The 72,089-nt window shown below is 35.3% G+C and overlaps 3 protein-coding genes across 10 annotated transcripts in view; 1 reads left to right on the forward strand and 2 right to left on the reverse strand.

Moving 5' to 3' along the window:
* Positions 1-25,475: 25,475 nt before the first annotated feature.
* On the reverse strand, positions 25,476-59,339 carry LOC127877733 (uncharacterized). 3 transcript variants are annotated; one of them, XM_052423913.1, is made up of 4 exons: positions 59,122-59,339; positions 55,786-56,504; positions 29,069-29,267; positions 25,476-28,425 (listed from the first exon to the last, which is right to left on the reverse strand). In XM_052423913.1, exons 2-4 carry the CDS (start codon positions 56,478-56,480, stop codon positions 27,637-27,639), a joined length of 1,683 nt encoding a protein of 560 aa, XP_052279873.1. In that variant the 5' UTR covers positions 56,481-56,504; positions 59,122-59,339; the 3' UTR covers positions 25,476-27,636. The 3 variants fall into 3 exon arrangements, with proteins under 3 accessions (XP_052279873.1, XP_052279874.1, XP_052279875.1); XM_052423914.1 differs by having other exon boundaries at positions 59,118-59,339; XM_052423915.1 differs by lacking the exon at positions 59,122-59,339 and adding an exon at positions 56,686-56,773.
* Positions 46,610-54,918, forward strand: LOC127877732 (uncharacterized). Of its 2 annotated transcripts, XR_008048594.1 has the most exons (6): positions 46,610-46,905; positions 47,285-47,363; positions 47,617-47,721; positions 47,989-48,119; positions 48,725-52,808; positions 53,627-54,918. XR_008048594.1 is itself a non-coding variant. In XM_052423912.1 (5 exons), exon 5 carries the CDS (start codon positions 48,832-48,834, stop codon positions 52,306-52,308), a length of 3,477 nt encoding a protein of 1,158 aa, XP_052279872.1. In that variant the 5' UTR covers positions 46,610-46,905; positions 47,285-47,363; positions 47,617-47,721; positions 47,989-48,119; positions 48,725-48,831; the 3' UTR covers positions 52,309-54,918. The 2 variants fall into 2 exon arrangements, 1 of the variants encoding a protein (XP_052279872.1); XM_052423912.1 differs by having other exon boundaries at positions 48,725-54,918.
* Positions 59,340-63,635: 4,296 nt separating the features above from the next.
* LOC127879504 (uveal autoantigen with coiled-coil domains and ankyrin repeats-like) overlaps positions 63,636-72,089 on the reverse strand; it is a 49,048-nt gene continuing 40,594 nt past the window's right edge. For all 5 annotated transcript variants that reach the window (XM_052426370.1, XM_052426368.1, XM_052426367.1 and 2 more), the window contains exons 6-12: positions 70,520-70,582; positions 70,144-70,209; positions 69,851-69,925; positions 67,114-67,347; positions 66,296-66,529; positions 65,603-65,878; positions 63,636-64,485 (exon numbers count right to left, since the gene is read on the reverse strand). In XM_052426370.1, the coding sequence (XP_052282330.1) occupies positions 64,191-64,485; positions 65,603-65,878; positions 66,296-66,529; positions 67,114-67,347; positions 69,851-69,925; positions 70,144-70,209; positions 70,520-70,582 (1,243 nt within the window). In that variant the 3' untranslated portion in view covers positions 63,636-64,190. The remainder of the gene's footprint in view (positions 64,486-65,602; positions 65,879-66,295; positions 66,530-67,113; positions 67,348-69,850; positions 69,926-70,143; positions 70,210-70,519; positions 70,583-72,089) is intronic.

Consider the following 72,089-nt stretch of genomic DNA (forward strand, 5'->3'; position numbering starts at 1 on the left):
TCACACTATATCCAATCAAATAAACATATAAAAGGAATATCGCTAGAACCTGAAGACGAAATTAAACAGTCCCTATTTGCTGACGATGCAACTTATTTTTTTAATGACAATAGTGACTCATTCAATAACCTTATAGAATCGCTAACCCTTTATGGAACGGCATCAGGTCTAAAACTAAACACAAGTAAATGCACTGTGCTACGAGTAGGTAAATTTAAACAAAGTAATATTCAACTTAAAAAAGAAATGAAATTCCACTGGACATCAGATGAAGCAACAACGTTAGGAACAACCTTTACACACAATGAAAATGAAACAATTCTAAAAAACATATTGCCTAAATTACAAAAATTTAAAAATTGTTTAAAATCATGGCAGCATCGTAAACTTACACTAATCGGAAAAAACACGGTGTTGAAAACGTTTGCACTCCCTAAACTAATTTATACACTAACAGTTCTCCCAAACCCACCAAATGATATTATTAAAGATATACAATCAGCAATATTTAATTTCATATGGGACGGAAAACCTGATAAAATTAAGCGAACCCAGTTAATTCAATCTGTAGAAAATGGAGGTATCCAATTAACGGACATCGACTCATTCTTGAATGCAATCAAATGCAGCTGGGTTAAAAGATATCTAGATAAAACCAATACAAGTAAATGGAAATTATTCTACCAGAAAATCCTAAAAAAATATGGTGACTCCTTACTTTTTGAATGTAACATCAACAATACCATTTTGCATGAAATTGCAAACGAAAACATATTTCTATCGAGTGTTTTATCGTCATGGAGTAATGTTACTCATAATCTAGAAACCCAAATCGCCAGTAAAACTATTTTATGGAACAATAAAGACATAACTTCAAACAATAATACTTTTTTCTATAAACATTGGTTTGAACAAAACATTAAATATGTCGACCAGTTGTACGATTACAGAATAAAAGACTTTTATTCTTTTGAGAACATATGTTATATATACGGAATACCTTCAAGCAATTTCCTAATGTATTACACATTAATTAAAAGCATACCCATACATATTAAATCTACAATTAATACAAATAACACACCATGTACCCAAACATCATTCACGGAAAACATACTTGCAAAACAAAATAAAACAAACAAAATATTTTACAAACTACAAATTAAACACCCTGCAGAAAACTCCAAGATTCAAAATAAATGGCAAAACCTTCTTCGAGAACATGAATTCAATTGGAAAGAAATATTTATCATGCCATATAAAACAACTATAGATAGCACAATGAGAAATTTTAAATATAAATATGTGCATAGAATCATAGCAACAAATAAATACCTTTTTAAGTGCAACCTATCCAACACAAATTTATGTGATATATGCAGCGAACACATTGAAACTATAGAACACCTGTTCTGGGAGTGCAAACATATTCAAATTCTATGGAACCAGTTAACAACATTTCTAGAGAAACAACAATTAAAATTAAAACTGTCTCTCTTAAATATCAGTTTCGGTGTGAATACTTTTAAAATACCAGAAATTAATAACACTGTGAACCACAGTATCATACTCCTGAAATATTTTATATTTAGCTTCAAATACAAAAAACAAATACCTACCTTCAACTGTTTTATAAACTATTTAAAATTAAAGATCCAAATTGAAAAAGAAATAGCCCTCAACAACGATAAACTTCATATTTTTGAACAAAAATGGAAACGCATAAACTTTCATAACCCAGTCCAGTTGTCTTCTACCTAACTCTCCGGTAATCATCTATATGATTGATTATTACATTTAAAAATAACAGCATACACCACCGGCAACCAAAAAAAAAACAGTATATCCTAGCATATCATGTATAATATGTGTTTGAAATTATTACTGTTGTATTATACCACTTTTGCTCTTGCTTATGCACATATTTACATTGTATGTTTTATATTGAATAAAAAAAATAAAAAATGATCCATTTATTCTGGAAATAGTTACCTCATAAAGTGTACAAATTAGAGATTTAAGTAGCAAATAATAAATTTTCGTTGCTATTGGCTATTTTTGCTACTGGTCTAGCTAACACAGAGAGAAATTTTAATAAGATTGACATTTTTACCAGGGATGATTTTACTGGTAAAATTAAACAAAATTGGAAAGAGGAGAGGTGGTAGTTAAAACAATAGCATGTTTATGTTCGGTATTCTAAATGGTTTGGTGTGAAATGCTATACTAGTACTCTGTTTAAGAGAAAAAATCATCAGCATTTATTTGAAGACAAAATTCTCTGTAATAATTGAAAACACAATTCTCTGTAAAGGCAGTTGCGATGACTTTATTTTTAATATTTCTTTGTTCGTATGGTAGCAAACACATGTCTGTGTACTACACATTGCTTTAAGGTTGGAGATTCCAGGTTGAGACCTTGACATTCGGCAGTTTACCTTCAGCTGCAGTTCAGCGGGTCAATAGTAATCCATATAAACGGACTTTAAGGGTCCATATGCACCCCTTCATATACCCAATCGGTGTTCTGCGCACAGATTCCAAGTGCATCACTAAACAGACGTCGTTCGTTACAAAATAAGGAAAGCGACGAATAAACTTCATAAACACATTAAATTTACCTGAATGGCAGCACAGGACGTTAACCTTTGCATGCAAACTATAAAAAAACACGACATGTTTCAATACACTATTCTTACTGACATTTTCATTTTTAAATTTGGAACAGTGTAAATATTCGACATAGCAAAAGATTTATGTTTCATCAAACATAACTATGTGCAAAATATTGGTGTACTGCGACCTAAACGATAGCAACACTTTTAGTCGGCAACATTACGACGATATGGTGGATAAGCGCATTCTATACATAGATGGTGACGTCACTACGTTATTGTTATTGAAATTTCCCAGCATACAAAGGTTTATGGAAGACCAGGCATAAAAGATTACCTCTATATCATTTACAAGAGCGATGACAGAAAAATGACAACCAGCATATTTAATAATATAATAAAGATTGTTATATTACAGATTAATACATTGTGTAAAGTATAAATACATTTTTGGCTCTAAGTTCTTTGGTAAAATTAAAAAAAAAATCTTTCAAATAAAGACAGCACAGTATTTATTATTAAGTTATTTTGTATGACGTACCATTTGGGTCAAAAGTCAATAAGACCAACTAGGTGAAAAGAGAAATGTACGTCGACGTACAATATGTACATCGACGTACAATATGTACGTCGACGTACATTATTTTGTACGTCGACGTACAAAATTGTACGTCGACGTACAATTTTTACCGACCCTTGAGTGTTAGCCAATCAGAAGACACATTACATCTGATCCGTTTGTTAAACATTCACTGCGGAATTGTAAACCAATGGCGGTCTTTATAATATAAATAGGTTCTGGAAAAACAACTGTTTGCTAATAATTATGGTCCAATAAACTAATGTCAGTCAAAGAGAACATGAGCAATTATTATATATATCGGGCTCCTTTACTTATCGGTAATTTCATAGTGGGTTTCAATTGAAATAATGCTATATTTAACGAAATTCCCCTTCGTCCAAAAATTCCCTATCCGAAATCATATACTCCAGTACTGTAAAGTCAGGTGTGTTATAGGGACCTTCTATCATGACGAACGTTGCATAATGATCATACTTTGTAATTATTTTATAATTGGTTTATTATTTCCTGCAAAGGCTATCACAACAATACATTATCAGAACAAAAAAGGTGTGCATATATTGGTTTTGACAAGTATCAGTATCAGCTAGATTTAATCGACAGTAATATATAACTGTACAGCTATATTTAGCTGCTAAATGATGTATACAAGATGCATGAATCAGTCTGCTAAATTAGCACACGCCCGATTACATGTAGCAAGTAAAATTACTGCCGGACACATAAAAAATCACTTTTGTCATCCTCTAGGCACGTAAATTACTGAGCCAATTGATAGTTAGTAAAAAGAATTGTATGCTTTTCTTTCTATTAGCATAATTATTTATCAATTATGTGAACGAACTTGCTGGAAGTTGTGAAACAATGAAATTATATTTGTTTACCAACATGCATATGCTTGCGCATGTCATCATTATTTTTCACTGATGCCTTTCAGTCACATTCGGTTGTTTTTGACGTTTTCTCTAGAAATTAATCGAGTTGATGCTGTTTGAATCAATTATTTCATTCCAGTACTACGCTTCCGTTTTCGTTAATGTCAACAAATGTAATATAGGCTATGCAGTTTCTAAGGTATGTTGATGGGGCTAAGCCTGGTAAAGCACTTCCAAGCAGGGACCTATACAAACAAATGTATAGGTCCCTGTTCCAAGAAATTGATTTGCTAAAAAGTTGCTATCTTCAATATTGCAAAAGGTATTGCAAAAATTAAACCAATGTTACAGTTTTCCTGAGAATTTTTGTCTTTTACCTTGACGGATGACCTAGATCTTTCACCACTCAAAATGTGCCAGTCCATGAGATACACGTGCATGCCGAATATCAAATTGCTATCTTCAATATTGCAACCCAAGGTTACAGTTTTCCACAGGCAGACAGGCCAAAAGCAATATATCCCGGATCATTTAATCCAGGGGCATAACAAGTATGTGCTTATAAAAATATGTTGAGCATGAGAAAATTCTTTAAGTTACTCAGGGACCTATACAAACAATGCATACTTAAGGCCTCATCAAAGTTTCAGCATAGTAACATAATTTTTGTTTTATTACATCATCGTAGTTAGTCTGGGTAAATTTGCTAAGCCTAACTTTTATTGCTATGATAATTTTTGGTCGCTGGTATGCAGCCTGACAGCATCGGGTCCTGCTGTTGATTACCTAGTCGGTTACTTCATGTCAGCAATTGGTGGATTTAAGACCAAAAGAGACTGTGAAAATTAGTGTTACTTTAGCTGATGAAATGTGGGCAAGGTTGTTCCCTGATCATCATGAAAATTTGTCCGAATGTTTATCTCAATGAAATGTAAGTCGAGTTTGAAAGTGGGTCATATTCTGTCTAAAAACTAGGTCACCATGTCAAATCATAGAAAAGGCCTGTTAACACTCTGGAGGTATCATTTTCTTTCTGATCTTCATGAAAATAGAACAGAATGTTCTTCTCAATGAAATCTTGGGAAAGTTTGAAAGTTGGCCTTGTGAGTTTACAAACTAGGTCACAAGGTCAAACCATAGAAAAAGTCTGTTAACACTCTAGAGGTCACATTTTCTTTCTGATCTTTATGAAAATTATTCAGAATTTTCATCGCTATGAATGTAAGGCCAAGTTAGAAAGTGGGTCATATGCAATTAAAAACAAGGTCAACAGGACAAATCACAGGAAAAAATAAGTTTTCACTCTAGGGGTCCCACTTTCTTCCTGATCTTTATGAAAATTGGTCAGAATGTTTTTCTCAATGAAATCTAGGTAGAGTTTGAAAGAATGTGATAGGTTATCAAAAACTAGGTCTCTATGTCAAATTATACAAAAAGTCTGTTGACCGTCTAGAAGGTCAACTCGGAACAATGAATTTCAGGTGAGCGATACAGGGTCCTCTTGTTTAGCTCACATGTCAAGCAGTGACAAGATGAGCTTTAAGGTATCCAGACAATCGCTCCCACAGACAATTGCTCCTATGCTAATTTTGACACGGCGGACGTTCGCTCCTATGCTGTTTTGTAAACCTGGACAGTTGCTCCTACATTATTTTTACCAACCCGGCAATTGGCCATACAATATTTTATTATCTTGACTACCCGGACAGTCACTCATACATTATTTTGACAACCTGGACAGTCGCTCCCACAGTATTTTAACGCCACGGCAATTGGTTCATACAATTAGATCCGAGTATTGGGCATCGAATTTGTCTTGGGCACTAGGATGCGTGGTGAATAATCATTATTGACTCGTACACATCCAGCTGTGTGTATAAATAAACATCAGTGTTTCTTTTCATTGTTATGTGTTTTGTTTTTCATATTTTATTGTGGACAAATGTATATAAATGTAAATATGGGGATCCAGACATAAGCCCCCCAGGACAAAACTCCCCGAATGAAAAAATGAACATTTAGACGATTGCCTCCCAGTAGAAATGACAGGTAGGATATAAGCCCCCCCAGTGCTTATAATGCATCTGGACATTTGCCCACTAGTGCTTATTTTAGAAGTGGACATTTGCCCCCCAGTGCTAATATCATGTTTTTTTCCATTAGACTAGTATATCTCTGTATTTGGATTCAGTATTATTTCATAGAAACTTGGATCATTATAATTTGAAATTAAAAAAGGTCCAGACACTCACTTTAATTGCCTAATCTTAGGTTAAACAAACATCTTAGAGAATTTTAATTGTTCTTTAATTAATAAATCAAAAGGATTATCAGCTTGTTAAAGGTGTGATATGTGGCTTTGATCATATACTTGTTAATGAAGGCACATTTAAAGGCAATTATTATGGAAATTATTAAGACAAATAAAGGGTCTGAGAAGGGTATGATGTGCATATCTCCTTTCTGTACATCAGTGTGCATATTGTCGCATACAAGTGTAGGGTTTCACACCGTATAAATAGATATTTTTCTGTGACTAATCGAAAAAGGTGGATCTTGAAAAAAGTGGTGGGGTATACATTTTATATCACTTTCATGTCGATCAGTCAATGCGTTTGGTCAATGAAAGTGCAATTTCATATCAAATGCTCTATAACTTCAGTCTCTAAATACAGTTAAAAAGTGAAAAAGTGACCAGTATGCAGGAGGTTACGTTTCATTTTCACAATTGTCTAGGAGTAGGACCTCTAAAGCCCCCGATACCACGAGGAACATCCCCTCCCGCACATACCCCCTTCGCCACTTCGTTGCTCAATACCAACCGTCGATGGCAAAAATTCGCATCCCCTTTTCAAAATCCTGGCTACGGGCCTGAACTTTAATTTAGGAAAGAATGTCCGTGATAGGAATTACATAGGAACAATTGTCCAGATTGTCAAAATAATGTAGGAGCAACTGTCCGATTGTCAAAATAATGTAGGAGGGAATGTCCATCATGTTAAAATAATGTTGGTGCTATTGTCCAGGTTGTCAAAAAATGTAGGAGCGATTGTCCGCGTTGTCAAATTAGCGAAGGATTTATTGTCCGTGGGAGCGATTGTCTGGGATTCGAGCTTTAAGGATCCTGCGGCTTTCATCGTCAACAATTTCTTTTAAACAACATCTCCTCATATATTACTGGGTGGATTTTGATAAAACTTTACCAGAATGGACCTTGGGTGGTTCTCTACAAAAATTATATAAATCATTCTAGCCTGTCATGCATAAGAAGTTAACAGCTGCAGCTAAAAATAGATTTTCATAGTAAAAACTTAAAAATCTTCTTGTCAGAACCTATAAGTCCCAGAGCTTAGATATTTGGTATGTAGCATTGGCTAGTGGTCCTCTACAAAAGTTATATAAATAATGCCCCTGGGGTCCAAAAAGGCCCCGGCCAGGGGTCACTGTTTCTCTTACAAAGACTTATATAGGATTTTTTTTTTAAACTATGCTTTTCAGTGAAAATTTTCACTTTAGGTATAATATTATATTCAAATGTTGCAAATTCATAATGATAATAACAGTAATGAATAATGTTTAAACAACCCATATTCACCTACAATTACTATAATTAGTATAATATAATCATATATGAGGAGCACAATGCTCAAGAATAAATAAATAAATAAATAGTGCTGAAGTGCTTATATGTAATGGTTAACATTAACTTCATGAGCTCAAGTTTATCGGTTAATAATTCATACATATAATTTAGACAGAAATTGTTTTTTTATTTATAAAGCATTTTGGTCCGAAATTACTGTTTGTTTTCAGTAACCTTGGATGCTTAAATTAAAATAGAAAGGAAGCTAAATCTTTTTGGAATATATTGGTATGAATGGGAACCTTTGAACATTTCATGTTTTTTTGTGTGATGATATGCATGGAATAAGGGGTAAAGGGTCAGAATTTGAAGGCACTAATTATCAATATAATAAGGGCAATATTAACAAATGTTCAAAAATGATTTTTCCATGTGTTGCTTTGATGCATATCTTATATACTGTTAATGCTTATATGCTTTTGAAGATTGTTTAATGTCACTTTGACCTGACCATGTATTAGCGCCTTTGAAATGTGCTAGATTCTAAGCAAAAAGGGTTTCCAAAAATGAAATGTTTTGATAACATGAGTTTGTGTTTTGTGTCAACACTTTCCTGTGTACTGCAACTTTCACACATGCAAAGGTCTTTTTTGGGTGTTGACAGATTCAATTTGGTCTTGGTATATTTTCAAAGGAACCCATTAAGTGGTGAATATATTATAAAAAGTCATTCTAGTGGTCCAAATTACCCACAAACTTTATTTCAATGGTTCTAATTGGCTGAAGTATTGCTTAAATTATTATGTGTGAATGGGAAAGGTCATTCAAACAGAAAACAAAAGTAAGTTTTGATTGTTAATATTTTTTGTTTTTATTTTGCGCATTACTAATTGCACAACTTTTTATGTCGAAGGAGATGCAACTTTAATTAAATATGTATATATTTTCTTTCATGATTTGTAGAATTGATATGAGACCAATTATAGTGATCGTAGCTATGAATTACATACTGTATTCATATCATACATACATATTATAAATTGTTGGGAAAGAATTTTATAGTAATCCAAAGATTCCTCACACAATGGGGATAGAACCTGTGACCTCCCCATCGCTTGGCAGACACAATATCCACTACACCAATGCGACCATCTTAAATGGAGTTGTTAAAAGGAACATATATCATGGACTGATCGAAAGCGGAGAACACGGTATCCTAAAAGCTCCCAATTTGAGCATTATAACGCTCAGGTGAGGACCAAAGAGTTTACCGGTATGTTATTGGTGCATGTGCAAAGCAAATAAACCTGTGATAATTCCTGCCGTGCGCAATGACCAGTACGGTAGTACCAAAGCTGCAATGATCACACAATTGATTGATTTAAATTCAATTTAAAACATGATTTAGTATTATTATCAAATCGGGACAGTTATAAGCAAGTTATCAATGCATCAAAAAATCTGTTTGTGCTCAAACAAAATGTTTATATACAGTCCACTCTCGTTATCTCGACATCGGATATCTCGATATTCTCGATATGTCGAAGTAGGCTCAATGTCCCAACGTTTTTTCTTCTTTATCTATATAAATAAACATCGCATATCTCGATTTTTGTTATGTCAAATAATTCGATGTGTCAATATAAAATTTTGTCCAGAGTCCCGATTATATATGTATTTACTGTGATTTGTCTCGAAGTGCGAATAACTGTCCCAGTGTCAGCAAAAGGGCAGAAATTTTTTCTTTGATACTTCACCATCCCGCTTCGCCCGGCTGCTCTCGATACTGTGCGGAAATTGATCCGTTGATTGCATCAATGATCACACGTGTGTAATGTCGTTAGCCATTAACACTTGAGTAAGGCCTGTCACTTTAACACCAATTTACTAATTTACATAATTTAATAAATGTTTAAAGCCTTCATCATAAGAAAATAATTTAAGAACTGTTAAAAGCCCTGTTTAATAATTGATTGATTCTTAGTTTTAATACTATCTTTTCTTGTAATTTGTATAGCATATATATGTTCTGAACATAATAACGGCAGTATGCTACATATGTGTTTGTATGCATAAATTTGAACTTTATGTAAAGAAATAATTAATAACATGGAAACATTTTCATCAAATCCTGAAGCTTTGCAATTATAAAACAACAATAAAACACCATAAGTACAGAGGAATGTATACAAGTCAGTGATAAACTGATATGTACGCTGGCTGGGAAAATCTTTTGTTTACCTGTTTCAATTCACTGGCGGTATCTTGTCGATACAGTGTATACGGAACCAGTTCCTTCTTTCTTATTCGAACCGAATAAGAAACTAGGTTATCATTAAGTAAAACTTAGAAAATATATAGCAATTAATATTTTTAATTTATAACCTGAATATAAAAATGTATTTCATTTGTATGAAGTACTATTGGGTTCAATGCAATTTACTTTTTAGCTCGACTTTTCGAAGAAAAATGAGAGCCATACTACTCGCCCCGGCGTCGGCGTCGCCGTAAATGAAAGTTTTTTATTAAGTCAAATTACTTTAACACTATCAAAGATAGTTAACTCAAACTTGGAATACTTCTTTATTGCAACAAGACAATTGTGTATGTCAAGTTGCATAACTCTGTCAGCATTATTTTTACAGTTATGCACCTTTTTATACTTACAAAATTGAAAACTTGGTTAGGTTTCGTGTTTAGGTCTATTTTATTCCTAAAGTATCAAAGCTATTGCTTTCATACTTGCAACACTTACTGACTATTATAAGGGGACTGCGCAGGCAAAGTTATGTAACTCTTACTGGCATTTTGACCGAATTATGGCCCCATTTATACTTAGAAAATTGAAGATTTGGTAAAGTTTTGTGTTTTGGTCCATTTTATTCCTTAAGTATCATATCATAGCTATTGATTTCAGACTTGGAACACTCGCTAAATATCATAAGGGGACTGTACAGGACAAGTCGCATAACTCTGGTTGGCATTTTGACGGAATTATGGCCCTTTTTTAACTTTAACTTTGAATATTTTGTTAAATTTGTGTTGGATGCACATTACTTCTAAAGTATCAAGGCTATTGCTTTCAAACTTCAAATACTTTCTTACTATGCCGAGAGTACTGTGTCTGGCAAGTTGAATTTGACTTTGACCTTTGAATGACCTTGAATCTCAAGGTCAAATAAGTACATTTTGCTTAAATTGCCATACCTTCTTTATTTAGGATCAGATTTGATTAAAACTTTGACAAAAAATCACTTACCTGACATACCACAATGGACTCCACCAAAACCATCCCCCACCCCCACCCCAGAATTCCCCCCCCCCCCCCAAAAAAAAATAAAATATTCAATATTTCGTATCTCATGGAGCTGCATATTTTGAGTGGTGAAAGGTCAAAGTCAAGGTCATCCTTCAAAATCAAGGTCAACGGTCAATTTTCGCAATATTGAAGATAGCAACTTGATATTTAGCATGCATGTGCATCTCAGGGAGCTGCATGTTTTTAGTGGTGAAATGTCAAGGTCAATGTCATCCTTCAAGGTCAAAGGTCAATGTCAAAAGTCAAATTTTGCAATATTTAAGATAGCAACTCGATATTTGGCATGCATGTATATCTCATGGAGCTGCACATTTTTAGTGGTGAAAGGTCAAGGTCATCTTTCAAGGTCAAATGTCAAATTTTGCAATACTGAAGATAGCAACTTCATATTTGGAATAAATGCGTATCTCATGGAGCTGCACATTTTTAGTGGTGAAAGGTCAAGGTCATCATTCAAGGCCAAAGGTCAAATATATGGCTTCAAAGCGGCGCAGTAGGAGGCATCCACCCCCCCCCCCCCCACACAAACAGATTTGTTTTTAAACATGGTACAAAAAAAAACACAAATTTTTATTATTTTATTTTTGAAAGACCGTCCAACCATCCCACCCAAGCTATGGCTATCAAACTTGAAATGTAATCTTATTTGTTTGTTTTATGTCTTTACAAATGTTCAATAGATTGTGGGAAATATACATGAACTCAGAATCGCCTATAATGTCCCACGTCTTTAAAACATTAGCGATCATAATGTTTCAATTATGGTCCACTTCCAGTTAGAATATGACTATATTACCTTGACCTTATTGAATATGAACAATTTCCCCATGATAGCTTACGTTATACTGTCAAACACTCGAAAAGTCGAGCGCGCTGTCTTCTGACAGCTCTTGTTAAGTAAAAACTGACCAGTTTCTTCTTCGATTTGAATAAGGAATGAGAGCAACGAGGAAATAATTAATTATTGTTTTTAGAAATGTACTGCAATAGATATATTTGATTCTTAACCTGCATTAACAACAATGTTTATGGATGAATCGGACGTTTTTTGTTAATTTTAATTTATGTTTTTTAAAAGAAAACGCCAGTTCCTCATTCGATTTGAATAAGGAATAAGTAACTGGTTGATTTTACCTTATTCAGCCACAACACTATTACTCACATTATAGAAATAAAATGTATAACCTGATCGTAATCAAACTTGTTTTGAATGTTTGCTGTAATTGATACCCATGCTGAGTTCGAACCTGGGTCACGTGCGTTTAAAAACATGGTCACGCGGTTTAATTCACCAACTCAGAAAACTCTTGTTATCAATCTAAGAGCTACATGTATGAATCAATTTTTATGAAACTTAGAATGTAGACAATACTAATGATGAGTTTGAAACTTAATCACTTGCGACTACAAACTAGGTCACCAGGTAAAATTTTAAAAATATCTTACCCCTTGAGGGACAACATTTATGACCCAAGCTTGATGAAACTTAGAAAGAATGTAATCTTGAATATATCTAGGCCAAGTTTAAATCTGGGTCTGATACGTCTAAACACTAAGTTCTTGACCAAACCTGAACAAAAACCTGTAAACACTTTCAGGCCACATTCATGACCACGTCTTAATGAAATTTGGCGGAGTTTTTATCTTTACAGGCCATGTTTGAATCTGGATCAAGTTTGGTAAAAAATTTCAACTATTTAAGAGGTATTTAACTTAATGGAATCGAATTACTGAAATAAGACAATAATATTTTTTAAACATTAACCCATTTGTGCCTAGCGTCTAGAAAAAAAATGCCTTTGCAAACAGCGTAGACCCTGATGAAACGCCGCATGATGCGGCGTCTCATCAGGGTCTGCGCTGTTTGCATAAAGGAATTTCTGTAAGAGAAAATCTAAATATATAAATAAACTAGATATAAGTATACTAGATATCCCTAATTTTGGGAATAAATTGATCCAATTAAGAAGCATGGGAGAGTCCACTTGGCATAAATGGGTTAAACATTAAATGGCAACACCGTAACAGTATTCATATTAAGTTTTGAGTTTGAGTTGTGTCCCTTGCTGATGGCCGCACGTGAAAATTGCGCTCTCGAAAAATCTCAATAAATTTAAAAAATGGCTATCGATACTGTGCTTTACAGGATGCGAATTGGATTATGTGTGATGCCTAAAAAGACAAGAAGCAGCGTGTGTTCATTGTGTATGGGTAAAAGGAGTATTCGTGTCTGTTTGCGTCTAGCTATTTTCCTGTCTATGTTGACGTTACTGGGTCGGGATGTGGAGACGAATCCTGGACCGCCACGTTCACAAAAACAACGGACTCTATCGTTCGCTGAAACAGTAGCAAGGCCTACGGAGACGACCGCAACGCCCGCGATTGCATGGGACGCTCAGTTAAACACTAACCGATCTAACCAGGACAATGAGGTAATGTGTTTTCTCAGAGAAATGACAGCCGAAGTGCGCTCGGAATTATCTACGATAAACTCAGAAGTTGATGACATAAGTAACACAGTAAATATGTTAAAATCAGAAAATGAATCGCTCAAAAAAGAAAATCAAGAAATGAAGAAGCAAATGCATAGCCTTTGTTCGAAAGTTGACAGTTTAGAGGGTCATTCACGACGGAATAATCTGCGTTTTCTCGGGATATCGGGTACAAGCGGGGAGAAGTGGGAGGATACGGAACAGAAGGTACGACATTTCATCAAAAACACATTTGGGTTGCCCGATTTTGAGCACGTCGAAATAGAAAGAGCGCACAAAGTGGGTAATACAAATTCTGAAAACCCCCAGATTGTCGCAAAGTTTTCTTTCTCGCTACAAAGACCGTGAGACCATACTAAAAAAATCAAGGAAAGTTTTGGACAGGCATTCACAATTTTCCGTGCCCGAGGATTTTACTGAGCGAGTTCAACTACACAGGCGTGAACTGGGAAAGCGATTAGTTCAAGCGCGAAATCAAGGACAAAACGCTTCACTGCGTTTTGACAAGCTATTTATTGATAGCGAGGTGTTCCAGTATTGACATTGTACTGTTTTCATAATGTGTTGTTGACAATGTACATTGTACAAGTCAAAATAAACTGTCTGCCTGTCTGTCTGTTATTGCCAAACTATATGCATTTTCTGCTCAAGTTTGTTGCAGTTGATTGTATTTGATTTTAGGAATGGTTAACTGTCATTTAATAGTTGTATTTATAATTAATCTAATATGCATTTTGTTTTTGAAATACATAGAATCCAAATATTTATCTCACATCAAATTTGTTAAGAACATTCTCCGAAATTAAAATAACAATTATGCCAATCACATTTCCTTGACATGCTATTTTATTGAAATAATTGCTATGTTTATATGGCTATGTACTGATTGTATTCGCCAATAAAATTGTCTGTCTGTCTGTCTGTCTGTCTGCCTGCCTGCCTGCCTGCCTGCCTGCCTGCCTGCCTGCCTGCCTGCCTGCCTGCCTGCCTGCCTGCCTGCCTGCCTGCCTGCCTGCCTGCCTGCCTGCCTGCCTGCCTGCCTGCCTGCATGCATGCCTGCCTGCCTGCATGCCTGCCTGCCTGCCTGCCTGCCTGCCTGCCTGCCTGCCTGCCTGCCTGCCTGCCTGCCTGCCTGCCTGCCTGCCTGCCTGCCTGCCTGCCTGTCTGTCTGGTGTTCCGGAAAAATTATGAGAATTGGAAATACCCGCGGAAGACAACATACACACATGAACAATAGCCAGCGGAATGTGGTGAGAGGGGATTACCGCGATGGCAATGAGGAGGATCGGTCCGATGGCGAAAGCGAAGCTGGGGCAACAGGCGGGGTGGAATAGGATCGATGTCAAGGCCCAACAGAAAACATTACCATTATAACATGGAATGTGTGTGGTCTTAGGTAACTTGTACATAACTGTGACTTTGTAAATTATTTATTTTCATTTGACATCATAGGTCTATTAGAGACATGGGGTGAGAAAAACAATGAATTTTGTGATTTATTAGCAAATTATACATGTTTTGACTCTGTGAGAATTAAAGCAACTAATGCATATCGTAAAAGTGTAAAAAAACGAGCTGTTAAAAGTTGGCTTTATTTCACAAATATGTCATAGCTATCAAGATTGTATTGTTCTGTTTATCAAAAGTTCTATTTATAGCTCTTTAAAGATATCATATTATATTTAGCTATAAGATCGTATAAAGGGTGCATGTGTTCAAAACTCAATATCTCAAAAACTATTATAGATAGAAACCTTAATTTTTTTATTTGACTTATGCTTGCATTCATCTTTAACAAAATGACAAAAAAAACGAAAATGTGATTTATCCTCGTTTGTACTGATTTCTGTAGCTTATGACACATATAGCCTATGTATCACCAGAAGGTTCACCAATTTATGAAAGAATGAATGAGATTAATGGTATCACTATTATTGACTCCCAATATTTCTTCTTTAAGAGTACTTTATGCTGATGCATGTATATACCAAGCAGGAGAGTTAAACGCACGCACAAAAAAAAATATTAGATTATATACCTGATGATAATGTGGATAACATTTTTAACATAGAGGTTGATTATATCACGGATCCTTTTGATCGTACATGTAATAATAAAGACTGAACGATATAACAATTTTGTGAAAACACTCGTTGAACTTTGTTGTACGCAAGGTATGCATATTTTAAATGGGCGTAGCAACGATGAATTTTCAGGAAATTTTACATGTCTTACATATAAGGGCGCTAGTGTTGTTGATTACCATGTTGTATCCACTGAGCTATTTTCTCATATTACTTATTTTTGCGTGGAGATGAGGGACGAGTCTGATCATATGCCTATTAGCTCTAAAATAGTTTTAGGCAAAAAGAAAATCATTCGTGCTAACTTCGTCAATCAATATTACTTAAATAACGGTATCGAACACTATACAAAAATAGAAAAGTATAAATGGAAAGGCCGCACAAGCAAGATTTCCTCAGAATATTTGAAAAAAACAGTTTTAACATTCAACATTCGCAAATAGTGGAAGCAATCGCGTGCACGGATATTGACGAAGCGATCGATAAAATATTAAAATTATTCAAATACGCTGCATCCGATATGAAGGTTAATTATAAAACAAACTATCTTAATGAAAAGGACACTTCAGTAAATCAACCGTGGTGGGATAGTGAATGCAACACGGCTAAACAAACGAAGTACGCAGCATTAAGAAGATTCCGAATAAGTAATGAAATATCGGACTATCAATACTATATATCACTCCGTAGAGGGTTTAAAAATATGTGCTCTGCCAAAAAACAAGCGTATCAAACGACGAAATGGAACGAATTGGTTTTATCGCGTACTAAACCAGAGTTGTTCTGGAAAATAATAAAAGGTAGTAATAAGAAGAACAACAAAGTTTCTTGTAATATAGCATGGTACGATTATTTAAAAAGCCTTCTTTGGAAAGACAATCAACCAAGTCTAAATGATATAAACCTAGAGGTTAACGAAACTGAAGAGGATCAAGATCAAATTTTAAACACAGAAATCACTAACGCAGAAATAATAAAGAGTATTTCAAAACTCAAAGATGGAAAATCGCAAGGATCCGATGACCTTGGGGCGGAATTTTATAAAAGTACGATGCATCTGATAACACCTTTATTTCGCGATTTATTTAATAAGATTCTTAATACAGGATTTTTCCCAAATACTTGCGGGTTAGTATAATTGTGCCGGTATATAAGTCAGGCGCTACAGATGACCCCTCAAATTATAGAGGTATATCTTTAATTAATGTATTGTATAAAATATTCTCCAATATCGTATACAACAGACTATGCAAATGGGCAGATTTAAACAATAAAATAGCAGAATCACTAGCCGGTTTTCCCAAGGGATATTCAACCATTGATAATTTATTTACTCTTCAATGGTTCAAAAATATACGTGCAAACCTGGTGGTAGATTTTATGTGCTTTACGTCGTTTTTCAAAAAGCATTTGATAGTTTGATTATTCATTAACTATTAACAACTATGTGTAAAAATGGTGTTAGAGGGAATCTTTTTCAAGTATTAAAATCCATGTATTCAAATCTACGCGGATGTTTACGGATAAATGATTAAAATGTCACGCAAAACTTCAATTGTAACATCGGTACTAGGCAAGGGGACGTAGCCAGTACATTATTTTTTAATTTATACATGAACGAGTTGTCTACCTTTCTAGAATCTAAAGGTCATGGGGGTATTTTTATCACCGAAGACATTTCCGATATAATTTGCATTCTTTTTGCCGATGACGTTTCGAGCTGCGCTGATACTGCGATCGAGCTACAATCACAATTAAACTCTATATCGGAATTTTGTGAAAATACTGGTATGACAATTAACCAACAAAAGACGGAAATCATTGTTTTTAGAAACGGAGGTCCGCTAAGACCGTACGAACATTGGGTCATTAAAAATAATCCCGTAAAAGTCACATCTGTATATAAATTCATGGGTTTTCTTTTCACACCCAAATTGTCATGGAGAAAAGCGAAAGAAAAACTTGCAGCTTAAGCCCGAAAATCTATTTTTGCTATTAAATCATACCAAAGAAACTTTTGATATTTTTCATACATTGAATATTTTAAATTGTTTGATTCAATGTTAAAACCTATACTTACATATGGCTCTGAGATTTATGGAATAGAATTCTCAGACATTCTCGAAAACGTACAAATCGAGAATTGTAAATATTTTCTTGGTGTAAATAAATCTGTAAATGATAGCATTGTACTAGGAGAATGTGGTAGATTACCTCTGTGTAGATTGATTAGTATGACATATGATCGATATCCTAGAAATTGTTATATTATGTTAAACGACAAGACGAAATCGGAAGAACTAATTGGGTGACATCTGTAAAAATATTTTGTACCGATATGGATTTGGTTGTGTTTGGATTAGTCAAGAGATAGGAAACGTGGAATTATTCTTAATGTCATTTAAACAAAGATTGATTGATTGTAATTCACAGAACTGGATTGAAACTATAGGAAACTCATCAAGATGTGATACAAACAATTCAAATCTATGCTAAACCTAGAAAAATATTTGTTTATCGACATACCATTTTATGTTTGAAAGTCAGTTGCTAGATTCCGCTGATCAAGCCATAAATTAGCAATTGAAACTGGTCGGCATTTAGGAATTTTAAGAGAACACCTAATATGTACATATTGTTCCGTCTATTTTAATAATGTATGTATTGAAGATGAGTTTCATGTATTTTTAAATGTCCCAGATTCAACCAAGAAAGGCAAATGTTTATCTTTTCATGGTACAATGGTGAACACAATTTCTTAAATTTTTGCAATCTTATGCAAATTTCTGATGAAAGTAAATTAAAAAGCATAGCCTTTTTTGTAACTGAAATAATGAAAAAGAAAGATGTAGAACAAAATTGATGTTCAAACTTGATTTAATCACAACTCAAAAATAATAATATGTTGTTACTAATATATGCTGTATTTTGGGCCGATGGCCTTAATTTACGAAATAAACTTTTGTCTTTTTGTCTTTGTCTTAAGGACTCTCGATCGGACACAGCGGAGTCAACTTATAATGATACAGGCACGTTCTATCGTAGTATCAGACACATCTACCGTAGTATCAGACACATCTTCCGTAGTATCAGACACATCTATCGTAGTATCAGACACATCTACCGTAGTATCAGACACTTCTACCGTAGTATCAGACACATCTACCGTAGTATCAGACACATCTTCCGTAGTATCAGACATATCTATCGTAGTATCAGACACATCTACCGTAGTATCAGACACATCTACCGTAGTATCAGACACATCTACCGTAGTATCAGACACATCTACCGTAGTATCAGACACATCTACCGTAGTATCAAACACATCTACCGTAGTATCAGACACATCTACCGTAGTATCAGACACATCTACCGTAGTATCAGACACTTCTACCGTAGTATCAGACACATCTACCGTAGTATCAGACACTTCTACCGTAGTATCAGACACATCTACCGTAGTATCAGACACATCTATTATTCTGACACAGATATCAAACCAACGTTTCGAATGAATCCGTTTTACAGATACAGAAACACGAGGCGAATTGTTATTTCGTCAACAAGTTCTCTTGAAAGCAGATCAGCTACACACGAAGCCACTGTGAAATATAATCGTTCCGGCATCATTAATTGGAAGAATTATTACAATATGGTTACCGTAATTTGGACATGTCAGTCCAGGCAACAGATACGTTAATTTTTATAACGTTATTCTGAATACCAAATCAGCAACAAAAATACATTTTAGCCAACACACTGATTTCGGTTTATTAACCAATATATACACGTTGTGATGTGTTGAAACCGTGAAGCCAATAAAACATTTACACTAGTATTTCCCTTTCATTTATCGATATTATTGATATTACTTATCATAACACTACATCAGACGGCAAATATGACGACGGCAATCATGCTGACGCCGGCTACAATCACATTACCGCGATAGCTGAAAATTTTGCCGATCACTTCCTAGATTAAATTAACAAAATTCGAGATGCCCTTGCAAGTTTCGAAAAATTCACACCCGATCACAAGGAAGTACCGTGTTTCGGTATGTTCGAGGAGCTAACCCAAGATGAAGTGAAAAAGATCATCAATCATCTTCAAACAAAATCATGCGAACTAGATGCATTGCCAACAAGAGTACTAAAATCTTTTTTAAACGAGTTACTACCGTTCGTGACAAAATTGGTTATTCTCTCTCTGAGTCAAGGAGTTTTTCCTTCAAAATTTAAACAGGCAATAGTAAGACCATTTCTTAAGAAAATTGGACTAGACCTGAGTTATGCCAACTATAGACCAGTGAGCAACTTATCATTTCTATCGAAAGTGATTGAAAAGGCTGCTCTGTTTAGACTCAATATACACGTAAATGAAAACAATCTCCTTCCAAAAAATCAGTCAGTCTACAGACAATACCATTCTTGTGAATCTGCTTTACTTATACAGTCGATCATGACATTCTACTAGACGTGTTGCAAAAACAATACGGTGCATGTGGCACGGCACTAAACTGGATAGACTCATATCTTCGTCCAAGACGCTGTCGCATGAGAGTTTATTCAGCTTTATCGGCGGCACGTTCTTTGGAGTGTAGTGTCCCCCAGGGTAGTTGTCTTGGTCCATGGCTCTACCTGACGTACGCTGGAACACTGTTTGATGTCGTTCCTCCCTCCATCACAGTCTACGGTTTTGCAGACGACCACACCGCAAACAAGCGATTCAAACCTACATCTTCTTCTGTTAAAAACTGCCATTCAAGAACTTGAAAGTTGTGCACTCGTTATTAACAACTGGATGAACGAGAATAAACTAAAAATGAACGCATCAATCTATAAAAAAAAGATATTGCTGGTGACACGGTTAAAGCAGAAAAATGCATACGGTATTTGGGTGCATATTTAGACGAAACACTAAATTTTAAAGAACACATCAAAATTAAGTGCCATACAGCCATGTACAACTACCTTAAAATCAAAAACATAAGGAAATACTTAACAAAAGAAGCAACAGAAATACTCGTTTTGTCTTTGGTAATATCCCATCTGGATTATTGCAATCTCATCTTGTATGGAACAGCTCAATGCGAAATAAACAAAATGCAACGTATCCAAAACATGTGTACCAAATTGGTACTCGGCCAACAGAAATATGACAGTTCAAAAGATGCCTTGTATGCACTACACTGGCTACCAGTAAAGGCTAGGATAACATTCAAAATACTGAACTTCATGTATAATTGTTCTGTTGGTAACGCGCCAAAATACCTTACAGAACTTTTAAAAGAAAAAGTACAAGCACGTAACCTACGATCTACCGTCTCGTATGACGGATGTTATGATGTGAAACGCACAAAGAGAAAAACTTTCATGGACAGGAGTTTCGGAGTTGTTGGTCCGAAACTGTGGAAAGACCTTCCATCAAGCATCCGGACTTCCGCATAAATAAACATTTTCAAACAGAATTTGAAAACATTTCTCTTCAGAGACTTTTACAACCTATTTTAATTTGAATACCTGTGATTTAAAAAAATAATCGAGACTCAGTTGTACGGGCTTATTTGTCACTAGAACTCTTAGGACTAAGCAATTAAAGAATTGTGCGGGCTTCTATGCTCGAAAAGGACATTTATTGTACAAGTTACTGGTAACCGAGAATCATTAGGGCTTCTTTGCTCAATGATTGAATTACATCAACCAGCTGTCTTTTGGTCATGCTTAGGCCTTCTAGTTGTGTCTTATAGTCACACTGTAATTTTAACCTTCAAGGTGTGTCTTGTAGTCACACTTGGTCAGTCTATGTGTGACTTGTAGTCACGATAGTTCAAATAAGGTTAAAACCCAAAAGAAGTGTCCTTAAGTATGACAGGTGACCGGTAGCTGTGGGATCCGACAGCCAGAGTGCAGAAATATCCTTTTACGTATCCTTTTTGTAAATGAAAAACAGTGTCTTTATGTTGCCAAATATTTGCTTATATTATCATTATAATTATTGTCTTAACTCTAGTTATATCAATTTATTACATAATATTTTACTTTTACTGTGTTTTAATAGTGTAGCCGGTATTGTTTTATTGCTTAAGTTCCTTACAGCATTATTATTTATATCACACATTTTAAGATCATTAATCCTTTAATTAATGCTGCATAATATAATCAATACCTCTTATTGTTTATCAATTTTATGTACACATATATGTTTTGTACAACGCCATTGAATATGATTATATAAATAGGCGTTTCATCAAATTAGCAAGTTTCAAGTTATTACCGGCTACAATCACATTACCGGCAACATGAAAGATAGATAGATAGATAGATGGATGGATGGATGGATGGATGGATGGATGGATGGATGGATGGATGGATGGATGGATGGATGGATGGATGGATGGATGGATGGGATGGGATGGGATGGGATGGGATGGGATGGGATGGGATGGGATGGGATGGGATGGGATGGGATGGGATGGGATGGGATGGGATGGGATGGGATGGGATGGGATGGGATGGGATGGGATAGATGGATGGATGGATGGATGGATGGATGGATGGATGGATGGATGGATGGATGGATGGATGGATGGATGGATGGATGGATGGATGGATGGATGGATGGATGGATGGATGGATGGATGGATGGATGGATGGATGGATGGATGGATGGATGGATGGATGGATGGATGGATGGATTGGATGGATGGATGGATGGATGGATGGATGGATAGATACATAGATACATAGATACATAGATAGAGATGAACAATTACACAATACTGTTATAAAAGGCAGAACGTACACCTAATGCTTCTTTTATAAATGAAGATAATTTGATAAGTTCAGTTCTATTCACACTTTTCAATAACTGTATATATTTAAACGCTGATGGTCGTATACGATATTTCTTATTTATATACTTTTTTCTTAAATCGGAAAGCAATGACATATACATACAAAGTTGTATTCGTCTTTTATATCAAATGTGTTGTTATTTAAACAGTACAAGCAATATCTTTCATTTCAAGGTTTATTAATGTGTCTCCCAGTCTGGATTAGTAAAGGATTGGCACATTCTCAATCTACAAAAATAATATCTTAGGCTTCTAGGGACTTCATTTAAATATGTTTCATATTCTAAGGTAACTTTGAACTGCCTATACATATCGTTGTTTAAAGTTATCTATTACCCTGTTTTTAAAGGTACATAAACATGAATTTACATCTAAAAAATGCACATTATCAAACAAGAAAGTAAGTCCGTTTTCGTTAAGCATATTTTAATATTGTGTACCCAATTTCGGTTACCATCGTCACAATCGGCTACAGCCTGGGAATAGATACGCTTTAAGATAATATTATCAGTCGAAATAATCTTGAGCCAATAATTTAAAATGCGAACGCAGCGATTTATAAACATAGGGTATCTACCCAGTTCTCCATAAACTGCGGCAGTGCATGTATTTGTGGGGAAATTTAGTAAACGCTTACAAAACTTTAAGTGAATCCTTTCAATTTCTTTACTTTTTGTGTAGCCCCATATCTCTGACCCATAACTTAAAATAGAACCAACGAATGCGTCAAATAGTTGACATTTTTGGTTTTAGGTCATAAATTTTACATTTGTGTAATAAAAGGTTCATCGCTTTAAGGGCCTTTCCGGCTAGATGCTCTTGATTTAGATTAAAGTTTCCTGTATATTTAAATACCAGCCCAAGGTAATTGAAGTTATCTACGGATTCTATTGGTATGCCATTATATGTCCATTTTTCGGAGCGCAATAGTCCACCTCTTTTACGAAAAACCATAATCTTTGTTTTGTCTGTGTTTACTTGTAACCCCCAAGTTTTGCTATACTCGTATAAATTATCCAATTGAGTCTGAATGTCCCTCGGTGATTTACCAACAATAACCATGTCATCGGTAAAAAGTAGAAGTATAAGTAAAATATCGTCAATTTGTATGCCAAATTCTATGTCATTTTGTAGAAACAACTCTAGGTCCTCAACAAATATAGAAAATAACAGAGGTGACATTACCTTACCTTGACGAAGCCCTACTGCATATGAAAAGAAATCAGAATATGAGGAACAATGTTTTACGCACGATTTTACTTTACTATACATATCCCGTACAATTCTAAGAATTTTACCGGAATTTCCGGATTTGTACAATTTAAGCCACAGGCCGTTTCTATAAATAGAATCGAAGCATGTCATCATATCGACGAAAATAACATACAAGCGCTCGTTCTTATACAAGTAATGTTGAATTAAAGACATGAGAATAAACGCCGCATCAATAGTAGATCGCCCTTTCTGAAATCCGAATTGTGCGTCCGAAATAACGTTATTGTCATTACAGACTTTCTCGATACGCTTATTTAATATTGTTGTAAATATTTTGGATAAACAACTTACTAGAGTAATGCCTCGAAAGTTATTGACGTCATTTATTGACCCTTTTTTATGAATTGGTAAAATTATTCCCTCAGTCCATGCATCTGGAAAAGCACCTGAATTGAGAATTGCGTTAAACATGTCACACATGAGCCGATAAAATATCAATACTTTCCAGAAAATATTCGTTTAACAAAGTGTCTTTGCCACATGATTTACTGCCTTTCAAATTTTATACGGCATTCATAACTTCGTCAATGCTGATCTCTCTCTATCAAGTTCTGGATATACATCATTAGGCAAATTAAAATCATTATAAACATTAAAAGCTTGAGACTCCTCATTGCTACTGTTGAACATGTCAGTACTCATATTTTCGAAATACTTGAGGAAATCATCCAAAGAAATATCTTATGAATTCTTACATGATTTTGATTTAAAATGTTTCCAAAAAACCTTAGGTCTGCACCTTTTCATCTGCTCAAGTTCACGCATTTTATTTTTGTAGTATATACGCTTTTTTGGAAACAATATTTTTTATACTCTTTTCGTTTACAAAAAAATTATTCTACAAGCATCCGTCTTATGTTTGTTAAATGATTTCAGGGCTTCTAAATAGCAAACACGCGCTTCTTTGCATTCGCTATCAAACCACTTATTTTCCTCATGTTTATTTACATTAAAATTTACGTCATTTTTAAAATAACCGGTTTTACAAAAAAGTGGATCGGCTACACTCCGTATAGTATTAGTAAAATCATTAATCATGTTATTAACAGATTCTCTGCTTTCGCAGTTAATATTATTTACTATGGAATTAAATTTTGTCAGATTACCAATAGTACCTGACCGAAATTGATCCCTAAAATTATCGTTCCATTTACATCTATTTTGTTTATGACTAGTGTTTACAAGCCAATTATGACTGCAGCTTAATGTAAAGAGTATGATCGCTCCATTCATTAAAATCTCCAACAAAAAAGCATGGAACTTGTGAAAAATTACTATCAACGGTTATTAAATAATCAATAACTGAGCACCCGTTGTTGGACAAAAAGGTATACTGATTTGAATTTCCGAGCCGTATACGTAAACCGGTAGCTTTGCACAGATCTAGCAACTTAATCCCATGATTGTTATGCCTATGATCCAATGAGGCCCTGCTCAAAGTGATGTCAGGACTGTAATCAATATCATCAATACATACATTATAACAATCATGTAAAATAAAATCACTTCTTTGTCCAACACGGCTATTGAAATCTCCACATATATAAATGGCTCCTTTACTTTCATAATCCGATATATCTTTTTCTAAAATTTGAAACAAATCTACATTTAAGAAAATATAAACTGGCGAACTCTCGCACCAAATATAAACTCCGCGTATAAATAGGTGTTGCTCAATGTTAAAATAATCATGATCTAATCTTATCTAAACTATAGAATCATAATGATTTCTAATAATTTCAATACCACCTTCTAAATAATCTCTGTATATTAATAACAAACCACCACTATTACGTTTGGCATTTTTGTTCTGGAATTGTCTTGAAAAATTATGTACAACGTATCCATTTAGCTCTACATCAGAGTCCGATTTACACCATGATTCGTACAAAAAGCAAATGTCATATTTAGTCAACGTCTTAACAAAGTCCTCACTCTCCTTCTTAGCCTGCGTCAAACCTTGAATGTTCCACTATAGCACAGACAGATCATCTCCCGCGAACTCCTACTGCTGCACCGGATGCTCATCAATAAACAGCGTGTCCTACGCCAACCAAGCGCGTTTGGTTGGAGACCGAATAAGGGCTTATAGCCCCCCCCCCCCCCCCCCCCACACACACACACACTCGCGGTGGTGTGAATGGCATACAACATAACGGCAGTTTTAATTAGCGGATTAGTTATTTTTTTGTGGCTTACAGTACATCGGTCACCTGCTCAAAGACCTTAGGACCTTTTACACAGTTATGACAGCGTGCGACGCATTTCTGAATCGAAATCATACATCCGCTGTTTGTTAACGGTCTTTTGTGTATGGGGCTTGGATGTCTCATAAATCATGCACGGATAAAAACTATTTTACAACTTAAAAGGTTATGTAGTGATCACTATGTTTATATGTTTGATTCAACAAATAAGCAACACGTTTAGTAAATAAGTAAATTTTAAGTATTTGGCGGTCACCCGGAGCTACTATATTCGCTTAATTAAGGCTGTAACATACATGTATCTACATGCACAAAATACAAATTTTAATTATTTGTTTACAGACAAAACCTAAGTACCTAATAGTTCATCGTATTTTGCATAAGCAGTCACACTGTTTCAGTAAAATATGTGACTTAACTGCAGCAAAATATCATTTAAAGGTCAACCCTCCGCATACAAATAAACACAAGAACATTTTGTCATTGATGAAAGTATTAAAACTATACACTTAAATAATGATGACAGTAATATAACAGTGAACCTGAATAAACAAAAATCAAATACGAAATCTGGCAGACAGAAAACTAAGTACAACATAATATAAATATGTGCTAAACTGTGTAGGAACACAGAGGTTTACGATCTGAACAAAGAAACGAGTAAAAGACAAAATAAATAAAATAGCACGTAAAATTACTAAGAGGTAAACTATAACAAACTATCACAAATACGGAAAAGGGGCAATGTACAATGTTTGGCACTTTCTTGAATATCACACGACGGTCTTTCTACAATTTGTGTACGAAAGGTCAAGGTCGCAATATTTGCACCCACTGCACACGTTAAAGCGACTGGCAACATGTATGTCTGAACGAAATCCACACCGAATGCACAAATGTACCCTAACCTCTTTCGTTCTAATATTAATTGAGCCTCGTTTTGGGGAAATGGTCTTGATGCATGTTCGTCTGTCTGTCCGCACAGGCTTATCAATGACGACACTTTCCATATTTCGAAGAATATTACATTTAAAGTAAGTCTCTTCTAAAAGATAATTCAGTTTGTGCGGAAAGTGTCGCGGGGCGACATTTCGAACATGCATTTAGCCCAGTTTTCACAGAACGAAACTTAATTGATTGTGATGTGCCCAATACACACAAAAACATGCAATCGCAGTGTAATGCTTATGGCAATTCTAAACATTGTATTTTTTCAATGTTGAAAGAAAAAATATGCACATATACAAACATTCAAATAAGTATTTAACTTACACAAATTGTTGCAATTTGTTTGACGTTTGGATTAAATTGAAGCCATGGTATTTCAATTGCGGATTACACAGGCTAATCTGGGACGGTGCGGATTACACAGGCTGTTCTGGGACGGTGCGGATTACACAGGCTAATTTGGGACGGCACTTGACGCTAATGCATAAACCCCATTTTTCCAGAACGCGGCTCGTTTAAAGAGCTCGTTTCGGCGTTTGTGGCTGTAAGAATCTCTTATCTCACTTATTATGTTTTGATAGTAATTAAATAGTTTGGCGGGTACACAAAAAAGGAAATCTACATCTCTAAAGTGATTGATTTGAAACCAATTCAGCAAAAAATAAATACGAATTTGAAAGATTTTATAAAATATTTTAACGAGTTGCATAACTGGATTTTAAGAATGTTTTCTAGTTACAAACTCTGAAACTTTCCTTTATCACGATACTCCCGTCATTCTTCTCTTCACAAATGTTCAACAAATACCCGCTTGATGCGCCATTTTCACCTTAACGTCATGACTGTACTTAACGAACGGTTTCATGTCGTCTGTGAGGGTCACAGATCGGTTGTAAGGAAGTTTGGGCCGCGCCTGGATACCTTCCCTGTGTCCATCCGCGTGTAGGGGCGGTAGTTTCGCCTCGTTCAGGTGATAAGGGTCAGGACTATTTGTCGTGAGCCTGTTACTGCTTAGCGAGTACTGCGTTTGAGTCCTTAGTAACGGGGACAGTGAATTCGGTGGATTAAACTTCCCACCGCTAACGGACAACTTCGGTTTCTGCTTGGATTTATGTTCGACGTACAATTTGTGGGCGACTGAGCCCTTTTTGATGCGCTCCCTGTTGTACTGTAGATCGCGCTCCCGCTCTTTGGCGTTAGGGTCCGGGTAGGATTTTGGCCGCACCGCGAGACTTCCGGTGTTCTCCTGACCTTCGAGCCACACTAGGTCCTCTTTGAGACTATCATTGAATCGCGTGAGGACCGACTGTTTGTCCAGGAACACCACTGGGCGCTGCGACGAGCGTCTACTTCCCAAAGAGCTCTTGTTCGTCTGCCTGGATTCGCTGCGGCTTTCCAGAGGCCGGCCTTCCTTTTCCGAAAATGTCAGCGGTAGACGCTGGCGCTTTATAGACGACGTCGACAGCGTGAGAGTCTCGCTTGTACGCGGGATTGACGTTTTTGCGCGCAGGTCCTCCGTGTCCACTTTGAGAGGGTGGATGTTGATTGGTTCAAAGTAAATGTTGCCATGGTAACCTCTCCACGCCTGAAAACCGACCAATAAATAGTTACACAAAAGACACAACGTAGCATTATGACATAGTATCCGAGTTATAATAACACAATGCAAACAAAATCAAACATTAAGGTATACATGTTCATATTTCAGTACATTTCTGATATTATACCAACACACATTTTTATATCTGTTTACAACCTATAATCCAAATATAGTCGAACTTTGTATGTTACATCAAAACTAAACGAACACGTTCAGTTTTAAAAGAATATGTTATATGCATAATGCACAGTGTTAACGATGAAAAAAAGGAATTCCAAAACGATTTATGTTTCGGACAAACCGACATTATATCAGGAGAAGACCCAGACCCAACGACCCTTATATTTTAGGGGTAATCATGTTCATAGAAATCTGAATTTCTTAGATGTGTTTTTAAGAAAGTAACCTTGATTAACACGATCCAACAGCTAGGACGCTAATTGCCGTATTACACGTCTATAAAGAGAGATTTCTTGATATTGCCACGAACAAATAGTGTTATAAGTTAAGTGTGCTTAATAAATTCCGCTATATTAACTAGAAATACGAATTTAATTGAAATCAAAGTTTCCCGGAAACACATACTTTTTTCGCGGTTTGGGGACAGGGGGAGGGGGTTTGATAGTACCTTGAGAGGTTCCATGGGGACTGGTTTGTCCTGTGTTACGTAAAAGTATTTCGGGGGCTGACCGCCGATGAGCAGCTTCTCGTCGTCGCTCCCGCCTGCCGCCCCTGCTTGCCGGACGCTCGCACAGCGCGCCGACAAGAGCGACATTGCTCGCCGGAACATCGCCTCCCTCGACTCCAGCGCCAGACGGGACGCATTTCTGAAAATAGTATAATACAAAGGGGGGCATTCTTTAATCTATCTTTTACATTGCCTTTCGCAACTACGTTTTTCACGTGTGAACCTATTGAATCTTTATAAACTGTAATTTTTTTAATTCTCCATCTTACTATTCACATTCAGTGACTATGTGATAAGCAGACGATTTATTCCGCCTATCTTGCAGGAGAGTCCGGAGAAAGCCGATGTATCACGATTGTGTCCGATATTCAATATGATTCGGAGTTATATGAGTCACGTTGTGGTGAAACTTGGCTGCATGCATATGCTTAAAGTGTCGTCTCAGATAAGCCTGTTCAGGTCGCTATCTGCCTAAAATGAATTTTCGTTCAGAGAAGTATTTTTTCAAACGAAAAAATCCATAAAGGCCGAAAGTGTTGGCCCTGATAAGCCAGTTTGGAATGCACAGGCTCATATAGGACAACATTTTACGCATATGCATTAAGCCAAATTTTCCCAGAACGAGGCTCACACGTTTCGAAAGGTGAAGACAATTGCCCCAACAGTGGGATTTGTTCATACTTAAAAAAATGTTCTAATAAACAAATATATCCCCGTTCATCCGACTGACTAATGATGTCCCATCAACCATCAACATGTGTGGAAAAAAAAAGATTGGTGAAAAATGTGAACTAAAATAGCAATGTTTAACTCATAGTGTTTTCATATGCAAAACAGTAAAATCCAGATAACCAGAGAATAGCTCTCTTAAGTCTAAGTCCGTCTTAGATCAAGGTCAAGGTCGATGCGAAGCTGTGTTATTTGTGCAGATAGAGTGGTTGTAATAGCACCTATGTAGAAATCTATAGTTTTTATGAAATAACCCTGTAAATAGTCCATTTGAATTATTGATTCCACAATAAGGTAACGACCAAAGTTACATAGAATGAACTAGATTGATAGGGTTTAAGTTTTTTAAGAGATTAAGAAAGCGGTGTTGGTGCGAAACGAAAAGCTAAAATCTACTAAATCTGATAAGGGCGATGGCGCCCCACACAGTATTGTAGAAGCGATTTTAACCCATTTATGCCTAGCGTCTATGGAAAAGGCCTTGGCAAACAGCGTAGACCCAGATGAGACGCCGCATGATGCGGCGTCTCATCAAGGTCTGCGCTGTTTCCTTCAAGGAATTTCTGTAAGAAATATTCCAAATATAGAAATAAATATACTAGACATCCCTAATTTTGGAAATAAATTGATCCAATTTAGAAGGATGGGAGAGTCCACTAGGCATAAATGGGTTAAGTCAAACACTACATAACGTGATATTCGTACAATATACACAAATTACAGTTCTCCTATCCACAAATCTAAAGATTTTGTAACAGTCAAAAGACCTAACTTTTAATAGATGTAACTTTGTAACATGGATAAGACACGGGACTATTGGACATAGATTACTATGAATAGCTGTCATATTACACAATTGAAAAAAACAACAACAACAGCAACATATTAAATAAAAATCAATTTAGTTTAATAATAGTTTATTACATTGTATGTAATTCACTTTCATTCTTTTGAAAGTTTGTGTTTACACGAGTCGTTTTATATTTGATTGGTAGATGAAAGAAACGTTTCCGTTCAATCAAATGATCATCCTTAATTTTTACTGCAGTAACTTCTACCTGTTCTTCCACAGGTACCCACAGCAAGTGAGAAGGCGTCTGCAATACCATCAGATACACTCATACTAGGGATTGTCAACGTCTCAAATATCGAGTCTTTGTAACGACCAAAAAATAACATCGAAATTATGTATCGATTGACACAGTATGATTTGCTTTGAAACTTGTGTCGCTGGAATTGTATCGTCTGCGGAAATGATTAGTTTACTCAGGAAAACAATTGGTTACTTTGTTTTCTTTTCCGATATTTTAACATCATTTGTTCAGTTTTCCGTTTGGAAGAATATGTCAATCGAACTGAAGTTATTTCCATTTAAAAATCAGGAAAACGGAGCTTTGGTCTGGCCACATTCAATAGTCCATTTCAAAGGGTTATAGTTGAGCTATTATTGTTCGCCTTAACGATTTTGAACCACGTCCGATTGGTCTGTTCCAAAGAAACGAACCTTTTTTTAAACCTTCAAAAGATGTATATGGGCCTTGCTATGTTAAAGGGGGGGGGGGGGTTAATGCATGTGCGTAAAGTGGCGTCCCAGATCAGACAGTGCAGTCTGCAAAGGCTAATCAGGGACGACACTTTCCGATTTATGACAGTGTTCTTTTCTCCATTAAAAATCCAGTTTAGGCGGAAGGTGTTGTCCCTGTGCAGTTCGCACATGCTAATTTGGGACAACACTTAAAGCACATGCATTAAACTCCCTTTTCACATAGCACGACCCACATTATTAATTTCGACAAAAGATTTCTATCTTACGCACGTTGGTAATAATGCTGTGCTCAAATTATACAATCCTAGACCTTATTAATCCAAAGATAAATGTAACGTGTATTTGACTTAACAAAGGTATTGAATCTTGTAGGGAACTCTTATTTAAATGTAAACAAAGGAAACCATTGTTAAAACGGTTAGTCACTTAATCCTTTTATTGTCGTGTTAACTTTTACCCCATTATATACTGGTCAATAAATTAAAACTTTCAATCAGTCATAGTCCTAATACTCCGCTTTACATTTTAACATCCGTGAAACATTTACTTCGAACTTTAAGATAAAGGTACTTGTAAATGCATGCCATATGATATCGAACGAAGCATAATCTGACACGCAACTGCGTGCATTATGGCGCGCGCCATAGGAAAATGGGTCTTATGCGATACCATGTGCGACAAGAGTAGCTGATGGTCCTGTAAGACCATAAAACCTTGCGTTACTTTAATGCGGACGGCGCAGCTCCTGGCCAAACTGAGCGCTGGACTGAATCTACGATTTCCGTATGTTGCATAAGACCCATGTTCTCATGATGCGATTTTAATACGCCATAACGCGTACTATAATGCAATATAAACGATATATGCCATAGTTTTGAGACATCCTAGTATTTGGGATTATATTATTAAGTTTCAATGTATGAGCGCATAAACTTATTGCAAATGTAATAATTGCATTTGACATTACAATTTTACACACGTGTACGACAATGTACGTGTTTACCGTACACATAAACATTTGAGCTAAATTGGCAAGCGAGTATAGATGTATTGACATGTTACACTTGCTCTAAAAATCGTAAATTGAAAGTTAAAAGGTCCTATCAACTTAGTTTACTGACAGTTTGGTCGAAATGGATGTAAATTGAATGATACCACGACGTTCGTCGACGTAACGCTACAACCAAAAGATTTACGTCAACCGTCACAGACCTGATATGGACTCGATGCTTCGGCGACCCCGGGTGCGAACTCGCCGGGGACGGATGATTCTTACACGCTACACACCCAGAGTCCGTGTGGAATCCCGAAATTGGCGTGTCAGATCGCCCCAGGGGGTCGTCCAGAGTCGCACGACCGACGGGAGTGCACCGGGGCGTGATTGTACTAAAGTCATCTGCGGTCTCATCGGAATACGTCTTCTCATGTTCACGGTACACGATTCTCACAGACAACGAGTTATCTGTATTCATGTTCTATTTCATGGACACTAAAACTCATGTAAAACGTAAACCATAAATAACAAGTATTTGTTCATACTTAATTTATTGAAACGTACACATTCATTCGGAATTTCCAATCAGCAAACATTCCACAATTTTAAGGCGATGAATAGTTGTTATATTTTGTTAACACTTCCATCAAATCTCCTCCAAAAAATCGCCGCAATATGTTGACATGTTTGGGAATATTTATCCAATGCTAAATTCACCAAGCATGATACCCACTGAGTTGGTAAAACTCTGCTTGTCCCACGCTACAAATGTGCCCCCTTTATGTAAAATCCATTATCCACAAAATGAACGAAATCGGATATTAATCGTATATAAATTTCTTCATCAATTAGTTTTATCAAACGCGTGCTAAGCGATCACTGAAATTAATTACACGTGTCAGAAAAGTGCAACCTTGCATAACAATATAAAAAGATTCCGATTTCAATAGAAGCAATTCATCCATACATCTCACCATTCAATGTCCGTTACATGGAGACTTCACTAGTCATAAATCGCGATCAGGCGAGGTTTATATCCAATAACCAATAAAAGTTCAATTGTTATAAATGATGCACCTCCATTTCTTTCATTTCATATTTGAATCCATTAAAATCAATAAACCGAACATTTAATGACATCCTTCAAAATCGTGATTTCAACTTAAACGGGTGTTGAGTTTCTAAAAAAAAATGGCCGTATTGGAGTTGTTAAGCCCGTGATTAAAAGCGCTTTTCTGCAAGGCTAAAATCCACCTAAAAGTTAATTTTAAATACCGTATCGATACAATCAATGACGAAACGTAATCCCGTATTACATCTTGAAATATTTACGCTGGTAAAATGTATGCAGTGTAAATATTGACAAACCCCGGGCGGTAAATAAACGCCGATTTAAATTTGGTTCGTTTGATAAGAAAATATAAGTGTCGATTGCACTTTGTGTGTATGTTCCTTTTGTGTATCGCACAATGTAAAGAAGTCGTTACGAAATGTTTTTATTATCCGCAAATATCGTGCAAACATTAATACATTTTAGGAAGGCATATGTAATTAGTCTAAAGTTTAATGCCATTGAAAGCCTCTTTATGATACAAGGTATAATTTAACAATAAAAGCAAGCGTCTGAAGATCCATTTAACTTGATTGCTTTTCTAACGCAACACGCTCTTGGAGACTTTTCTAACTTGAATATCTCAATTATGAGTAAAGATTTTGATTTAAAGTTGAACATGCGATTATAAGTGTGCAGTATGTGCAAGCTAACGATACAATCATTCATCCGTGACGATCGGACGCTTTTGCACGCGGGGTAGGTAGCCTGCAACTTGCCAAAATTGCGCTCCTGAATATTCATACGAGCTTTATTGTCTTAAAAAAATACATTTTATGTTTTCCTTGCGTGAGTACTCATTTACAATCATGAAATACATTTTGTGTAAATTTAGAATCATATCGCGTTTCATCATTTCCACGTGCAAAAAGATTAAAACATACCTTCCCCACGTGCTAAAGCGTCCGAGTGTCACGGATGAATAATTTTATCATACGCTTGCACAGATTGTAGTCAAATGATCACGTGTAATAACTTTTTTTAAATCAAAATCTTTGCTCATAACTGATTTATTCAAGTTTGAAAAGGGTTTCGTTTGAAAACTCTGCAAGGGTATAATATGTATCGTTAAAATTCCATAAAGAATGAACCACCACGTTTATGTGCCCGTCCGGTAGTTAATATGTATGTGCCCCGAAAACAATGTTGAAAGTTTTGAAACGATCTGCCAATTTTATTTCATAGTCGAGGACTTGCACATTTTTTTTGCATGTTCTTATATTTAATAAACTTTGTTATGCTTCGTTACAGTTGGGTATTATAATTATATAAAACTTTGCTTGCAAATGGTTGTTTTCAATCGCTTAAAGTTAAATCCGATTAATGGAATTCCCCAACTGCGCACTTCGATGCACATATAGTCTTAAATCAATTTATATTGAGCTCTCCGTAAAACCGCCGGTATTTTTTCTTATTTACTCTTATCAGTCAGCAATCTCCACGCAAAGTTGTCGTTCCCTGCTCCCACATACAATCCATGCCATCACAAGAAAATCCTACCAGATTTCATTCTATACATAGATGGTGACGTCACTACCTTACGTCAGTAAGACCGGTGTGTACATTGTGACAATAACGTAGTGACGTCACCATCTATGTATAGAATGCGGTGTGTACACAATGACCAGATTTGGTAGAGCTAGTATTTTATTTAATTGGTTTAAGTATAATATTATAAAAAGTACTATAATTTTTCTTTTAGATTAAAAAAGTGTGTATAATTTCAGTTTAAAAAAAGACCTAAATTTAAAAAAAGTAAAAAACCAACAACGGTTGATTGTACCACGTGGCTAGGCTATCGTCACGTGATTGTTTAAGAAGGCAGGGATTTGATCCAGCTATGCTGGTTCTCGTCAAATCTCTGCGCGGAGGTTGATCAGTCTTCTTTTTCTTCTTCTTCCATGTGATGTACTAATCTCACTCTGGAGCATACTTGTACATTTAGTCGATCAGCACTACTTGTCAATTACGGAGTTCTACGACGTTTTTCCGTGCGACAACAGAATTATGGAGTCTGTCAGAGATCTTTAAAAAGAAGTATCTCTGATCGTGTATATATAATTCGACACTCGATCGTACAATATCAAGGCGACACACGAACAACGGCACACGACATTCAAATTCGTGTTTCATGTGTGCGAATATGTGTGTCACATTTCGTGATAAGTTTTGATAAGAAATATTGCAGGATAAAAGTCCTAGCCAGGTAAGTATCGATTGTCGTTATATGCGTCGCGTTATACAGCGTGTGTCGCGTTGAATTGCATTCTTTTCAATAAAGACCGGACACATGATATCAATCATAGACGAAAGATAATTTTCTAAGATACTCGACATTATATTTTGAAAATAGCGTGATATTGTCGAATGTCGAATTAAATCGCTAAAGCACGAACATTGACGATAAACGTGACACTTTTTCTAGTGTCGCATTGAGTATTGTGTGTCAATCTTAATTCCGTGAACATGAAAACAAAATATAAGAAACATCCCGGAATTCGCTCTATTTAAGAAAACCCCCACTTATGCATAAGACTTTAACATGAAAGGGAGAGAATCTCAGTCGCCATGAATGCAATGATGCACATCGATTGTCGCCCTTGTCAGGTAATAAAGACTCGTGAAAATGTTGTTGTCTACATTGCACAGGCAATCCTAGTTATTTGTATTGATTAAAAAAGTACACATTGTAAAAAACAATTGTTTCTAGAAATTTGAAAATAGCCATCGTTTAAAGGTGAAATCGTGGATTTCAAAATAGACTTCCCGCATACGCACTACTACAAAACTGCAGCCTCTAGTTTGGGGTAACATGTTAATACGGAATTTCGAAATCTCTGTTGTTTGAATTCCATTTTCTTCTTCAAATACGTTAAGAATCTGTTTTGACAGGGTTGCGATGAAGATCAAACAATTAATCATTAATCGATACCATTTGTAACCTTGATATGAAAAATTAAATACGATCGTAAATCAGTCATATCAACTCTACGAGGCCCTTCTGTTAAGGCACGTTACCAATCGCCTTACAAATGGACACAAAACAAACGCACTTGACGCACACAACAATTAAGCAATACAACTGGGGTCAACGCCAATTGATGCGAACGTTCCCATTTGATGTTATGTGAGGAAAGCATAGCATTCGGGTTTAGTATCGCACACAGAAACTTAATCAGGTGAGCAATTATTGCTCTTATCCACTTCTTTGATAACATACACAACTGAACGATACAATGATCAAACCCCACACTTGGCACATATTTATATAAAAAAAAATGAGTGTGTACCTCGGAAAAGACAGTCTCCAATTCAACTTGAAAAAAGAAAGAACTTATCATTGATGCTTGTCCAAAACTGACAAGTAACAAACGGTTCAAATTGGTTGATAAAGATGTCAGTGGGTCATTTTAATAATTATATTTAAATCCATGCATATTTTGAATTATCTGTTTGTAACAACACACTGAATAACGTAAGGTTGCTAAAATGGCACGTGATTTCACAGGTGGGCACTTTTTATGAAAAGTTTATGTATCATTCATTCAGTTAATATTTTATAAAACAAGTTTTGTTTGTAATACATCCTTATCACGCTGTTAAGCTAAACCATGCTTTTTGTTTCAGATGAGATGGAATCCTTGCATGTCTGATTATAACTTGAAACTTAACGTATGTTGATGAGTTGCTTATATACTCTATGTTTGAGTAAACTTTTCAATCTTTGTGTTTGCTTCTTTTTCCTTAAAGAAACAAAATCGTCAGATCTAGAGCAAACTTATGCACAATATAATTATTTCATTTTCGCTTTTAACATATATTTCCACACAAAATGCTGTTTAAAACATATGCTTGCGTTAAAAGTATATTCATATAAATCTATGAGGAAAGTTAAGTTCGGAGTTCCCCGAAGTTCAGAGATCATGCTTTTAAACAAATATTTACTGTACATGTTTTCAGCCATGAGTGTTAACAATTTTCTTTATTTTCAAAATAAAAATGAAGCCCATTTCGTAATTTTCTTTTGATTTTTTTAATGGAAAGCAGGAAAGTTTGTAATTTTATTATAGTTTTACTTTTTGCCAGATTCTTTTTTGTTTCAAGAACATTTTTTTCTTGGCCTAAGCTTAAAATGACACCTAAGCCTATGGTTAGAAGGAGCAATTATTTACAGGATTTAAACAGTTTCTAATACAGTCTGAATATTGTTGAATTCACTTCAGTGCCATGTACTAATTTCTCTAAAATGTCTGATCTAGATTCAACCATGCACACATTAAGTACAAACGTCAAAACGGAAACGAAATAGACGAAGACAATGAGCCTTGCTGTGGAAAAACGGGCCTTAATGCATGTTCGTAAAGCGTCTTCCCAGATTAGCAGTCCGAACAAGCTAATCAGGGACGACACTTTCCCATTTTAAGGATTTTTTTGTCTAAAGGAAGTCTCTTCTGAACTAAAATCCAGTAAAGGCAGAAACTGTCTTTCCTGATGAGCCTTTGCGAATGCATTTGTGGAATAATGCATTAAGCCCTGTATTCCCAGAGCGAGGCACATTTGTTCCGTCACAAGAGATAGACAGGTATTTCCTTTACATGAAGGAAAAGATGGGAGCACCTCTAGTTTGTACAAATTAAACATGCAATGTTCCAATAAATTTTGTTCTTTTGCTGGTATCTGAATATTTAAACATGCCATTTGTATGGGTTCTTTTAATTGTAAATTATTGATTCTCACTAAAGTTCTGATGAGATCGGAAATGTTTGAGCTGACGTAAACACGAAGAGTACAAGGTTTAATATATAACAGTTTCCTGGGCTATTTAACCACATAAACATTTATACTAATTTTACAGACCATGTAAAACAGAATTCGTACATACAGTCAGTTGGTCGAAATTTAGATTCATGCGTGTCCGACTGTCAATATAATGATGCAAATAACACGAAAAAGCGAACGTTCAAACAAGTGAATATATTTATGTTCAAATGTGAACGTCTGGAGAATAAATGGAACAAAACTGAAACATTCAATACAATTAGAAAAAGTAATACTTGTATTATGTGCATGTAGGCCTACATGTCCTGTATACAGTATTTATGAACACGATTTTATATCGCGGTTGCTTAGCGAATATAGCTGAAGTCAACTATAGTGCACGGTAACCCCGAGCTCGATCCCCGCTCTGAAGCTCTCTCGCTTTTCTATAAAGACACCGAGCACTGGTTCTACACAGGAGTCGGACTCGAGAGCATCACAATTTAAAGCGACTGACTCAAGATGCAATTTAACTGAAATAAATATGTTAAACTAAAAAATATTAATGAAAAATTACCTATTTCCACCAAAAGACCGCTCCATGTGTATGCACGTTGAACACGAGTAATCCATTTTTACAATTCTTTGTTAAATAAGTTTATGTGCACAGTTTTAAAATACATCTCTCAAAATATTTGAGCACCGCTCTTTGAAGTCATTGTGTAGTCATCTATACACGTAGTACAACAATATCAATAACGTAAAAACGTTTTCGCAAAGATTTGTACTGTTCTATATAAAAAAAACTGCCTAATAATATTCTTTCCGTTTGAAAAGAGTATCATTATAACAGGTATTACATAACATCACAATCTGCACTTTAATATTCTGCATTTAACATTCACATATTTCTTTTCACAGAGCTTAAATATCACTCTTTATTATTCGTAATAATTGCGGATGTATTAATTAAACACAACATTTACGTGATATCCAAAGTTTTAAACTTAAACTACGGGGATTTTACAACCGTCAATATCTTCAATATTGGATCTTTCACCTGCTTAAATTTGATCTTATTGAACGATATAACTTTCAGTTCCATTTTCCTGGATCACAAATATTTGCATAATGTCACCTTAAATGATAGAATAATGAAAACGATATGTGCACAATGTAATTTCTCGTTTTCGACGATCTCTATAAGCACTGAGGTCTGTAACACTGACGAGGCCAAAAGGTCTTGCAAATAGACAGGTAAGTAAATCTAATGGAATGTTGCCAAAATTATAAACTACTGTTAATGATTAAAACGAAATATTAGCAGACGGGCTTATAGTTCCCTTGCAATCATTTGAAATATACGAACTTCAATGCCAGAGAAAATTCGATACTCTTACACAAACATACGTGACAAATTAACCTTGACAACGAAGAGCGACCATTATGTGTCAATTGACTAAAATGCCTGATATTGTTTTTCCAATACTTGTAAAAATTTTCTTTTGTACATTTTATACCAACAAAATAAAAAGACAGTAAATAGTAAAAGATGTAACACGCTACTAATAAACAGAGTGATTTGATAACAAACCACATGTCCAACCAGTAAATTTAACCATTTAGCTATCCCGTTAACAGTGTATCTAAACACCGACGAACAAAACAAACAAGCAGCCAACCAAGCAACCAAAAAATAACCATCCAACCAACCAACAAACAAACCATCCAATCAACGAACCAACCATCCAACCAACCAACAAACAAACCATCCAACCAACGAACCAACGAACGAACCAACGAACGAACCAACCAACAAACAAACAAACCATCCAACCAACCAACGAACCAACCAACCATCCAACCATCCAACCAACCAACCAGCAAACCAACCAACCAACCAACAAACTAACCATCCAACCAACCAACCAACAAACGAACCATCTAACCAACCAACCAACCAGCCAACCATCCAACCATTCAACCAACCAGCCAAACAACCAATGAACCAACACATAAAGTAGCCAAAAAACAATTAACCAAGAAATTAACCAAATAAACTAACCCACATACTAACTTTTAAACTAACGGGCTTGGATCCGCCGTAAAATAGTCGTCGTTCGGAAACATGTAGAGATATTGTTAAATAAATATCGGATGCATTTTACGTAAGTTAAAGGGAACTTTTTACAAATTATGGCATGTATTAAAGTTTGTCTTTAAATGCTTTATATTGATAAAATGTAAACATAGGGTCTAAAAAGCTCCAGTAAAAATCAAGAATAAAATGAAACAAAGAAAAAAGTAACCCTCAACTGGGCTCGAACCTCTGATCCCTGGAGTAAAAGTCAAACGCTTAGACCACTCGGTCATCCTTGCTCAAAGAGGAAATGATGCATTTTATACTTTATATATAAGCAATCCTGGTAGTGTCACAAAATACAACGACAACAGATCTCTCCAAATTATTCAATCGTTTCGCGTTGCAACGCTTTATTATTTTCAGGTGTTTAAATCTTCAAAAGATGCATACAATGGATATTTTAGAGCATGATAAATGTTCAGTATTACTGTTTCCTCACAACTACAATGAAAATTTGCGAATCTGAAACATTTCTTTTCAATTTCGTCAATTTACCAAAACGTGAAAAGGTCCCTTTAAGAGGTATATGCTTAAATATAGAAAGTTAATCACTATTTTGGAACTCAGAGGTATCTAGCGTATGGTAACAAAATGGATGTTTGCAAAGGCGTGTTGAACAAATAATGTAACAATATTTTGAGACATTTCACTTCATCATCCATACACGAACTGGAAGACTGAAAAGGATGCCGGACATCTGTGTATAGCACGATGTAACTATCTTAAACTCTAAAATTCGGCATTTTACCGACAGATAAAACACGTGTTGTTAATATCCAAACGTATATGCAGATGTAAGCATTGTAGCCTCGCTTTGAGAAAACTAAGCTTAATGCATGTGGGTTTGGTATCGTTTCAGATAAGCCTCTGCGATCCGCGCAGGCTTACCAGGGACGACACTTTCAGATTAGAGTGGAATTTCGTTTAGAAAAGACTTCATGTAAACGAACAGTTCAATATTGCAAAAAGTACAGTCATTTGGGACACTGGAGCCTTGTTCTGAGAAAACTGGGCTGAATGCATGTGCGTAAAGTGTCAGCACAGATTAGCCTGTGCAGTCCTCACAGGCTTATCAATAACGACTCTTTCCGCTTTTAATGACATTGTTCGTTTAAATGAAGTCTCTTCTTAGCAAAAATCCAATTTAGGCGGGAAGTGTCGTGCAGTCCGCACAGGCTAATCTGGGACGACACTTTACGCACATGCATTCAGCCCAGTTTTCCCAGAGCACAAAGTAGCACACCTGCGTTTATGACCTCGTGTGCAAATGTGGTAATACAAAATTCCCCCTGTCTGGATTATAAGCTAACTAGAGGATAATCCCTCATATGGAAGTACAGTTGACGATCATTTTATTATATTGGTTCAACGTTCTATAGAAACAGCAGCATAAACTATTGTACGCAAGGTCAAAGTGTCAACTGAATATATGCTGCAGTAAGGGTAATGAAGATGAGGCAATGGTTATGCTAATGATGAAGAAGAAGAAGAAGAAGAAGAAGAAGAAGATGATGATGATGATGATGATGATGATGATGATGATGATGATGATGATGATGATGATGATGATGATGATGATGATACTGATGATGATGATGATGATGATGATGATGATGATGATGATGATGATGATGATGATGATGATGATGATGATGATGATGATGATGATGATGATGATGATGATGGTGATGATGATGATTTGCATGTTATGACTCAACTCACTTTGGAGAGAGGACCCTTAGTCTCGCTTTGATGGGTTTCGACTTCCGGAAACAATCCATGATGACGCCTAAGTCCCCTGCAGAAATCTCGACATCCATTTCCAAAGAACAACAGGCAAACTTCACTTGGTCTCAGATCGATCTTCATATAATTCCAAAACAAGAATTAATTAACTTTCGGGTGTTTCATATTTAGTGACCTAAACTTTCTAAGATCTGCATATCTTAAAGATAACGTTTCCATTTGTTGAAAAGGTATTATGTTATAACATATGCACTAACATGTCAATATAGCCATATTAATTGAATTCCATTTGATAGTATTCCAACTGACGCATGTCGTGTAACATTTGACGGCGTTTTTCTCCTGTTTTAGTTTGAGTCAACACTCTTCCCAAATCGCAACGTGACAAAATAGTACAAACTATCAAATATAAGAGAACGGAAGTAAATTCACACACTTTGATTAGTTTAACAAATTGATTTATACACACACTTTTTTAAACTTTATTCTACTTATTCCCATTTCTGACGAACAATTCCTGTATGATGGCATATATTCTCTACTGGATATGCAATTTTGCGTCGCGAAAAATTTAACCAAAAAAGAAAAAAGTTATATGTGCGTCGTTTAAATACCACAATGTTGAGTTGAGACCATTCTTGACTGCTGCGCAGTGTCTTGTATGATTCATAATAAATAATCCATTTCAGTTTCCAAAAAACACCTAAGTAAAATATATAAATAATCATCTAATGAGTTCAACGAAAACAAATTGAAGCGTTTTCGTTGTTAGTAAGCAATTTAACATTTAAAAGAAAACGAAGGGTTAGATTTCATGATGTTTTAATGTTTAATTTAGACTCAAAAACGTCCAAAACGTCTCGTTAATGTATTGATTAAGTGCTCTTATCACGTTCGTAAACGAATTTAAAATTCGATCTAGGCGATTCAAATATGCAGATCACACGGGATGAGATTTGCATAACCGGGCTCCGGAATAACGCAGGCGTTGTATACAGAACTGTAAGGTTGCATATGTCAAATAAGCAAACGAGGCACGCTATAGGAAAACTGGGTTTAAACTTTAATGCATGTGCGTATATTGTCGTCTCAGATTAGCCTGTGCAGTTATCATGGACTTTTCATGATATGCACTATCCGCTTTTATGGAATTTTTCTTTTAAAGCGAAAATCCAATTAAGGCTGAAACTATCGTCCCTGGTTAGGCTGTGCGGATAACATAGGCTAATCTGGGACAAAAATTTACGCACATGCATTAATTCCAGTTTTCCCAGGACGATGCCCAATTCAATTTAAATCATAGCGTCACAATGCAACTGAAATAACAATACAATGGAACACATTAAATTGTAAATATCATTTAACAAGTACGACCATTGAAATATGAAAACAGACATTACGAAGTAAATCAATCACGAGCATGTCAATATCCTGATCTCAAGTCAATAAATTGACATAAGAGATCTACACAATAAATTATAGCATACGAATGACAACTGTTGGCAACAGAAAGATTTAAGTAAATCGTTGATACGAGAGACAAAAAAGACGAGAAGTAACTCCAAGATATGAATAACAACAGAGAGATACGAAATAAAATCGTAATACGAATGACTACACAGATAACGAGGTAAATCTATTATACGAATGACAGAAGAGAAATAGAAACTTAATTCACAATACCAATCACACCATATCGATAAAAATATTTCCATAATACAAATGACAACTCAGAGACACAAATTAAATATATTGAAAAATGATATATTACAGATACGAAGTAAATCCTTGATACGAATGATTAAATAATGATTCGACGAAAATCCATAAAAATTAATGACAACCGAAAGATACGAAGACAATCAATATACGAGTGACAACAGACAGCTACGATGTAAATCAATGCTGCAAATAACAACAATTCAGGTTGAAACGAAAGTTAAGTGTAATTTACATTACTGTTCACAGAACCTGCCACAATATGTCTATATGTTATTGGGGTGGGGTGGGGCTTGAAAAACATACCTTACTACTTAAACTCTTACCTTGAAGGAATTCTGTCCATTATCAGTTCATTCGCACGTTTCTGTGTAGTTACGTCATAACTAAAGAGCTTTTTATTCTCATTAAGCGCCTCAACGGAAGGATTCCATCTGACGCCGACGACGCGACGTTTTCTTCTATCTTTAAGCCTCTGATATTCATCAGTGTCGTAATAAATAGACGCGTTGCTATGGAGATACTGGTTGGTGATTCTGGAACTCATGAGCAAGCTTCCAGTTCCACCGGGATCAGAAATCTCGCTGTTCCAAGAAAAGTTCAGTTCCGGGAATGTCTTAGAGGTGAAGCCCCAGTCGCCGCGGGGAATTGCATTGTAAGTGTCAATGGAGAGCGCTGTCAGTCTGTCGTCAGCTTCACGACCGCAGTCGGCCAGTTCCAGCAGTTCTTCGTCTGCTTCAGTGAGCGATTCCCGGTCAAACTGAACAGATGACCCCTGCAGTAGCACGTTCTTCATCATGGCGATTACGTCAGCCTTGATTTGGATATCCGTATCGTCGTAAGTTTGATCCCGCGTGTTTTCGTCTGCTATCGGTTCTGAGGAAACCAAACCAAAAGAAGGCGCTGAAATGTCGTCTGCGTTGAAATCGAATGTAATGCTGGATATCAAATTGTCTGCAGCGTGATTACTAACCTTACTGCTCGTCTGTTCTAAAACATGTTTACCTTTATGGAAAGACCAGACAGGGGTTACATTTATGTCTAAAGTTTGAAAATGTTCTTTTATGGCGTCAGAATCAAAATCATCTACATTTATATTGTTTGAATCTTTTCCAGATTCTTCTGTAACTACTACACCAGTAACACAATTAATGTCCCCATAATTATTGGAGCTGCATGTTTCCAAATCTTTCACGCCAACATCATTTTCACCAGTATAACATTCAACATATTCCGAATTCAGTTCTATGTTGACGTTACCGTCTGCATCCGCGTGGTAAGCGAGTGTATTTGCACGCGCGGGCGGCGTTAATACAGAACTCTCAAACCTTTCTCTAACTACACACTTCCTTTGTCCAGCGCTCGACTTTACGTTTTTACTAATAACACCCAACATTTTGTTCTAAAGACGTCTTTGTTAAACTTTTGATTGTTTTGTTAAAAAAAGGAAATGATTACTTAAGACCTTTGAAATAGACGCGTAATTATAATCATTAACATTCCATTTACTGTAACTACTTGTTAACGGACAATACGAGTTGCTTCAATTTTGAAATAGAAGTCATCGGTCCTACATTAACACGAACTGCACCAGGGTTAAACAAAAAAGCATTGTTTAACAGATGAATACAAATAACAATGTACAATCCATGTTTAATGGGCAATTTGAAATTGATCACTGAAAACATTGATGTCGTTCAGTATCAACTACGATATACGGTGAAGGTCAATACAATATCCTTGGAAAATGGGTCTTAATGCATTTAAAGTATCGTCTTAGATTAGCCTTTTAGCCACACAGGCTCATCTGGAACAACACTTTCCGTTGTAGTGAATCTTTCGTGTAAATGATGTATCATATAAACGAAAATCCTTTAAAGTGGAAAGTGTCGTCTATGATAAGCCTGTGCGAATTGCAGATGCTAATCTGGGACGACACTTTACGCACTAGCTTTATAGCCAGTTTTCCAAGAGCGAGGCTTGTTAGGGGTAAATCCAGGACAGAACTGAAAAAAAACGGAACATGGCGAAATTTGTTAACCAGAAAAACAAGGCAAGGCAGCTAGTGAACAAACTAGTTAACAAACAAACCAAAAGGTCGCCGTGGCATTGTTGATATGGTGTCCGCCTAGAGACCAGGAGGTCACGGGTTCGATCCCCACTGTGGGAGCGTTCTTTAGATCTCTATCAAAGACACCAAGTACTGGTTCTAATTCCAGAAAACGGAATCGAGAGCGCTTCAAATAAGCCTTAGGCTTTCGATGCAATCGAGCTTAAATCAATAGGTTATACTTAAATCAACAAACCAATATATAAACCAACCAATCCATGGACCAACAAGTCACAAAACAGGACAATTAACAAACAAGTCAACCAAAAAGGAAACGAGGAAACCGATCATAAAACAAGTCAACCTACTAACCGGCAGGTAAAAAAAACAACAACAACGAGTCAACCAACCAAATGGTAATTCAACCAACCGACTGACAGGTTATCAAACCATCCAACAAGGCAACCAACCGACCAATAATTGAACCAACTTACAAACCGGCCAGGCAACACTCGGGAAGACAACCGACAAATACGCAAGTCAACCATTCAACTAACCGTAAAGTCAACCAATCAACCAACAAGTTAACCAATGACGGGCAAGTCATACAATCAACTGAACAGCAAGTCAACTATCTAACCGGGAAGCAAGCCGAATGACAAGTCGGCAAGTATCAATAATAGGCTAGGTATATTAGGAATTTGGGGTCAAACAAATTCCTTCACAATAGTTTTTATCAACAAACGATTTATCAATAACATATCAAACTCCAAAAAAAAGTCCTAAAAAAATCACCGTGCAGTCTCCGAGATATCACTGTTTAAAGTGAAGTCAATTCTAAGAATTAGCGATGGTGCCGTTACTACACCATACAACCGTATTTTACCGGAACCGGTGTAGATGTAAACAATGTGCTCTGAGCAGCGTTCATTATTTGGATCACTTTCTTGGCTATTTTCAGCTATAAGTAGCATTTTCTAGGTAAGTAATGTGTTTCAGAATCAAAAATATATAATACAAATAACGCTAGTCTTATGTAAATTCAATTTTAATATTTGTACCCGTTGCTTAAAAATGAAAATGAAAATCGTTGCAGACGATGGAAACTCGTGTTCGCTTTACATTATATATTTTTTCAATTTTCGGCTTTATATGATATTTGTTTAGATTTCTACATCGTAAATTATGAAAACATCAATAATGTATGCACATATGATTGATATTTAAATTATTAAATAGACAAACAACAATATATCGCACGATTCATTTTTTAAACTACGGAAGCGTGAAAGTGCCATCCAAATTAAAAAACTGAAAATTTAAATAAAGAACTAATGTTTTGTTTTTAATTCTTTTTCAGGGGGAGATGTTTGTTTATCAAAATCACGTCTGCTATTATGAGCTTGCTAGTTTTTCAGCTTCATATAGATAAAATAAAGGTATTTTAACTATATATTTATATATCTTTAAACCATTTAGACATAGCTCTACACGTAAGAAACTTTATATGAATAAAAATAAAATATACATGATGAACTGGATAAGGTCTAGTTTCTGTTGTTGTTTTTTAAATTATTATATACAGATGTAATAATGTAACTGTAACATTAATACTTTTACTTATAATACAATAATGTCTGGATAAAGAATCAAACAACACTAATACAAATATGCTTGTCCCTTCTTTTTCAGAATCATGTCTGCTGTTATCTTCAATTATTTACCTGTGTGTGATGTCATGAGACAACTGTGCTTTCCCTGCATATGAGGAAACAACTGTATATAACAAAAAATGAGGTAACCAAATTTTGTGTTGTTCTTTTATAAATTAACAATATATATGGTTTTAGAAGATGAACTAGTAATATGTGAGATCATTTACAAAAACATCAGTAAATGGCTAAGTCTATCTTTATATTAGGATTATAGCTGTATATATTTCCATAGCCCTGCTGGCTGCATTTATAAACTTTTTTTGAGGGGAAAAAAGTACTTGATAATATATTGTAATATACTATTTGTGTAAAATGCATGTAGCTTTAAACATATTTTTAATATTTACAGCCTGGAAGAAACCAGTATAGACATAACTAAAAAGGTTTGTTTCATCTGTGGAGAGCAAGATGACCGTCAAGTTTCAAAACTTGGAGAAAAGGGATGTCAAGGACTTTCATAAGCTGCAAAAATCTATAAAGGTATTCTAACTAATAAATTAGTATTCATTTAAAATCATGACGAATAATAACATAACCTTATAGAACAAATGGTTTATTGTTATGCAAGGCCTGCCAAAATAGAATTATTCAATAATCATCCAATGTGATGAAAACCGAGATATGTTATTAATAATATATTATCAACACGCAGAACAACATGAAACTCAAAGACATGGGCATACAATGTATATAACATATCGTATAATAATTTGACATGCAATTAATTGAAGTTATATCTTTCATAATAAGAGTACTTATAACGTCGTGAAACACTTTTATATAAATAATCACTCAGAAACTTCTGTCGAGTAGTACACGCTTCGTGCATATATTTTGCCTTAGCAATTACACTCGTTCTGTCATATTCCGACATCATTGTATAAAACAGATTTAAAGTTATATAATGGTTTCCAACAATGTCCATTAAATATATAATAATATTTAATATAATAACACATTGCTATCAAGGTTAATGTATTTATCAAATTAAATAGTCCACTGTAATAATGAAACACTTTATATATTTAAATACATGCAATAAAATACTTGAAACACACAATTAACAAAAGTTTAACTTTTTTCAGACCAGATTATCGTGTTTGTTCCGGGACAATATGTGCATATCGACTGCAGTAAGACATATTGCCACCCAAACCAAACCAGTAGTAGAGGGAAATCCACATCAAACTTCATGTCAAGTCCCAAAACCAGGCAATCAACAACTGGAAATTCGTTTGACTTTGGAACAAAATGCTTATTTTGTGGTTCTGATGCTAAATTTAGAAATGGAAAAAGAGGCATTGACGTTCATCCTGTTATGACTCCAGAATTTGAGTTGACTATTAGGGAGTCATGTAAATCTAGGTGTGATGAATGGGGTGCTACTGTTCTTGGGCGACTTGAGTCCACAAATGACCTTCCTGCTGTAGAAGCACGTTACCACCAAGCTTGTTCTGCTAATTTCAGATCAGGTTATAATGTACCAAAATTGTATATGAATGAGAATGTCACGCCTAAAAAGGGTCGGCCAATTAATACTTCTTCTGATCAAGCATTTCTTCAGTTAATGAATTATTTTGAAGAGCATGAATCTGATCAAATGACAGTGAATGACCTTTGTGAGAAATTGAACAAATTGTGTGGTGAATCTTCTTATAGTAACGTATATATGAAGAAGAAAATTCTAGAACATTTTGATAATAATGTTGTTATAACTGAACTTAATGGAAAACAAAATGTTGTTACATTTAAAACTACTGCACATTCTATATTGCATTTATTTTACAAAAGAAGTAATGCAAATGATAAGGAATGTGAAAAGAGAGCTATTATTAAAACTGCAGGTAAACTTATTTTGAATGAAATAAAAAACATGACAGAGATAACAAAAGAACAGTATCCATCTTCAGCAGATATAATGTCTATTGATTCAAATTATGAATATTTACCTGAAGGTCTTCTGTGCTTTTGGCAGCAGCTCATTGACAGTACAAATAAAAATAGAAAAATTTCATCCATAGGTCAAGCTATAATTCAGGCAGCAATACCAAGAAAAGTCATTGCACCACTACAAATTGGGTTAGGTGTTCAAATGCACCATCACTTCGGTTCCAAGGTTCTGATAGAAACCCTCAACAGCCTAGGATTTTGCTCTTCCTACCATGAAGTCCAACGTTTTGAACAAAGTGCAGCTGTTTCACAAGGAATACAAATAGAAAGTTCAAACGAACAGTTTGTTCAATTTATTGGCGATAATGTAGACCACAACACTGGTACTATTGATGGACTTAACACTTTCCATGGCATGGGAATCATTGCTGCAATTACACCTGGTAAGGAACAAAGGCATATTATTCCACGCATACATACGACAGGTGAAGATATTATTGCTGTTGGAAAAATTGATATTAAATTTTACAAACAATCAACAAACAAAATGGAATCGATGTTTTTTCAAAAGTTGTCAAGTATTGACGATGTTGAAGATCAGCTTGAAGAATTGAACTTCTTGATTAAACTTGCTCGACCTTTAAAACCTGAACTTCCAGGTTGGTCAGGAACGATGCAGTTAGTACAAACAGGAAACTTTCCTGGAAAATCAAGAGTAGTATTCATGCCAATGTTAGACCTAAATCCTAGTGATATGTCTTGTATCTTCTCAACCCTGTACTTCATAGCATGCCAGTCAAGAAAGATGAACACAACACCAGTGGTAACCTTTGACCAACCACTATACTGGAAGGCATTACATATTGTCATCAACGAACCTGAAGGAAGTGATGTAAAGGATGTCATTGTAAGACTTGGTGGATTTCACACAGAAATGAGTTTTCTAGGCTGTATCGGTAAATTAATGGAAAATACTGGACTGATAGAACTTCTGTCAACTGTGTATGCTCCAAATGCAGTAGGTCACATGTTAAATGGTAAAGCGATTAGCAGAGCGATCAGAGGACATATACTTGTAAATGATTCCTTAGAAACATTGCTAGTTGAGCAATCATTTGCTGATACACAACCTAATATTGATGCAAACAATAACATTTTTGTTGAAGACTTAATAGATAAAATTCTCACGAAAGAAACCAAACCAGAGACACTGCATGAAAACCTGATGATAGCCAACATGATGGATCAATATGACAAAACTAAAATAGAGGTAGCCAAATCCAGAACTGCAAAATTATGGCTACAATACATGGAAATGGTTCACATCCTTCAACAATTCATAGCAGCTGAGCGCTTAGGAAATTGGAAAGGACACCTGAATGCTTTGCTTCGGATGCTTCCATACTTTGCCTCCGCTGGACACAACCTCTATCTCAAATCCGGTTACATATATCTACAACAAATGTTGAATTTGGAAGAAACGAACCCAGACATTTACCATCACTTTTGTAAAGGCAATCATGTTATACGAAGAAGCGAGCGTTATTGGGCGGGTCTTTCAACAGACCTAGTAATAGAACAAGTTCTAATGAGAAGTGTTAAGTCAGTAGGGGGGATGACACGTGGCAGAGGAATGTCTGAGGTACAACGAGCACAATGGCTTCTCTCTATGCCTGCCTGTTCAGAAATGAACAGTGCAATGCAGGACTTTTCCAGTCAAACCTATGCAACAAGTCCCCAACACAAAGAGTGCTCTAAATCTAGAATTCAGCATGACAATAAAGACAGGGCCACCTTCAAGGATTTTCTACAAGAGCATAATCCCTTCCTTGAAGAACAATGCTTAAGAAACATTGAAACTGGTGCCCTTGCTGAGAATAATGTTAATGTGGATGATGCTAAAAGTATAGGACAGAAAATAATTAAAGAAATGGAAGAAAAAAATGTATTGACATATTGCTTTAAGCGCACCAATCAGGTCGTGACTCTTGGTTCTAAGAACAATTTGAGGGTTGGCGGTGATGAAATTTCTGTTGATCCACAGCTCCTGTTCCAAAGACTGATCACTGCAGCAGATTATACTATCGAAGACACAGAAACACTTTTAAGCTATGAGTTATGCGCCAATCCATCCTCAATATTTGATTCGTCTGGTCTCCTTCGGGAAGCACAGAAGCCATTACTTGCAAATGAAATTTGGGATTTGGGAGCTTGTGGAGTAGATGAAATTCCAGAAGATGTTGAATTTGTACTTGATGGTGGCTCACTTCTACATCGTATACCTTGGGCGTATGGTGCATCTTTTGGCGAAATATGTACTCAATATACAAATTTGGTGGAACAAAAATATGGAAAAGCACATATCGTTTTTGACGGATACATTAATGGACCTTCAATAAAAGATGCTACACATCAGCGTCGATCAAAGGGAGCTACGGGCATTAGAATTTTATTTAATGAAAGTACACCGTTCAAAACCAAAAAAGAAAAGTTTCTCCTTAATCCAAACAACAAACAATGCTTTATTGAATTATTAGGTACACATCTAACTGATAAAGGTTGTCATGTACTTAATGCCAGCAATGATGCCGACCTTCTGATCGCTAAAACTGCTGTAGATATTTCAACTGATGATAATGTAGTCGTTGTTGGAGAGGACACTGACCTGCTTGTGTTGCTTTGTCATCATGCTCATTTGAACAGAAAAAGAATATACCTAAAGTCGGACACAAAGACTAGTGTTAAAAGAAAGAAGATATGGGATCAGTCTTCGAATTAGCCTATAAGCCCGAAGCCCGAGTCGATTCTTGGGCCGGTCGGTCGATCCTAAATGCTAATAAAATAGCCCGATCGGTCGATTAAATATTTGAGCGTCATATCAATAACCTGATTTATACGCGTTTTTAAGAAGCACGTTTAAATTTGCTATTTAAATGCCTAAAATGACGTTTTAAATCATGCGGCCGCCATTTTTCTAAACTGTCGTGTAAGCATCCGGGTATGTTGCTATTTAAAGTAATGATGCAATTGACGCCCAACCAAGATGAGGTTATTCAAACTGAACATGTGTAGATCACGTTCCGGGATGTTCGCGCATCGGGCACTTCGTAATGTTTTAAAATAATGACCAATCTAGAAGCGTATTTAATTTGAGAAGCGTTTTCCGAAAATGTATTTATAATTCATGAAAAATGGACAAGTAATTTTTTCAATAAAAATTAAAGAGTCTGTAAGGGATATTGTACGCATTGGGTTAAAACAAATTGATACTTATTACAGGTAGGTTTCCATGTGTTTTAATCAATTATTTTTGCGCATTAGAATAAGTTTTTTTAATGTATTATTAATAATTGTAGTACTTTCGTTTATTCTGTAATCTCGTTCTGCTACGTGACCTATTTTGCTACTTATAATCTGTTTACAAATATACAATACTTTTCACGGTTGACACATGCTTATCAAAACATCGGGAGTAAATTAAAGAAGCAGACATTGTCACTTGTAGATTGGGCAATTAACACACCCAGTGGCCTTTTGTTCTGAAGTCACATGCCGACAATTCAGAAATTCACCGGCGATTGTCCTAGTAATAATACGATAATAATCTGTTATTTTAATAGGCTGATGTATTTTTGAAGTTTTTCGGATATTTTTTAAACATGATAATAATTCGCTTTAAAATAAAACAAAACACCGGTCAAACTGATTAATGGAATCATTGAATGAGAACATGTGTAATAATAAAGTTACAATAAACAGCATAATTATCTGGTGCATTTTGTATAAAATGCATTTCAAAAGGAAACATTATACCCTTTATTACTGTAATCACATGCATCTGTTTTTACTAATGGAAGTAGATTTTCTGATTGTTAATAACTATTTTGGTGTTCCTGGCCAAAAAAGTCATAAGATTTAAATTGACCTCCTCGGGCTATTGAACATGTCTTCGGGCTATTCAAAATTCCATCGTATTAGCCCGAAGGGCTATTTGGCTAAAATATTTAGCGTGAAGACTGTATGGGATATTACTGAAACACAAAAAGTGCTGGGGTATGATATTTGTTACATTTTACCATTTATACATGCATTTACAGGTTATGACACCACATCGAGGATATATGGTATTGGAAAGGGTGTTCTGAAAAAAGCTTTGAATGACTCGAACTTCAAAAACCAAGCAAAAGTTTTTATGAACACTTCTTCACATTCTACAATTGAGGAAGCAGGAGAACACGCATTCAAATGTGTTTACAACGGAAATCAGATTGAGGATTTGGACGCTCTTCGATTTAGAAAATTTGTGCAAAAGGTTAACACAAGTAACAATGTGGTACAAGTTGAAACTCTTCCTCCAACTAAGGCGGCAGCAAGGTTTCATAGCTTTAGAACATATTTACAAGTCCAAACCTGGGTCGGTAGTGAACTAAATCCATTAGAGTGGGGCTGGAGAAAAGAGAATGACTTGTTGACACCTGTAAAGTGTAATATGTTAGCAGCGCCTGAGCGGTTATTAAATGTCATACGATGTAACTGTAAAACCGGTTGTGATACCAAAAGATGTAGCTGTCGGAAACATGGTTTAAAAATGCACGGGTTGTTGTGGTGAATGCAAAGGAACAAGTTGTAGTAACGTACAGTCAATTATTGAAGAGCTGGATATCTAGAATTAAAAAAATCAGATATCTTTAAATGTAAATGCAATTGGTAAAGTGTATAACATAAACCATCAAATGTTTTGTAACTTTACATAAGCAAAGCATAATTGCTCAGCTAGTAGTGTTAATTGTTACGTATCATCCTTTTTTAAATTCAAATCAATAATGAGATGAGATTGTATATTTCAAACACACTTTCGGTGTTAAATGTTTTAATATATATCATATTATATTATATATAATATAATATTATACCTAAACTGTAATGTAGCTTGAATATTGCCTTTAACAAAGAATTATTGTTAAGTTGTTAATGCTAGTTGTTATGTTTTAATTATTTAATAAGCATATTGAAAATGCAGAAATATCTTGATAATAAAAAAACTTCATCCAATTAACGCAAATTTCGATTTTTTAGTCAATTTGTCAAATGTTGAATGAAATATTTTCTTGTTAATATTAAGCTAAATCAACTGTCATAAATTTAGAGTTCTCTTTTATGCAAAGTCTTAGAATGAAATATGATTGATTAGTATAATTGCTAACGTTGAAACGATAAGGGTTCATGCTTTATCACATGTTATTTCATCAAATTACTTACAAAATGACTAAAAAATGTAATTTCTGAAAAAAATATCACTTATTCAAGATAGATAATTTGAAAAATGTTACATATATATCATATTCCACCATAAAATGATAAATTAACATTGAAATAAATGGAAAATGTATGATTATTCTTTCGTAGTAGATGAATTCCAAAAATGTGTGATGAAAATTAAGAAAAGGGCATGTTTCCCCCAAAAAACACATTTCCCATCAAAATACAGCTTAGGACTTTTTTTCTAAGCTTCTCCTTTCATTTTAGAATAGAAAACTGTAGATACCAATTGTGAAGGAATTAGTTTGAGGTTAAGTGGTTTTTTGGGCTAATATACCTAGCCTATAAACACACTTACCAATTATCAAAAATCGCAATTAAAACGGCAGCAAACCATGACACTAGTAAGCAGATGTTCTTAGTACAGCAAATAAAAATATGAACCAATGAAAACAAAAATAAAGGTTCAAGACTTCGTAAGAATCGATAGGAAGGGACTTTAAAAAACATTTGTTATACTATTTGTAAAATAACTTTTTGATCTAAGTACTTAATAATGCTTATTTGTGTAAATTCTATCAGTGAAGTTATGAATAGGACTCAACATTCAAATATATGCTCTACTCCTGACCAGAAATTTAGTTCTTTTGCTGTTATTAGTAACCCAATGTGTAGCGGATACAAAGACATGTACGTCAATTTTGATCGGATTGTATCGAGTTAAGAAATCAATGTAAAAGGGCGCTTATCACATCTTAAATAAAAACTAACGCTTTCAGCGGTTGTCTTTCTTGACTTCAGTGTTTTTTACATTCTTCTGTCAAAAATGAAACAATGTGCTTATCTACCTGTATACTACTTTACTGATTCTGAATATACAATTATGTTCTTTTACGTATGTTCGAACAGAGCAAGATTTCCAGAACTGTTTTTTAATGAAAATTGTCAGTATATGAAAATAGTATGATTCAACAAAACATACATTGATGTGACTTACATGGACAGTTCAAGCTCGTTGGCCATGTTCGTGGCATCCTGCGCCGCTCCAGCCGTTCGCCACACCATCTCCCGAAGGCTCAAACCCTGCAGGTACCGGGGGTCTGACCACGTCCGCGGGCTGAGCTTACTCGTTGCACCGGCGTCCAACCGCGGCGTCACTTCCTCAACAGATGTTTCTCGGACCGCCAAAGCCATCGCTTCCCGGACTTCTTGCGCTTCTCTTTGCGCTTCAAGCTCTTCTCTAACCGTTCTCTCACGCTCTTGACGCTCGAGCTCAGCGGCGCGTTTTTCCGCCTCGACTCTCTCGCGTTCCTTCCGTTCCTCTTCATCGCGCGCCTTTTTCTCCTCTCGAAGTCTTTCGAGCTCCTGCTCAGTGTCACTCAGATCATCCCCCACGTCATTGTCTTCGTAAATCCCCAGATCATCCTCTTCCGCATTCCTTTCTCGCTTACCTACCCCTTCACCGCGACCAGAATCATCAATAACTCTCACCTCAGTGATAAACGTGTCACCCTTTTGCTTGAACTCGCGTTCAATAAACCGGTCCAATTCATTCTCGTCGTCCTCTTGCGCCTTTTCAGTATCATCGTCTTTTTCATTTTGTTCACCAGTCTCTTCTATAGCGTTGTGTTCAGAGGATTGATTAGTCTCGTTTTCGTTAGCTTTCAAACCATTTTGCTGGACTTCTTCCATTGTTTCAACGAGGCTCTTGTCTTTCTGAAATTAGTAACACACGTTTATTCTGCAATAAAGAACGTCATACAATATATAAATAAGTTGACACATGTTTTGTTTGGCTTTGATTAAAGTGCAAATGCTTTATACTTATATAAGATTTTAATTAATAAATTAGCATCCATGAAAACACCAATTGTATTTATATTATTCAAGTGTAAACCTTGCAATAAATTATCGATGGATTCTATTTAACAAACGTGCGAAACCGTGTCTACCAGTTGAAGTGAGCAATACATTAAGAAAAGCTTTTGATTTTGTAAATAATGAATTAAATTGTGTTTGAAGAAGTTTGGTTCACGCAATCTTAGCCTAGAAGGTGTTTGCTTTGCGCTTTTACTGACGCTCTTATGTCTGCCCAATTGGCTTTGAATGCATAAAACTGGCTTGATTAAACAATTCTCCATCAATGGCACCGTTTAAGAAACACATGTTGCCTAGTGCAATAGGACATGCAGACTGATATGCATGATTTGAAATAGAAAATTATATTAGTGAAATATTTTATGTTCATCAGTATGTGTATTTATAACGTATTTAGCGGTTTAATCATTATAATGAAACATCATTTCATCGTTTAAGAAATAAAATATGTATTGCATATTTGTAAATTTTTAAATGAAAATTATTATATTTATAAAGATATACATACTTTCAGCCACACTTTTAACACAACACGTTAATAGTTCTTATGCTTAAACAAACGTAAATTGATCAGAATAAGATTTCATATAAGCCTTGCTCTGGAAAAACCGGGCTTAATGCATATACGTAAAGTGCGTAAAGTCCACACAGGCTAAATAGGAACCGCACGTAACGCTTTTATGGTATTTTTCGGTTGAGGAAGTATAAGCGACAATCCAGTGTAGGCGGAAAAGGAAAACGGATATAATAATGCACTCAACGAATAAATAACTCTCCAATAAAAAATAACGTGAAAATCGCATGCGCGGAAAAAAACGGCTATTTGCGTGTGTATCCTATCGAAATATTATGACGAAGCATTGCATATCAAATTCCCAGTTCCTTCTTTTTTGTCACTATTCTACAAAAGTTGTTAATTGATATTGCAACTTTAAAATTATTAATTTAACTTGGTGTCAATGAAGGAATAACTTTTTTTCGGCCAGTTGATAATCACTTTAAAAGAAACTTCATGGCATGACTTTGTCATATGCCTAATTTTGACGAAATCCCTTACCGATCATCCCGATAATCTGAAATTTAAAGTGTTGCGTAAGAAGTGTTTTTTAATAATTGTGTTTTTTAAACTGGCAATCGACTAATGGGTTCAAAAAGGTTCCTCAAAGTCTGGTTTGAAGCCAGATGTATTCTTAAAATTGTTATGTACAGTAGAAGTACATTTAGATTTGATGTTACATGTATTCACATTTTAATAGTTTACATTTGTTTTATTTGGACGTTAAAAAGTACATTAGAAACTTAAAACAATACAAATATCGACATACTCTTAGATCGTCGAATGAATTCTACATGAAACGTTTACTAGACTATTTCTTTTGGTGAAACACGTGTGAATAGAATCCTTTAAAATAATATAATATTAACTTTTATTTTATTTTCAGCATTGAAAGTAAGTAATAAACAACTCTCTGTTACAAATACAAAGTTTTTTTTAATTTGTTATTTTTATTGGGTAATAATAAAAAAAGTCATCTATGTGTATATGAGTTATACTTTTGTACATTGACATTTTGGAAACGAATGAGTGAAACACATGTAATAATTTCGTGTTTATTATAGCGAAGTTAACCTGTATGAACAAAGAAAACAATGCACAATTGTAAACATATAAATATTGTGTGTTGAACGTTTATTTTAACATGTATTTACATGTTGTATAGTATTGTTTTAATTAAGTTTAATAAATTTACTCTGTTTATAATGTCAATTTTAACCCATTTATGCCTAGCGTCTAGAAAAAAGGCCTTGGCAAACAGCGTAGACCCAGATGAGACGCCGCATGATGCGGCGTCTCATCAGGGTCTGCGCTGTTTGCTTAAAGTAATTTCTATAAGAAATATTCTAACTATAGAAATAAATGTACTAGACATCCCTCAGTTTGGAAATAAATTGATCCAATTTAGAAGGATGGGAGAGTCCACTAGGCATAAATGGGTTTACTTTGTTAATCTCTGACGAGGTGTAAAATATTGTTCTATGAATACATAGTATGCGTATGCTTTTTTAAAACCATTTTAAACTTTTTTTCTGATTATTTGTTCAGCTCTTAATGTATTTTGAGGAAATACATTCATATATATTATCCGGTGATATAAAATATCAGTGTGTAGCTACTGTATAGTGTTAAATAACGTAATTAGGGTTGCTATTCAATTCACGAAGCTTATTATAATTAGCAATTTTTATATTTACCGTAAGTAGTCGAATACCGGTGTAAATTATCGGAAATACTATAAAGTGTAGACTACTGATTTACATGATATGTAACATAATATACCGCATGTATTATTAAAATCCGAGGTTTTAGAGAATTATTAGCCACATTTTTCAAACAGTCTTCTCAGGAATAGTGTTTAGTTGGTCTAATACTATATGAAAGAACTACAGTACCTACTTGCTATAGTTCACCGGGTGTTATCCATATTTCCAGCTCACTTCGCTCATTTACAATTTAAAGCACGATACAATTTGACACTATGCTTCGAAAAATACAATATTTAGCGTTAAACGTAGATTATTGATCGATTAATTCATAATACAATTAACACTACAGCGCTCTTTTGTTTTTACCCACTGAAGGTCGAACTGTAGTATGCACGAGTAGTCTGTTTAATACAGTAAGGGTTTTATAGATTCTTAAGCTGAATAGATTCGGAGCGTATATATTTAGTTTGTTTGCTTCTACAATCAACTCAAAGAGACCATGAATTGATTTGTGTGTACTTATGTCAGAATTTGAGATATATAGTTTAAGTCCAACCAAACAGTTCGTATTCACCAGATATGAGCATTATTTAATAGCTATTGTGCGGCTATTCATCACTTTATTTGTGAAATGTCCTTCGGATTTGGATTGATTCGAATTGATTTGTAGAGATAAGGTTGGAATAAATGAATTCTCATTAGAATACACTGCCCGATAGTTAATGGCACCTTTTAAAACTTAATTTAATAGACACAATAACGAATTTAATAATATAACACTCACGGATTTACGCTTTACATAATGGAATAAAAATGCCTCGGGGACTTTTGAAAACGTTTAAATATTTTATCGTATAAGAAGTCGTAGTAGTAGTAGTAGTAGTAGTAGTAGTAGTAGTAGTAGTAGTAGTAGTAGTAGTAGTAGTAGTAGTAGTAGTAGTAGTAGTAGTAGTAGTAGTAGTAGTAGTAGTAGTAGTAGTAGTAGTAGTAGTAGTAGTAGTAGTAGTAGTAGTAGTAGTAGTAGTAGAAGTAGTAGAAGTAGTAGTAGTAGTAGTAGTAGTTGTAGTTGTAGTAGTAGTAGAAGTAGTAGTAGTAGTAGTAGTAGTAGTAGTAGAAGTAGTAGTAGTAGTAGTTGTTGTAGCAGTAGTAGTAGTAGTAGTAGTAGTAGTAGTAATAGAAGTAGTAGTAGTAGTAGTAGTAGTAGTAGTAGTAGAAGTAGTAGTAGTAGTAGTAGTAGTAGAAGTAGTAGTAGTAGTAGTAGTAGTAGTAGTAGTAGTAGTAGTAGTAGTAGTAGTAGTAGTAGTAGTAGTAGTAGTAGTAGTAGTAGTAGTAGTAGTAGTAGTAGTAGTAGTAGTAGTAGTAGTAGTAGTAGTAGTAGTAGTAGTAGTAGTAGTAGTAGTAGTAGTAGTAGTAGTAGTGGTAGTAGTAGTAGTAGTAGTAGTAGTAGTAGTAGTAGTAGTAGTAGTAGTAGTAGTAGTAGTAGTAGTAGAAGTAGTAGTAGTAGTAGTAGTAGTACTAGTAGTAGTAGTAGTAGTAGTAGTAGTAGTAGTAGTAGTAGTAGTAGTAGTAGTAGTAGTAGTAGTAGTAGTAGTAGTAGTAGTAGTAGTAGTAGTAGTAGTAGTAGTAGTAGTAGTAGTGGTAGTAGTAGTAGTAGTAGTAATAGTAGTAGAAGTAGTAGTAGTAGTAGTAGAAGTAGTGGTAGTTATTGTTGTAGTTGTAGTATTTGTAGTAGTTGTATTATTATTAGTAGTAGTAGTTGTTGTACCTATTAAGTTGAACAACTACATCGATTCATTTCTTTATCAATTGACAATGCCAATCTAGCGTAGGTCGCCGTGGTGAAGCGGATATGGTGTCCGTGTAGCGACCGGGAGGTTATATTGCTAAATAAACATCTTGTCAAAGAGATAGGTAGCCAGTGTTTGCTGTGACATCTCTATAATTAGATAATTAAACGTTAGGCTTTTATTGGCTATGGTATACTGGCGGAAAAAATTCTGCAACATTCTCTTGGCTATTATCGAAGGTCAACTCTTCGTTAGACAGCTATGCCGAAAATAACGCCACGTTTTGGACAGTTAAAGTGAGTGTTTTATAATTCATGTATATTTTATTGCACACGTAAGTTGAAGTCTGTAATAAAGGATAACCTTGAATAAGAGAATCACAAACACTTGTTATTATAAAATATAGTATGCATTTAAAGAACGCATTCTAGATTAAAACGAAAAAAGTATCCAGTCTTTAACAAACCGAAATACAATCGGATATATATTTTTTTTTAAATGAACACTACTTTTCTGTATGATTTATTTGCATTGTACTTTATTGGTCAGATTTCAGTACGGTTCTACAGTACTTTGAATTATTAACCCATTTATGCCTAGCGTCTAGAAAAAAGGCCTTGGCAAACAGCGTAGACCCAGAATAGACGCCGATTGATGCGGCGTCTCATCAGGGTCTGCGCTGTTTGCTTAAAGGAATTTCTGTCAGAAATATTATAAATATAGAAATATATATACTAGGCATCCCTAATTTTGGAAATAAATTGATCAAATTTATAAGGAAGAGTCCACTCGGTATAAACTCGGTTAACTCGAACTTGATTTCCAGGTAAGGCACACAACTCTTCTTTATCCCGTGTTCTGCACTCGATCATATTCTCTTTCAATTTACTTATTCACACAAAGTGCGTGCTTGCTGGGTGATTTCCGTCATTCGACACTCTTCTTGCAGTGGCAAATAACTAGTATCTGTGCACGACAAAAATGGACTTCGATAAGGTTGTTCGACTTCGTTCGATTTCAAAAATTGGTTTTACGAATTAAATTTATAAGGGGAAATGTATGAAGAGTAATGATTATGCGTCAAAAGAAATATCAGCCTAGACAAATCTGTAGTGTGGACGGAACAAAAGGAAATAGTTATGTAGTTACGGAAGTAGATGTTATGGATCTAGCGAATAACAATCCTCCTCAATGCAAACTTCCGACCTATTAATTTTTTATCGTCATACCTCATGTTATTGTCGAGGAATCGCATGAACAAGTGGCAATAGTTGTGAAATGAAAGAAGTAGTTATGAGTCATTGCACATTTCACTTTAATGCGTGCGTTCTATATTTGAAGTTAATAACTCTCGTAGTTTTCTAGAAAAGCCACATAAAAAATGAAGCACCCATGTTACCGAAGACAATAATAACTCTTTAAATAAGAAAGGAAGGGTATTTTTTCTTGTGTATAACACCTTTGAACTTTAAAGATGATTCAACTTAAAGCTTTTATTGGCGTCGCACTGAAGTGCGGCGACTCGAATGTAATACGTTGTTTTTTCGCTTATGGGAGAAGTTATTTTACGGATCAATTAATGTATATATTTTGTTGTCAGAATATCTGGCATAGTGGTGATTTTTTGTGTAAATAAGTGAAAATAAGTACTGCATTTGTGCATATAACATTTACTACAGCATATATTGCCAATAATGCAATGCTAATTCTTTTAATTAATAACTGATCACAGTGACTGGGCAATAATACAATATCACAGGGACTGGGCAAATACGCGAACCGGAGAAACTTTCTGGTTTTGTATAAAACCAAAACATAATCAAAATATATTTATTTTGTGATTTTTCTAACAACAGACTTTTGCTGTTCGAGTGTTCGAGTTTTGGTTAACGCGTATTTTCTTCAATTTAACAAGACGACAGCGATTACGCGGTTTATTGCTTAATTGATAACCGTTACACTACAGTCACTTATTAATATCTTAGTTAGAAGGTGATTTTTCAAGCGGTTCCATAGTGTAGTGGCTACACGCTCGCTTCATATGTGAGAGGCCCAAGGTTCGAGCCCCAGTAGAATCAAATTATTTTATTTGTGTTCTCTGTTAACTTTTTGTTTTGATGTAGACATTTTAGTTTAAATAAATAAGCTGTTTTATTGTAACCATTTTTGGTTTTTATTATTCCCATGAAACATATGTGTGAGAGGGTGAGGGGGGGGGGGGGGGGGTTCGTAAACACATTAAAACTTTTACAGTGTTTTCTTATCAATGAGTACTCAACCCCTATCGTAAATGAGCAACGTAAGAATAAGTTCAGAATCATATCCCCTTGAAGTTGAGAAAAATATAAAAATAAAGCTTACATGATGAAGCAGATTTTTTAAAACCTACACAGTTCTGTTCCATTAATGAAAACTGCACACGGTTGCCAGTAAAAAAAGGAAACTAATGGAAATAAAATGAACTATGAAATATTTGGGGGTTACAACACAAAAGTCATAGATAATGGTTATTTGGGGGTTATAACACAACATCATAGATAACGGTTATTTGGGGGTTATAACACAAAATCATAGATAATGGTTATACCAGTATCTTTTTCTAGTTTGTTTAAAATAATCGGCCAGTATATTTATATTTACAATAGAAAAAAATCGTTCCATGTAACTTCCTTGAGTGCCTTTTACACTGAAATTCCCGAGGCCCTTGGATGCTTTGCATCAATACTTATCTTGTTTGCGGTAGGAATAAATAAATAAAATACTAAGGTCAAAAAGTCACAATTACCAGTAAGAGTTATGGCTCTTGTGCTTTACACTTCCCCCATTGAGATCTATGTAACTTTAAAGTTTCAAGTTGAAACATAGATATATTTCGAGTTACATTTTTGTTAGGAATAATAAACAACAACTTTTAAAATACTTGAAAAAAAAACACGTTTATTATTGATGCTTCATGAAATTTCGATAACATGATTTGTCGTGAAGACGACACAAACAATAACATCACGGTACAAGACGTATGGCGTCACTGAAAAAACAACACGCAAAGAAAATCACACAGGCACAGTCGTGGACTCATAAAACCATATAAAAAATCAGATGGCAAATAGTACAAATCTGATAACAAATATTTATTTAAAAAAAAACACGAACATATTTACGTAAAAAAATATCACACGGTTATCACATGTAAAGTTGATATCATAAATTTCATATTGTTAAGTTGATCAAATATATGAAAATAATGTGAAATTTACGTTGTCGTTCACATGTTCAATGATTGAATAAAAACGCCCGTACATTCCTGTGTTTTGAAAACAGGCCAAAAAGCGATGAAAAGTGTTTCACAACTTTCTAAACATTCATTTCTTTCATTTAGTTGTAACAAAAACAAACACACAGTGAATGTATATTGAAAAATGGAAAGCGTAGAAGAATGTTTGAATGTAATAAAGAAAGTTTTCACTTCACATTAAACGGACACTCGATCGAGATTTGCCGAATAGGTGTCCAGTAAATGTCGTATGGAAAGTTCCATTTTCGATAGTTTGGTGAGCATGTTCGCGATCTCTTTTGAAATCACGCTTGAACTCGCATCCGCGGGAGAGAACGAACGTCGCGTGCGCATTATGTCGTCTGCTGGGTCAGGCGAATCTGATGACGTCATCGTTTTCGTGATCTCCTCGTGCAAACGGTTCACGCGGATTTTCAGCGGAAGCATGTCGTTCTCCATCTTGTTCAGAACACTGGTCCGGTCGATAATCAATCTGATATGAAAGCAAGTGTAAATATAAAGGCTCTTATAAGTTTTTTTCTTGTTCTATTGACTAGCTTAGGATGTGTAACTATTTTTCCAGAATTTAACTTGAAAAATTGTCAAGGCAAGTCACGTAGTATTGCTTTGTATGGTTACTTTTCAATAACAAACGCTCCATGAGATAGCAAATGTATATAAATGTGTTAATAAAAAGAACAATGATAATAGAGCTAACTTAATCGCTGTTTTGAAACGAGTCATTGCGATATCATATCAATATTGATGTCTTGACTTTGTCAAAGGGAAGCAAATATTACAATCCCAATAACTGATTTAAGACTCCTTTAAAAGGACAGCAAATTAGCTAATTTCTTCATATTCAAATTGAGGGAACCTTTCTTCTAAATGCAGTAAACGCATCATCCACGTAATCACCATACCAACAAAGAATGATTAAAAATATAGATTAACCCAAACATACCAAAACATTTGACAAAGCATTGCGAAAAAGAAAGAAATAACCCAAAAATCGACAATTATAAAAATGACGGAGAAACTTTTTATTTCATGTTTTAAATTCAGTCAAGCAAACTCTCGCTCTCATGTGCATTTAAGCTTTATGGCATAATCGCGTGTGACTTATCAAATAACGATTGATAAGGTCATTTGAACATTTTCTTCCTGCTGCATTCATTCCTTTGACAAATGACAGTAGACCAACAGAAAGACGGAAACAATCAATAAACTAGAAATATATTGCTTCGTCTTTCGGATTTTTGTCTAATGATTAAAAGTTAATTAGTTGGGAGTATGCAATATTGAGATAATGTTTTCCATTGATGTGTGAGCAGCTTAGTGCAAAAATGTGTATTATGTCATATTTTTTGTGCAAAATGTATGTATATAATTGGAATTATTTCATATGCGACTTGCGAAATGTCACGCAAGTTTTCCTCGTTAGCGGATATTATGACTTCAGAGTATACATATGAAGAGGCCTATCTGACGCCAGACTATTGTCCTAAGGTCTATTTTCGCATGCCGCGGCTCAATTATAAATTTAAATGAAATGAAATAAAAGTATAATGTCATATGCAACTTGTAATTGTAACTGGACGTCGACTTACTGCTGAAAGTGGTTCACCATGGTGCCTATCTGCCGCAGCTTGTCGATCAGGTCCATCTGCTCTTGCCGCTCCGCTTCCGGGAGCTCGTCGGCGGACCCGTCGGATCTGTCGGACTTGTCGCCGGCCTCTGCGCGGCGCTCGAACTCCGGTTTAGAGATGGAGATGTCCTGGATCTGCACGGCGAGCACCTGCTCGTGTAGCTTGATGATCTCCCCTTGTAATTCCTCCAGACTCTGCCGGTACTTGCTGGCGTCGCGCTCCTTCCGTTTCATCAAACTAGCAGTGAGATTAGAGATTAATTACTTATTTGGGAAGAGCGGTCGTCTAAAATCATACTGATGGTCATAAGACTACAAATTTCAAACTTGGTGGCAATTTAAATAATTTATCTAAAGACATGATAGCTACGAGTTAAATTTGCAAAATATTTAAGATATGATTAAAATTATGATTAAATGTTTGTAGTGTCGTGATGCATGGACACCGGCAATTCTTAATTCTTTTTTTAGTTCATACTGTACAAAGTTGTACTAAGTTATTCAAAGCCCTTAAAATGTATACATTGTTTGTTAATACACTACACATGGAACAATAAAACTTATCTTAACAGATCTGCTACTAATATGTACAAATATACTCAGAATGCTACTTTAAAATCAATTGTGTAAAGAAACATAAATATGCGGCCACCACCTGGCTGTATCTGAATGCATTTTCAGCTTAATGCTGATGTTTTCTTTCGTCTTCTGCAGCTTGTTCTTGCTGGACGCCAGGATGATGTACGGGTCCGTTTCTTGGTTGATCAGCGTCGGGTCCTTGACGTCAGTGTCCTCGTCGGCGTCGGCGGCATACGCTCGCGAGAAGCGCGTGATCTCGCGGTCCACTTCCTTGAGGCAGCGGCGCCACGTCATCAAGTCTTCCACCTTTCTGTGTCGGCAAAGAATGAAAAACATTTTTTCTTGCCTCATAGAGCAAATGCAGACAATATATTTCACAAATCAGATTAGGCGCACAATACAAACTTTTATTTTTATCTTTTTCGGACGCACGTGCAATTATTGCATAATGTGTATTTTATGTAATACAAACATGTTCTAGTGTTGCACTGCGTTTTACTGCAACCTTTTGATCGAAAAATATTAATAATACTTAGAAACTTATATAAAGCTGAATATTCAAATAATTTTAAAATTATGATTTCTTTGTGTAAATCAGAAGAAACAAACTGGTTTTAATGTATGACTGTTAATTTCTCCAGTTGCACATATGTTACACGAACTTCATGTTGATTTGTTTGTACGCAAGTAAGTAACTAGAGTTTAAACTTTTTAAAACTAGAATGGATAGAGTTCGCAATTGAAAACACTGTATTGACTTACGATCTTGACCAACGGGATTCACTGTATTTATACTGATAAACTTTGATTTCCAGTCGTAAAAATAAGACAATATTGTTTGAAGTCGCGGGATCAAAGTGCAATAAAATAAAGTGGTTGCAAGTGGGCATGTACTTAGTTTGTTCCGTTGCCTTCATTTTGAGCACCTGCACCCCACCGGCGACGCTCGTGAGCATGTTCAGGAGCTCCTTTGTCGGCAGCAGCTCGTCGTCGTCGGCGCCGGATTTTACGGAAGTGACGTCAAACTTGTGGCCAAGCACGAGGTGATGAAGGTGATTGATGGATGTCGTGAGATCGTCCACGTCAGTTCGGATTTGGGATCGGATTTCCTCCTTACCGTGAAGAAGCCTGTTAAGAATTTTAAAATGTGAAACGATTTTCAAATATGTGCAAGTTGAAATTACACTATTAAATTGTCTAATTTGGTATTGATAATAAATTAACATTATCGTTTGTAAAAAAAACTTATAAAAACCTAAAAATCCCCAAGGCACTTTAAGGAATATAGTATAATTTTAACAAATCACAAAAACAAACAATTATCAAATGAGTCGTGTTCTGAGAAAACTGGACTTAATGCATGTGCGTAAAGTGTCATCCCAGATTAGCCTGACCAGTCCACACAGGCTAATCAGGGACGACACTTTCCACCTAAACTTGATTTTCGGTAAGGAGTGACTTCCTTGAAACTAAAAATACCATAAAAGCGGAAAGTGTCTTCCCTGATTAGCCTGTGCGAACTGCACAGGCTTATCTGGGATGACACTTTACGCACATGCAATAAGCCCAGATTTCTCAGAACACGACTCAAATCATTTTAGAATATAAAGGTATACATTGTTAGTATAAAATATACTTTTTATATAGTAAATATCATTGAAAATCGAACTTGTTCAAATATCAAAGTTGTCAAAATTAATGTTAAACACAATATACATTGATAATGCATATAGATTGCTCATGTGTCTTTCCGGAATATGGGTATTCAGGAAGCGAAATATATAGTCAATTTGTAAGTATTTTGAATAGTTTTTACGTTATTTAATTATCTTTGAATTGTATTTACGTCACTCTTAAGCGGCATGTTGCGTTTAATTAAACAAGTTTTCTCCCTTTCAACAAGTCAAGTCAACAGTTTATTAAAGAAACAGAGGCCTCCGGCCCAAAATACTTATCATGTAATATACAGAATTTGCAAAAATGTGTCAAAGTAATATTGTGAAGTTGTAAATGTTAATACATGTATCTAGTCTTTATAGAATTCATAAGATAGAAAACATACACTGCTAATTTTCTAATAGTTTCAAAATCATTCGTTGACAATAAGTCATAGAAGTAATTCAGTTCAGTACCAGAGTCATACCAGTTGAACAGAAACTGATTCGTAATACTTGAATACTTAGCACAATGGAAAAATGCATGATATTCACAATCCACATATGTCCTATTATTACTAATTTGTGAACAAACATTACACACGCGATTCTGGAATGTAATATTCAGATGTCTGCCAGTTTCAACATGTAGTTTATGATTTGAACATCTAAACTTAGCATAGGCAATTTTGTGTTTGACTGGCATTTCTATTATCAAATATCGCTCAATATTAAGTAGGGTTTTAAAATGACTATAATGGTGACATCGACTTGAGTTATTAACGGTGTCATGCCAGTTTTGAGTAAAACAGTCAATCAATCTATTTCTGAAAAGTTTGATAAATATATCAGAATAGCCAATTTCTTGTGATATCCACACATATCCAAAACCGTATGTAAAAAGTAAAGTTTTTACTTTGGTTGCCCAACAAATTCTTCCAGCATCATCTATTGATTAAAGCATAATATAACATTGCCTAGGGTATCTATCATATGTCAAAGTTAACAATTTACACCAGTACCTGATACAGTTGGTAAAATAAGTGACACATAGCGGGAGTCTTCCACATTCCCCCAAAACCATGCAAGTATTGGTATTTTTACGAACATGTAAGAACTTTTTACAAAAAATATTATGGATTGATTCAATAGTTGGGCTGTACTCATAACCCCATATTTGGGAACCGTAACATAATATTGACCTTACCACAGTATCAATTATTTTAAATAAATCCTTTGCATGAAAAAAGCCAAATGGTTTCTGATAATTTCTTATTGCAAATAGTGCCTTTTGTGCTTGGGAAGCTAGTTTATCATGGGGTGAGCTCCAGCTTAACTTTGGAGTCAACAGTAACCCCATGTACTTGTATACGGGAGTAACGTTAAGTCGTTGTCCACGGAAGAACCAAGTTTCATATATTCGTAGGGGACCACCATTGCGAAATACAATAACAGAGTACAAGTCAAACTACAACTGCAAATTAAATAGTATTTGTAGAACACACTTATATTAATTAGTCATCACATTTAAGTTAAATTTGAATTTAAGCCTCGCACTGGAAAAAAGGCTTAATGCATGTGCGTAAAGTGTCGTCCCAGATGAGCCTGTGCAGTCCGCAGGCTAATAACAGGCTAATCAGGGACGACGCTTATCGCTTTTATGGTCAGCACAGGCTTATCTTGGACGACACTAGCATTAAACACCGTTTTCCCAGAGTAAGACTGAGGGGATTAATGCATGTGCGTAAAGTGTCGTCCCAGATTAGCCTGTGCAGTCCGCACAGGCTAATCAGGGACGACACTTTTCGCTTTTATGGTATTTTTGTTTACAGATAGTCTTTTCTTTTAAAAAATCTAGTTTAGGCGAAAAGTGTCGTCCCTGATTAGCCTGTGCGGATGGCACATGCTTATCTGGGACGACACTTTACACACTAGCATTAAACACCGTGTTTCCCAGAGCGAGGCTGAGTCCTTACTGAGCAAAGCCCCTCCTCATGCCGGTCTCAAGTTCGTGTATTTTCTCCTCCATGTCTTTCTTTTCTGTTCTGTGTCTGAAAGCATGAATAGACAAATACAAATCATTTCAATACACCATCATGTTTACTTATTGCAGAACTATAATACAAAAATAGAATGCTTCGTTAAGGAAGGATGCACTTTTGTACAAGACGTCTGCATATTGCGTAATTCAACTATAAATGACACAGCTGTACATGTTTTATATATGTATCCGATAAAATAATGAACTTTTTTTCAAATATGTATTTACCTCTCTTCCAGTCGCTCTACTTGTTTTCCTTTTGCTATGGACATGATCGGTTGAACACCCTTCATTCTAAAATGTAATTTTTAAAATTAAAAAAACCCATCGTGTACACATGCACCTTACATATACATGTATTTCGTTTGCGATAAACTGTTAGAAATTAGAACTAAATTAGATCGGGGTACATTAAAAGTTTTTACTTACAAATCTCTTTTTGGAACGTCTCATTTCTCATTTCATTTGACAATAATTCGAATGTATGTTTTAATTTTTATTTAAGACAGATCAAGTTATACCATACACCGTATTATATATAATCTCATTTAAGAGAATATTTAAATGCATTATAATATAAATATGTGCTTCAAAATTGTCTAACCGTTCATTTTCTTTCTTGAGGTCCACAGAAATCTTGTTGAGGCGTTTGATTTCCTCCTGTAACCTAGGAGACAAAACAATAATTAGTTATAACAATGTCAGCTTCATGTACACATGTCGATTCAATCATTAAATCACCATAACAAATTGAGTCGTGTTCTGAAAAAAAAATGGGCATAATGCATGTGCGGAAAGTGTCGTCCCAGATTAACCTGTGCAGTCCACACAGGCTAATCAGAGACGACACTTTCCGCCAAAATATGATTTTTGCAAAGAAGAGACTTCATTTAAACGATAAATGTCATAAAAGCGGAAAGTTTCGTCCCTGATTAGCCTGTGCGGACTGCACATGCTAATCTGGGACGACACTTTACGCACATGCATTATGCCTAGTTTTTCTCAGAACACGACTCATATAAAAAAAAGTTTCTTAAAGGTCCGTGCTCAATGTACATAATTTCTAATTACCTTTGCTACGAAGTATTGTATTTTAGTATTTTTCACCCGTATATGTAGAATTTTGTATTTTTCAGTTGTCGTTTAGTTTTACTGAGACATTTATATTAAATTATGTAATTCCGTTGATTTAGAAGACGAATACCATTTTATATGTATCTGCCGCTGTTACACTGATAAGAAAAAATAGTATTAGCCGTTTATTTTTTATTAACCCATCTGGGTATAAATTCCACAAGTTGTTAGTTCCACGTGATAGATTAGTGTTTTCAAATGCACGTAAATACATACAAGAAGCTTTAGTTATAAGAAATACGAACCTAAATAATACTGTTTAATAGATGTCATCACCTTCGACTGAACTTACGTGTTCTTTCATATTTTGTTCTTTGTATTTGTTATTTTGATATAACTTTTATGTTATATAATATTATGTTGTTATTCGTATTCACGTGACAGAAAATAATGTGCTTATTTTAGTATGATGACGATAAACTGTTGTATAAGTCTGATTAATCCATTTATGCCCAGCGTCTAGAAAAAAGGGCCTTGGCAAACAGCATAGACCCAGATGAGACGCCGCATGATGCGGCGTCTCATCAGGGTCTGCGCTGTTTGCTTAAAGGAATTTTTGTAAGAAATATTCTAAATATAGAAATAAATATACTAGAAATCCCTAATTTTGGAAATAAATTGATCAAATATAGATGGATGGGCGAATCCATAAGGCATAAATGGGTTAAACTATTTGTCTCTCTGTCTGTGTATGTGCTCCTTAATTGTCCCGAAGTTCCCGGATAATTTTGCTTATACTTGCTTTCCTCATGGTTTGTATGGGAATGTTCTATAAGGAGTGACCGTATAGCCTGAGCAAAACAAACCGAAACAGTATACTGCATGTTATTATTTCTTTTGAAGTTGGTCAAACAAATTAAAAACAAAAACATGTGTGTTGAAACATGTTCGGGAAATACGAAACAAAACTAACTCCAATGCTCTACAACAACATGTGTCAAAATGTGTCATAGTATAATATTGTGAGTAACAACGAAGACTTTTCTATAACGTGCCTTCTTAAAATGTTAAGAAAGGGATGTAACCCCCACCTCACAAAA

This window comes from Dreissena polymorpha, chromosome 4, assembly GCF_020536995.1.
Source record: "Dreissena polymorpha isolate Duluth1 chromosome 4, UMN_Dpol_1.0, whole genome shotgun sequence".
Classification (NCBI taxonomy): Eukaryota; Metazoa; Mollusca; class Bivalvia; order Myida; family Dreissenidae; genus Dreissena; species Dreissena polymorpha.

Excerpts from the sequence above, each read along its gene's own strand:
- LOC127877732 (XM_052423912.1), top strand. The coding sequence starts at position 48,832 with ATGTCAAGTCCCAAAACCAGGCAATCAACAACTGGAAATTCGTTTGAC.
- LOC127877733 (XM_052423913.1), bottom strand. The coding sequence starts at position 56,480 with ATGGAAGAAGTCCAGCAAAATGGTTTGAAAGCTAACGAAAACGAGACT. Across the intron at positions 29,268-55,785 it reads AACGAGCTTGAACTGTCCAT|AAATGCGTCCCGTCTGGCGC; the intron begins GTAAGTCACATC and ends TACTATTTTCAG. Across the intron at positions 28,426-29,068 it reads TCCCCATGGAACCTCTCAAG|GCGTGGAGAGGTTACCATGG; the intron begins GTACTATCAAAC and ends GTCGGTTTTCAG.